Genomic DNA, 67,788 nt, shown 5'->3' on the forward strand with positions numbered 1-67,788 from the left:
TTGATTTCCCTAACAGTTTAAAAAATAATTTCTTACAAGACAATTAGAAATTCTGCTTGTGGATGCAAATTTCATACAAAACAAAATTAAGCCTTGAAAGTGGGTAAAATATCCCTTCCGTTGAAGTCATTTATTCTGTTGATACACTTCTACAACATGTATTCTTTAACCCTGCTCGGTAAGGTGAAATTTAGCAAAAGGATAACCCCCTCCCACCCCTAATCTAACATGCCATTTTAAAAACAGCACAAAGGAACAAGGGAACTAAATATTATTTTGAGCCATCATTATTTAGCGAAACACAAACATCCAAATAGAAACGGTTGTTGTTCCACCAGAAGATTAGAAGTTAAATTATTTCCACACAACAGGAATTTCACCTCGTGTCACCGGGGATGTAGTAGGAGTTGCATTATTTGTCAAACCAAATAGAGATGCGTGGGCAGACTTTGCCGAAATACAAAGAATTGAACCTTATTTGAAGGCGTTTTCCAAGTGCCTCCTCCCAGAGAAGCGGATGTAAATTGTCCACCCTTAGCTAAAGCCACGCTAATATTTACAAAATGGTTATAAATCCTTGGAGACATTTTTTTGCCCATCTTGTACAAAGAAACAGGAATAAACAAGGTGTTTATACTTATGTTCCATTAATGAAACTTTTACTACTTTACATCATGGGGAACGCTTGTTTTCTTTAGAAATGAACCACCAACCACTATAAAAGTCATGACAGCATTTCCTAGAGAAAAAGCTTAGGTGCGCGTCTCCAAATGATCGTTTATTTTTCCTGCACCTTAGCTTTTTCATAGCTCAATTCTTCTTTTGACTTCTCTTGTGTCTTTTCTTTGATTGTCAGTTTTCTTTCAAAGTTTATTTTTTATTACTTAACGCAGAAACGTGAGCTCTGGCCTCTCCAATGTAAATGCAATCTTAGAAAGTCAATTTATGTATAGAAAGAGGGAGGTAGAAACAGCAAAGCAGGCGCAGCACAAAGCTCTACCCAAATCATCCCTCCCGGAACATTTCTAGGTTTGCATCCTCGGATTTTCCCCCCTAATGTGAATAGCTGGGATGTAATCAAGTATCCCCAGAACCAATGTGTGTACTAGATTCCAAATAAATTAAAAAATATATTTCAAAGGGTCAGCCTATTTGGGGCCTAACACGGGGATTGTGGGAAAGATAAAGGCAGTGATCTACTTGCAAGTGTGCGTGATTAACACAGATACACTTCCGACTGAGAAATTTTTTTTTATTCTAAATATTTGTTAAAATAGTACCAGACAATTTGAAGTCAATTGTGTCGAGTGGGAGGGCTGTGGCTGTTGAGAAATGAGTTACGGGTGTCGTGCCCACGCCATGGGGCCGCCTGACTCTACCCATGAAGGACAATTTGCGATCTTAATCCTTTACATCAACTACAAACACCAGCCACGGTTACAACTGTTCAAAACTACTCTCTCAACTAGTTCGGACCAAGGGGACTAAGGTGAAATGTGGCCCCTGCGGCCTGGGAGCGCGTTCCTAAGCTCGGCTGGAGAATTCTACAAGTATACACATAAATACATTAAGACGAGGATAAATAATCAGGGAAACGAAATGACTCGCTTCAAATAATAAATACAGATTGTTGAGTCCGATGCAATCCTTACGGGGACGGGAAGGAGCATATAAATTAAGGTCTCCGCAACTAGGCTACACGCAGGCCAGGCCCGGGGCTCTCCCAGCTCCGGTCCCTATGCAGGACGCGCCGCCGGTGGATCTCAGACTTACCTTCGGGACACCATTACCAGATTTGAGTCCCTTGGTCCGCACATGGCACTGTCAGGCTTACAGAGGAGAATCCTTGCGGCTGATTTACGGCAAGTCACTCCAAAGGAGTACGCGCCTGGAGGGGAGGCCCAGTGCCTGCGCCTCGGCCGCTGCTGGCCCGAGACCCGGGGGGCAGCAACCCGGCCAGAGCTAGGGAGAGGATTGCCAGCTGCCCCGTGGGCCCCGCCCGCCTCCCCAGCCACCAAAGCAAAAGAGGTAATTGCGCCACGAGTTCCGGCCGGTGGCTGCCGCTACAGATGCGTCAGTTTGGGGGCCTCGGGCAGGCGTCCCTGAGACGAGTGGTGGGCGGAAAGATCTGTGTAGGTGGGATGAGGGTCGCACGGTCCGTGGTGGTGGTTGCCGGGAATCTGAGCAGCGCAACTGTAGTCCACGCTGGCCGAAGACGGATGCGAAAGGTGGCCCAGGTTGAAGACCGGCCCGGACGCGGGTGCCATGGAGTCGACGAAGTTGCCGCCCACGTACACTGGGCTGCCCTGCAGGTTGGCGCTGGCGAAGCCGCCGCCGTTGCTCGCCATGGGGTGGGGCTCGAACTCGGGCGCAGCGTAGCGCTTCTGCTGTGGCAGGCAGCTGCTGAGCGGCGCCGTGTAGGCGGCCAGGCCGTACATGTTGGGCTGAGATTTGGCGAAGGCGGGCGGCGAGGGCGCGTCGTAGGCCAGGCCTGGCACAGGCGGCAGCTGGCCTGAGTAGGCCACGTGGCCGGCGGCGCCGCCGAGCGGTGGGCTGCGCTCTGGGGACTGACCCGCTGGCGAGTGCAGGATGCCCTTGGCCTTCTGGTCCTTTTTGTACTTCATGCGCCGGTTCTGGAACCAGATCTTGATCTGCCGCTCGGTGAGGTTCAGCAGGTTGGCCATCTCCACGCGGCGTGGCCGGCACAAGTAGCGGTTGAAGTGGAATTCCTTCTCCAACTCCACCAGCTGTGCACTCGTGTACGCGGTGCGCACCCGCTTAGACGCTGGGCCTGGCGGGCTCTTGTCCTCGCAGCTCTCTCCTGGGGAGAGAGAGAGGAGAGAGAGAGGAGAGAGGGGAAATAGGGGAGAAAGGAGAAGGTAGAAGAGAAGAGAGGAGAGGAGAAGAGAGGAGAGACAGAGAGAGAGAGAGAAAGAGAGAGAGAGAGAGAGAGAGAGAGAGAGAGAGAGAGAGAGAGAGAGAGAGAGAGAGAGAGAGCTGATTGGGAGAGGTGGGGACACCCAGGGCTGAAGAGGGGTGCTTCCCTGGCTCCCTCTGCTTCCTCCTTCCTCCCCCAGCTTTAATCCTGGCTGGAGTGGGAGAGGGGAGTTTGAGAGATGAGACTCCAAGGGGGAACTCACCGGCCCCAGGCCTACTAGTCAGTCGCACCTGAAAACCCCATTTGCCTTCTGAGGTCCGATTTCCTCCGCCCGACCCCTCCCCTCCAGCCTAGTCCATCATCCCGTCCCAAAGGCCGTAGGGAAGTTTAATGGGAGACTAGTAGCAGCTGGTAAAGCCTCCCCTCTGTCAAAGAAGGGCCAGACTTCTTTGAACACTCCTCATAGCTTTTGCTGAGGAAGAGGGGGAGGGGCAGCCCCAGCCTGCCTTCCTCAAGGGTTGGTTCCCGGGCAAAGCACCCAGGAAGCGTAGAAGGAGGGTAGAGATCTTAGCACCTCACTCCAGCCCCGCTGCACCCAAGGGCTCTGCATCCAAACGCAGGGAAGTGATAAACCATAAAAATACTGCCCTGACTTTTAGGGGATCCAAAGCCAGGCTGGGAGCATTTTGAGTATTGCAGTGCAAGGAGCAGCAGCCTCAACACTGGTTTCTACCACCCCTGCCACCTCTCAGCAGCTTGTCCACTCCTTCACTGGGAAGACAAATGGATTTCTCCTGGGAGGGAGGGCCTGAGCCTGCAGCTGGGAAGGAGGGGCAGAAGGAGCCCACAGGCTGGGAGATACTTTCCCCTTAGGAACAGCAGTCCCAGAGAGCAGGAGGCAACCAGAGACCTGATAACAAGCTACATCCCAGGCTTCAAACTCGCCCTGAACCTGAAAGCAAGTTCATCCACCTGAAGATAAACTGAATCAGAGAACACAAAGCCAGAAAATTTCAGGAACCAAGCAGGCCAAGAAGAGAGAGGCAGCAGGCTTCAGAGCTCCTGTACCTGACCATCTTCTACACACCCTGACAGGACATACAGAAGATCTTCTCAATTCTAGCGTCTCCCTTTCCAGGGAGGGAAACCCAAGGCTGCTCCTGTTTCAGAGCATATCCTCTTCTAGTAGGATATGCCCCGTCTCCATTATGGATTTGTTGGAATGGGAAGAATTGGGCTGGAATGGGCCAAGTAGAATCCCATGGTTATGCCTTAGAGGTCCTGGTTGGATTCCAGTGTACCATTTTGTAGTTTTATGATCTTGGGCAAGTCACTTATCATCTCTAACAGTTTCCTTATCTGTAAAATGGGGATAGTATCATACGAGGTCTGACAATTAAGTTAGCACACTCATCCTAGAAAAAGTGCTACATACCTCATTGCTGAATATCACTACAGTCACCTTCGAAGTACTCCCCTTGGGAAGCTATGCATTGATGCCAGTGCCTAGTCCACCCTCAAAGCAATTTTGAAATTCTTTTTCTGGAATGGCCATCAGAGCTGTCGTCGTATTATTCTTGATATACTGAATGTCATCAAAATGTCTTCCTTTCAATATTTCCTTTATCTTCGGGTATAGAAAGAAGTCATTGGGTGCCAGATCAGGTGAGTAGGAAGGGTGTTCCAATACAGTCATTTCTTTAGTGGTTACAAACTCCCTCACAGACAGTGCCGTGTGAGCTGGTGCATTGTCGTGATGCAAGAGACATGAATTATTGGTGAAAAGTTCAGGTCGTCTAACTTTTCCACGCAGCCTTTCAGCACTTCCAAATAGTAAACTTGGTTAACTGTTTGTCCAGTTGGTACAAATTCATAATAAATAATCCCTCTGATATCAAAAAAGGTTAGCAACATCATTGCAACAAAGTTTGCAAACCTAATTGTCAGACCTCATATACCTACCTCAAAGGGTCTTTGGAAAATTAAATGCTTGTAAAGCACTTAGCATGGTTCTTAACATAGACACCATAGACTTTAGTGCTTATTAATTTAAGGGCGTGGGGTTCATGTGATATGGACCTCATAACCCCCTGGTCTTGAGGATCATACCTGTCTTCAAGTTTTGAAGAGCTATTTGATGGTAGAAGAAGCTGAGTTATGACCAGCAGCCCAGGAAAGCAGATATCAGGTCAGTATGAGGAAAAACTATCTATTTATAACTATGAGACTTGCCCAGCAATGGCACCAACAGCCTGGAATGGAAGTGAGTCCCCTGTCACTGTAAGGGTATGACCCCCAATCAAGAACACTAAAAAGAAGGGATGTTTCTGCATCAGTAGTTTAGACATATGGCCTCCAAGGTTGTACCTCCAGCCCTGAGTCCCTTGGTTGCTAGGTGAGCTAGCCTCTTGGTGTCAGTTTGAATGGGCCTTAGCCTAGGGGTGAGCCCCCTCAGAAAACTACCTGCAGTGGCACAGCTGTTCTTCTGTTTGGAGTTCTGTCGGGACTCTTTCATCCAAGGGAATATCTGCTTGCTGATGGTGGCTGAGGAGCCAGAAGCATTGGGCCCACCCTTGGCCTTCTTGGCAGGTACTCCACCTCCAGGGTTGGTGGGTGAGGATGGAGCCAAGGTCGGTGGTGGAGGAGGGGGCTGTGGTGGCTGCTGCTCTGAGTTGAGACCAGGAGGCTGGCTGCCGCCACCCCCACCCTGGCTGCTCCCAGTGCCAGGCCGCATGCAGCTGCCATTGAGTTCAGCCCCCTTGTGGGCTGGTGCTCGCAGAGGTGCAGAGCTCTGGATGGAGCAGGCAGAACCTGGGTAATCAGTGTCCAGAGAGTTGGCAGCAGCAGCGGGTGGATAAGGCTGATGGGGGGCACTGTAGCCATAAGTGTCAGTGGCTTTGCTATAGCCATAGCCTCCAAATAGTCCTGGGTTTTCATAGTAAGCAGCTTTCTGCATCGTGCACTCAGGAAGCTCCAGGGCCTGCTGACCCTGCTCAAATAACATTGACCACCACTGTCTCCTTCACCGCCACCTCCAATGTCTGCCAAATCCTGAGACAGCTGGGGCAGCCCCAGGCTCCAGGTGACCTGTGGAGAAGAAAAGTGAGAGGCCCCAATCATTGGCAAAACCAATCAATATATAAGGAGTAGCTCAGGCTCTCTGCTTCTCACCCACTACATGGTGGGAAATCAGGGATTTTAAAAAGTTCAACTTAATTGAACCCTTGGAAAAGTCAGAAGGAATTTCTCATAAACATAAGAAAAGACCTTTCCTTCTCTTTAGCTTAACTCCATCCAAAGGAAGGAGCCTTTTTTTTCCTCCAGATACAATTTTCTTTCTCCAAGATTGTCAGTTTAGCCTTTGAAACCACACTGAAGAGCACTTACGGCCTCATACATTTTAATAGCTGATTTTCCCACTCAACTTTGAGCTCCTTGCAGGCAGGGATTGTGTCTGATTCGTCTATATATTCCTAACATCTAGTCCAGTGCCCCACGTGTAGTAAGTGTAATAAATGCCTGTTGAATGAGTAAATGAGTGGATGGATCAATCAATCATGGGGTCATCTCAGGATTTTGATGGGCAAAAACATGCACTATAACACACTAAGAACAACCAGAGTTTTCAAAAAAAGTATCTCCCCACCTGGTTTCAAAATCACAGCATCTTTCATGGAGATTCAGTCCACTTTCCAGTGACAGAGTAAGAATCAGCCCAGTTAGCTCTGTTCGGACAGCACTGTGACATCCACTAGGAGATAAAAACCAAGAAGAGGACTTAAAGACCCTAGATTTATTTTGAAGCTAGAAAATGTTTCTTCTCTGTCATCTACAATTTTCTAGACTCTTTACTTTGTCCTCCACTACTTTTAAATGGATACCATTGGAAATGGGTGAAGAGATTTAGAATTTGAAATGCACGGAGCATGGGTGAATGGAGAATGCTTTATATTATAACTTTATCATTTTTATCCTGCATTTATTGTATAGATATTATTATTGACCTCTGCTCTGAATCATCCATTCCTCTCCCACCCTCACCCCCACCCAACTCACAACCAGTGAGAGAGCCTCTCTTAGCATGATGAATGGGCCCAGAATTAGAAGAAAAAAAAAAAACTAAGAAAAATTCTACCCCTTTTGTGCCCTCTGACTCTTGATGGAGGTTTCCCTTCTTACCCACCCACCCCTTCTCCTGAAAGGTTCCTAAGGAGTTAAAGTATAACTAATACCATTCAACCACTTTTGTCTGCTTGATAAAGAAAATTTAGCTCCCTGGTTTTAATTCTTGATCTCGTCTTTCAGGCAACTTTCCTTTCTCCAAACTCCTTGGCTTCCATCATGGTCATCATGATAGACCACATTATTTAGACAACTTATGTGGCCTAATGGATTTGGCCACTAACACCAAAACCACTCCTCCAGTCACTCATTTGCCCTCCACTTTCACCAAAAGTCTAACCCAATAAAAAAAAAAATTACTCATACTAGCCTTTGTTTGGTTGTATTGTTGCTCATTTTTGTTTTAAAATACAAGTGAATATGCCATTAATCTTGATAAGAGACAGGCCCTTCTCAATGGGATAATAGAATCCTAGGATGTTTTAGGAATTGTTTCCACTATTGTTCTTAAATGGATGCAGTTAAGATACCTACCCAACAAAGCTGGTCTTAATCTTTCTCTCAATTCATTTTCTATATCACACTCTGACGATTAAAGTTACTGAATATCAAATGGATAGCTACCTCCTCATCCTGTGACCATATTTATATGTGTATGACCCCCAGCAAAAGCACCAGGTACTCTGGATTTGGTTAAATTTCTGGACATTTCTGGGATCCAGCTTCCAGTCTTAAACCTTGGGCCCTCTGGATGTTAAAACGGTCACACTTGACACTCAGACCACCAGAACTCACTGCTGCTTCTGTCATTCCATTTACAACTGTGGAAGCAAAACATCCCCCTCTTGCCTCCAGGTTGACCAAGTTTATCTTGATAGGTGGAGCAGTCACACCAAAACAGCATCTTTAGGAATTGACCAGGTCTTTGAAACAGATAGCTTTACATATATATATATATATATATATATATATATATATATATATATATATATATATATATTTGTTCCTACAGCATCTTCCTAGAAAAAGCTCTGTGTACAGACCTCAAAAGTGCAAATACAGGGCAGCTTTATGCGTAACCACAGAGCCTCTGTTTTCATTGTATTAAGGAATTTCAAGGCCCACTCAGTGATGACCCACCACCCCAATGCCCATTTCCCCAGAAGCCAAGGCAGTAGCCCTCTGTTAAATGGGAAGGGCTTTGCAGCCTTCACCACCGCCGCCCACCCCCCAAAAAAATATAGTGCCCTAAAGAAGCCACCTTTCCTAAAACAGAACCTGAGAATATTGTTACAAAACTGTTTTTTTTTAAAAAAAAAAAAAAAAAAAAAGCTTATTTGTTTCCAGAAATCCCTACTCCTTGTGAACTCTGCTTGAACCTAAAAAGAAGGAATGGGTCATAAATCACTTGGACAATGGTCAACTGTTCAGTGGCTCATCTTTTCGATCACCCACCCTCTTTCTTTAAGGCTTTCTTTTCTCGCCCTTCGGTGCTTCTGCTCTTTTGGGCTCCGGGACCCAAATGCCTTGGGGTGAAGACAAGCCCCTGTGGGGGAGGGAGGGGCGGTCTTCGAAGTCCTCAGCTGCCCTTTCCTCTCACTCTTCCCCCCCCCCTCTAACCCCTAACCCGGGGAACCAGCCCCGGGCAGCCTCCCTAGAACCCTGCCGGCGCCATCCCCTGCCCCTCCAGGGAAGGGGCGCCAAACTGGGGGTCTGGCTCGTCCTTTCTCGAGGTCCCGGGAAGTTGCCCAACTTAGCTCGGAGGCCCAACCGCAGGCGGGGAATACAGCGCCAAACGGTCCCCAGTCGGAAGGAAGGCAGCCTCTGAGCGACCACCGCCCGCTCCCCGGGCCCTCCGCGCTGGCCCGCCGCACCCACCGCACCTCTGAAACAGCGGGATCCAGATACTTGCTCACTGCACTTAATTCTGCCGGGGATCAATACCTAATATGATACCGAATAAATAAAAGGCGTTCACAGCGGCCAGGGGACGGGGTTATTAAGCAGCTGGAGCTCTCACGGTGCATATCAATGCACCTGTCATTGTGGTTTGTAACAAAATTTATGACTGCGAGCACCGCGGCAGTAAACGCTTCAGTAAGGAATGAAAAGAAAAACACTTCCCCAGGCCCGGCACTTTTCAGAAGTGGAAAACAGGCTCCGCGTAGGAGGAAGCGCAGCAAAAGAATGCACTGCTCCGCACTTTTGCTGGGCCCGCGCCCCCGGAGCAGGGGGATTATATAAAGTAGCCGGGTGCCTGCCTCTTGGAGCAGCTCTGCTCTGCGGCGGGACGCGGGATGGGACGTGCGGAGCCTCTCCGGGTGCGAAGACCTGCTGCCTGCCGCGGCCTGGGGACGCCAAGAGGCTCGCCTGACGCGCGGAGGCCTACCCGGCACTCGCCGGCTCGCGGTGGCCGTGGAAAGGCCGAGGGACTTGGGGGGGGGGGCGGCCGTGGCCCGGCTATGACTAGCGCTGCGGTGGTCGTAAATCACGGATGGGTAAAGTCAGTCCATGCAAGTTGGAAAAGAAGGGGGAGGAGATGGTGTGCTGGTTGCTTGTTAGTCTCAAATTTTTCTAAGGTTCCAGTTGGCCTCGGTTCCTCTCCCTGTTTTGCCTAAACCAGGGCCTTGGAAGCCCACAGCTCTCTTCCTGGCAAGACACGACTCTTGCTCGGCACCCCCGTTAATTCACTGGAACCGAGCAATGATTCTTCCCTCCCTGTTGGCTTTGCTACTTCAGGATTTCGGAACTACTTCTTTTCAGGTTTGCCCCAAAAGGGATGTATTTATCTATCGCAGAGCTGGGGGCTTTCTGCCCAAGTTCTGCCGATCTCTCAGCCTGAGCCTCTTCTGCCCTATGGGAAGCCCTGGACGGATCTTCTAAATCACTCTTACTTAGCCCAGATAAGTCAGTTCGTAATATACCCTGCATTTAAAGCACTGGGCTCACCCCATTAAAGCGCCATAAATTTGAAGGCCGATGATCGGTTATCATGTAACCGGCGGCAGTTCACACTGAGGTGATCCACTTCAAAGCCGCCCTTTGTTTTATGTCTTGATGTATGTATGAATCCTGAGATGGCTACCTTGAGTTGTAGGACAGATGGATATGTGAAAATATTTTTTTTTAAATTATGCCACTCACAATTGTGTGTGTACGCGTGTGTGTACGTGTGTTTTCTCGAATTTTGTCTCTAACTCTTTTTGTAGGCTCTTCGCGTTCCTTATGATATTCTGTTCAGGTGGATCTGGAACAAAATGGAAAACTCTCAGTGGCAGCCGGTTCTTTCTTACAAACACATGTGGAGAGGCTTTATCCCCTTTAAGGGTGTAATAATCAACGTGGCTATTGTAAAATGTGCCTCCAGCCATTCAGGGTGCCTTTTCTCACGCAGAAAGGAGACTCCGTTGGCTCTTAGGGAGCGAGTAGACTAACTCCAAATCCTTGGCCGGATGGGGGAAGGGAGAACCCCGACTTGAAGGAAGGGCCACACCCTAGGGCAGGGGGTGAGCCAAGCAGGGAAACCAGTCCCTCCCTCTCCTCCTGCTCCAACCAAGCTCTAAATGATCCAGGTGCCCCAATCCCCCAGGCCTAGCCCACCCTTTTAAAAGCAGAAGAGAGGGACTGCGCAGAATTGGGGTGGGCAGGGGGGCTACAGTATAGCACCAGAAAAGGAAGGTGAATATGTAGATATAGGCCTGAGTGGGTCCCAGTCAACGGCTGCCTGAGGCAGCCCCAGTGAAGAGGGAACTAGGCGCTATTTCTCGGTTTGTACATTGTATCAGTGGTTTCCCTGAGTTTATTTTATTCCAGTAAGTACCCACCACACTCCTGCCCTGGGCTGCCCACACCTAGGTAGGAATCAGCCTGCAAGCCGCCTAAAACAAACATCCCTTCCTACCTTCACCCTAAAAACAGACCTAGCTGCCCACCGCTGAAGGTGCTCAGAGGGTGCCTGCCCCTGGTCAGGTGAAGGGAGAGACACAATCACCCCTCTAGCAGCTGCCCTGTGCAATTTGTCGACTCAGTAGTTTGCAAACACTAAACCGCGCTGGGAAAGCCCCACACAAAGCGTTCCGGGCCCTTCTAAAGACCAGAGCGCGAAGCCATAAGCCTTTGAAGTGACCTTTGGCTCAAGCGGCAATAACTCACCCTTAATGAACACCCAACGGAAGCGCCTCGGAGAGATCCCGGCCCGGTAGAGCTCCTAACATCTCGCCTCGACTTCAACTTCCCAGTCGGCCCGGACCCAGGGTGTCTAGTCCGCTGGGCCGGCCCGGAGGACTTCGCGATGGAGGCGCGTTGTACCCGGGCCCACCGACCCAACCGGCGAATCCCGAAGCCGCTTTATATGATACATTCACGTGGGCGGACGTCAACTTTCGCCGCTTGTTTTTTTATTTATTAATTTTTTTTTAAAAAAAGGGGGGTTCTTTAAAAGTAGGAGCTTCCCCTCAGAAAAAGGGACAAATTGGGAGACTACCCAGGGCCTCGATCCCCGGACGCCAGTAGCTAGATTTTATTTTCCCAGCCGCGGAGGAACAGGGTAAGTTTGCTCCTGGGCGTTCTGGAGAACGCGGTGCTCTCTGCACTCTGGGCGCATGAGGCTTGGGAGGGAGAAAGAAAAGAGGATCCCAGAGTGGCCAAAGGTGGGCAGCCCAGAGCCCCCACCGCCTTCTCCTGCGTTCCCTCCCAACTCCCCCACCATCCAGCATGGGTCCGAGTTCAGCCTCCTGCTTGTCCAGAATCGCAGGCTTAACCTGGCTGGCTCTGGGCCACCAGCTCAAGTACTCTTTCCACAGCCAGAAACGGGGGGAGTAGGAGGGAGTCCGGTCTGTGAGCTGTCAACGAGGATTTGGTCCCGGGAAGACCCGGCCTTATACCCCATCCCCCACCAGTAACCCTGAAAAGTCTTTAGGATAAGGAGCCTTGGTGCGGATTATTGAAATTTTCGGGGAAGTTATAAGTGAGTGCTCCATGGGGCCAAATGAAATGCTGCTCGCAGTAATTGGATTCAGCTGACTAAGTTGGCAGGCGCGCAGCTCCAAGGCAGCAAGCGAAGAAAAATGTCCAGCGACTTTAAGTTCTGATGGAGCCAAGCACAGGCGATTGACAAAACAACTTTACTGCTCTCCTTTAATGGCGACGCCCCTGGACGTTGGTCCTTCTCTTATTGGTGCCCAGTCCCAGCCTATGCTAAGGGAGTGCTCCTTGTTTTCTGGGTCCCTTCCCCACAGAGGCCCAGTCTGACCTGGCTCTGTGGCGTTCCCATGAGTGTGGAGCGGTTCACTCCGACTCATGGAACTACTTACTCAGGCTTTGGCCTCCGAAGACCCAGGATGGATTGTCCTGTCCTCCCCCAGCCAGGAGCCACAGGACATAGTAAACAAAGGATGGATGGGATGCAGGAGTTAACATACGATTTAGCTTTCATTCCAGGTTCTTTGGGGAGGACCCAGAAGCCCTAAACCTTTTCTTTGCCACTATTGCAGTCAAAGCCCTTGATTAGTGAGGGGGAATGTGGCTGAGACTCCCAAACTCTTCTGGGTAGTTTGGGGGTTCTTTTGAATTTGGGGAGAGAATCTTGAGTAGCATTTTAACCTTCCGAGAAAAAGAAATTAAGCCAACAGCAAGAGATAAAGGCTTGAGTATGTGCAGCTAGCTCCCAGAACAATGCAAGGAGCTGGCTGGCCACAGAGTTTATTTTCAATACATATAAATCAACCTGCCTGCGCCCAACCCGACAGCCCAAGACACGGAATTAATATGACGCTCCATCTCACTTTGGCAGTGACAGTGTAAAAAAAAGTTTCTTTTTATTCATTTCATTTCCAGCCCATTCTCATAACTGCACATTTACCCCCAAAATACTTCCTCCAGCCGCCAACCCCTCCACTGACCCTCTCCTTAAACTGCCACCTTTCTCTCCCCACCCCATGCCACCGGTCACCCTCCAAGCCTGGCAAGGTAGTGTGTCCTCCTAACCTTTGGGTAGGCGGGGAGCATTCCCACAAAGCGCGACTCCTTACGATTAATCACCGTCCTCAATGTATATGTAGAAGTGTATCTAGGTCTAAGCCGGCTGCCTCACCAATTGGCAATAATCAAGATCACAGATTACACAAAATAAATCATATTTAGTATCACCTTAGGGCAACAAGCAGCCCTGTGCCCAAAGATTTCCATTTTGTCATGCAATTGCTTACCTGGATCCCAATTTATCATAAACCTGGTGTCCTCGGCCTCAGAGTGGGCGCCAGTGGGGGGCAGAGCTAGCCTTCCCCCTTTGTCTGCAGACAACACTGTCCCAACCCTGGTCTTGCGCGCTCGCAGACGCGGCCATATACCCGAGCACACGGAATTCCCGGTAGAACGGTACCAGGCTGAGGTTCAACTACCAATAAACGCAGGAGGAATGAGTTCGTAGTCCCCGAGCTGGCTTAGCCTGCGCTGCGCGCCCGTCGGTCCACCCGCCTGCCTGTCTGCTCCCAGGCCCAGAGAAGCGGCCACCCGCGCCCCCACCCACTCCTGGGTTCCTGCCCAGCCCTCCCAGGCCCCCCAGAGCTCGAGGTTTGTTTTGCTTTCGGAATGTGGTCCTTTCTGGATTTGGAGAGCCCCGGAAACCCCCTCAGTCGGGAAATACAGACGCTGCCTTCAAATGCGAGCATATTTGTTCACGTGACCCTGAGGAAAGATTGTACTGATTGAGGCTGAAACTTTCACAGCATCCAGTCCCGGAGCGCAGCCAGGCCTGGGGGCTGGGAGGAGGGGGCGGAAGACATGGGATCCGGGTCCCTTCCCAGGGGCAGACATGGGTGGGTATGGGGATGAAGGAAAACTCCCATCTCAATGCTAGGGACCGACCTGTAGATTGGGGCGCTGAGAGTCTCTCCCCCACGACCTCTGACCCTGGCCCAGCCTTCCATCAGACTGGTCTGGGGATTGGAAATTTTAGAGGTCGCCTGTCTTAGAGGAGTCTCCGAAGGTGGCTGTGGAGCACCAGAGGCTCAGGGTTCCCTTGGCTCCTCCGCTGCGCCCAGTTCTCCGCATCCGCAAGCACCCGGGCAACGGGCCGCCTAGGTGGACCCACCGCTCTCCTCCTCCCCGGACGAGGCGATTACGTTGTGGCACAGCGCAGTCTCCGGCCCTAAGGTGGGAGCCTCCTGCTTACAGACCAGGCCAGTCACCCTGGGAAACCCTCACCATCACATCACCACTGCTTGGGGCCTTGGCTCTTCCGCGGACGCCGCAGACAAGCAGCCACTTCTGAGAGCCAGAACAGACTCATAAGCAGCCGGCCAGAACAGGGAGCGATCTTCCCTCTCTGCATCTTGCTCACTCCACCCGGGTCCTGCGCGGCGGAGCAGCCGAGATGCCGAATCGCCGTTTGCGGTGACCTGTGTGCCTCCGGATCCGGACCCAGCCCGCGGATCCCGCAGGCCGGGCGACCGCTAGGCCTCGCCTTCCCGCTTCCTGCGGCGCCTCCAAAAAAAAAACATGGGGGCTGCGGAATCAGTCCTGGCTGGGCTTATCTGGGGGACGAGGGCGCTTCTGTTTTAGAAATATTAAATCAGGACAGATTCCCAGCACTTTCCGAGTGAGTGGTCGGGTCAAATTTACGGTAGCAATTCTGCATTGGTCACAAGACTTAAGCTCCCGGCGGGCCGGAGGCCAGTGGGTGGCCTCCAGCTCCTGGATCCTGAAAAGCCCCCACACCCTCCACAAGTCCGACCTGCACCCGGAATCCCACACCATGCGAGGGTCTCCACCCCATCCCTGAAGTCTCGCTTTCACGGCCAGCTCTGCTTCTCAGTGGCAATGGGCACGGAGCAGAAACCCTGTCGCCGTTCGCAAGGCCTCCGACAGGTGAAGGTGAATGTGCCCCACAGCCGCAGAAGGGCCGGGGAAATGGGAGTAAGGTCCTCCGCAATCCCATTCCAGAAACCAGGAAAGTCCCAGAGGGCAGGTCATAGAAAGACCCCAGACTTGTCAGTGAGCCCCTCCTTTTGTTCACCTGGCTGGCCTGGCTGGAGGCCCAGTCGGGACGCCTCTTGGAGCCAGACCTTGGGTGCCCCAATTTCAACCCCGCCAGGAGGATCCCGCCCCCTAGACTCCCGCCGGGGGCCCAGCAGCCCGCCCGCAGCAAGTGTTAATCTCCAGCCAAAGAGGCGGGCCGCTTTGCGGGAATTTGTCTCCAGGAAAGGATCTAAGCCTTCTTCAATCGGAGCATATGTTCATAGAGCAATAAACCGGAAAGATTTACAGTCCTCGCCCGGCCCCCAACAGCCTCGCACCCTTTCAGGAATTACTTACGATGATTTATCACACCAACCCGGGCAATTGTCACACTGATAAAATAGCCCGGGCCGGTGGCCGCCAAGCCCGGGCCTTGGGAGGCTGCTAGCTGCCAGGCTGCCAGTGGGGCTGGGGAGGCTTTTTGTGGGTTCCTCTCCGGGCCTACCAGGGGATGTCGAGGTGCGTTGGGGTGAGTGGGGTTGGGGTGGGAGGGGAGCCAATTCTCATTGAGAAAAACGCGAACAGCTCAGAGAAAGAGCCTGGAATCTGCGCCGGAGTCACTTGCAAAGCACATAAACATTTGTCATCTTTGAATAATTGAATTAATGTGTTATTGTTTGAATGTATAATTCATAACGGAGGAAACTTTGTCTCTGTCTGACGGGGAAATATACACACACCAAAAAAGAAATCAAAACACACACACAGTCCCAAAACAACCACCAAATGCAGCCAGCCTCAGCTCGAGGAAATCATCCTCAACGCCGCCGAGGAGGGAAGGAGGTGAATAAAGAAGCTCTCTTCCCCGATGCCAGAGTTTCCAGCTAGAGAAGAGGAATGCCCGCTACTGCCCTAAGCCCAAGCTGGGGGGTGGCTGGGGGTGGGAGTGAGGTGGCTCTGGGACCTCGAATCTCCTTGGGGTGCGGGAGAAAAAAGGCTGAAATGAAAGCAAGCAGAAGAGACAGCCTTGGCATGCATCTCGCCCTGGACTCTCTCCCGCATATACCTTCCTCCAAGCTTCCGCGGGGCCGCCAGCTCTTCTCATACGGGGGAAGCGACTTTTCCCCTCTGTCTTTATTTTAGAACTTCCCCCCAAATTTAAAATACAGAAATAAAAGGGGAGAAGAGAAAACTATCTGGGGTGACAGAAGCTGCAGAGCTTGGGTGGAGAGGGCGGGGAGTGGAAGAAGCAACTCGGAAATCATTATCCGTTGGTTAAAACCTGCCTGGGGTAAAATTTCAACTCGATTTTATAGCCTTCTATTATGACGCAAAGAAAAATTTACGACCCTCGCTTGAAAAGAGGGCTGGGGCCTTTTCTCACCGGTTTAAGAATAGGCGGCAGATGCCATGACAGCGACCATTGTTCCCGGTAGACACAGGCGACCGGGCAACCTCGGCCCGCGTGCGCCAGGCGCGTCCCCCAGCCGGGCGGGTTTTTACAATTCCTGTTGTCTCGGAGCAGCCCGCGCGCACCCTCGCCCCTCGCCCCCTTGTCCCCTCGCGTCTCTCTCTCTCTCTCTCTCTCTCTCTCTCTCTCTCTCTCTCTCTCTCTCTCTCTCTCTCTCTCTCTCTCTCTCTCTCTCTCGCACACACACACACACACACACACACACACACACACACTCGGTCTCTCTCAGTAATTTTTCATAAGTGCAAAGCTTTGCTGAACCAAAGGTCACCATCCAAGCCACTAACAACTTCTCGCCGGCGCGCGGTTCCAAATCAGGAAGCAAAGGGAACTATTTGTCAGCGGCCCTGACAGCTAAGTTCATTAAGGATTTAAATCTGAAGAAATAAAAGTCGCCAAAATATTTACCTGCCGGCCGCGCTCCCGCGCCCGCGGCGGGGCCGGGGGGTGGAGGCCGGGGGCGCCGCGCGGCCCCCCTGGACGGGTGATATTCTTGGGATCCCTGCACTTTCCAAGTCGGAGAGAGCCCTTTGCGTGGCAGATTAATGACGACTCCGTGTTTCTTAAGGGACGTGCTGAATTAATTATTTCGCCAATCACGTGGTCGGGACTTGTAGAAATCTATTCTTATCATCTTCCTCGCACTTTGAAAATTCTCCGGGTTATGAAAGGCCCTCCCCCGGTTGCTGGCGAGCCCCGGCCGCCCAGCCCGGCGCGGGGGGCAGGGAGGGCTCCCCAACATGGCGGGCGGGCGGGAAGCGCCTTCTGCCTGCCGAGGGGCCCGATTTACTGTACTGTACGCAAGCGGGCTCGGCTATGGACTCGCTTCCTCCTCATCCCTGCCCGTGATTCAATACATACAGCCGTACTGATGTATTGGTGGGCACAGGAGGAGCCATTAGCCAGAAGACAGGCAGAGGACAATCATAAAATGTGTCCGAATATTTAAACTTCTGTGCACTTATAAATACACATGTCCACGCATCTGAGTCGAGCCCTTCCATATATTAAGTACACGTCTGATTTTATGCATTCTGCTCATTTCCTGTCAAGAGCAAGCCCCCCCCCCCCCCCCCACACACACCCCATCTACTTTGGGACTCCTGTCTTGGCCCCTCTTCAAGGCAAGCCAAGATGTGAAAAAGCCCTCGCGATAAAAATAGCGCACGCCACTTTTTATAGTGGGGAGTGTTTATTGTTGTCTGGAGGGCGGAGGGGACGCAGGGGGAAGGAGGGGCAGGTGCTGGAGGCCCCAGTGGGACTCAGCAGCACCGGAAAAGTAGGAGCCCAAAACTGGAGGCTAGAGGGGTCCTGTCCGAGCAGCCACTGGCCAGTCCCAGGCCGCCCCGAACCCAGCATTAGACACTCACTCCTGGAGTTGGAGGTGGGGAGGTCTGTCGCCCACCACATAACAAAAAGAGACTGAAGGAGTCTGGGGGTGACTGGGGCCACACAGAAAGCCAACCTGGAGTCTCCTTTAAGCCCAGTAACTTATTTTCCTTTAAAAAATAATGCCCACCCCCAGCAACCTGAGTTCAACCCCAGGCTCTTCAATGCTCATAAAATTTGGTGGCCAAATTGGAACTATGTATATATGGGGGAGGGGGTAAGGATAGAATTGCTTCACCTTACACAGTTTAACCTTCATATGCTAGGCACACTGCAGAAAAAATTTTAGAATAGTTTATATTGAATGTTAGCTTTCATAAGACTTAATGAAGATGCTTCTGTGGAGGCACCAAACAGGAGGGCAATTTTGCTATACCTTTTATTATTTCAAATATAGATCAATGAATTACATCAAAACTACAGGCAACAATTAGTATAAATAATACTTTAATCAGTGGCAGCAGAACATTGGTCAATTCTATTTAAAAAGCATCTTGTGTGAACAGACACCATGGACTGACAATGTCATCTCCCAACAAAAGGTTGTAATGGACAAAGTGAGATGGGAGTCTGAGGAGCAGTGCCCTCAGCAAACATTTCACCCCCCCCCCACCCCAGTCGGGACCCAAACACAGCTAAAAAAAAAAAAAAAACAAAACAAAAAAAACCACCAAACAAACACTTCTGGCTCATATTTGGGGGAACAAACTGGAAACAAATAAAAGCAAATGGGCACTGAGACTTTCCACATCTAGTTTTCTCCAGAGCATGTTCCCAGATGGAAACTCACTTCCTTCCCTGACCTATGGGGGCCCCTGCTTCTTCCCTGACCCACTCCTGTGGGCCCAAATGGACAGTGGGGTCCAATTGGGACCTCTGGGCTGAGGATTGCCCTCTGGGCCATCCAGGCTCCATTAACATTTCAAAAGACAATCCCTAGAAGCTGAGAAGGAGAGCTGAGACTTATAAACAAAGAAGTTGTTTCTCTTATTAAGTTACTTTCCTAAGTTGTGGGGCTATGTTTGAGAAGGAGCTTGGATTTTCTTCATCAAAATATGCCTCTTGCCTCTCTTTTGGGGCAGGGGTGAAGGCAGTTAAGTGGTTTTGGCATTTGGTCTGAAGCTGGGGTGAGTAACCTTAACTTCTGGGAAATCTATATAATAATCTCTCTATAATATATAGTAGTTGGATGTTGTGATAATATGTGCTTTTCCTCCTCTCAAGGAGAAATTCAATGTATTCACAGATTTGGGTTTTAGGAAAGAATTTTAGCAACTTTCCAACTTGCCCAAGGATAGCAGCTCTTTTCAAATGCTACATCCAAAGACTACTCTCCGTGTTAGAGGGGAAAAAAGAAGAGAAGGGTAGTTAGAGTCCAAAAGGTTAAGGGTTTAGAGGTCAGTCCTCCCGGCTGAAATACAGCTAATCGAATAGAAAATTTGTCCTCTGGATGAACCTGATTCTGTAAATTAGCCGAACTTCAGTAAAATACCTTTTCAGCTTCTCAACGTGAGGGCGTCAGAAAAAAGACATCTTGACTATGTATGAACTCTGTGCTTTTTGTCATAGAAACAATGATGCGAATAATGCAGGAATATCCATCTTTAATATCCCGACGTGCCGATATTCAAGTATTGCCATGTGCAAGTCTGAGAGCCAGGCTCACCCCAAGGAGGAACAAAGAGCTGTCCCCAGGGTCTAATACAAAAGACCAAGGCTTGGAAGATACTTTAGAGAAGTGGAATTTCAGCCTAGGGACTCCAGTGAATACCTGCCCTCAGCTCTCAGGAGACACCAAACCAAAGAACACGCCTGCAGAGAAAGTTTTTTTCCCCCCTCCACTTAAATGTATTTTTAAAATTACCATTGAAACTTCCCAAAGTGTTCTGAAACACTGAAAAAATAACCCCAATTCTGAGTCTTCCTTTCAAGCTCACCCTTTCTCCCTCCCGCTTTTTGTCACTTTTCGATAGCTACAACCAGGGGTTTCTTTTTGGAGCCCGAGGCTTTGGGGTTTAAACTTCCAAAGCCTTGTTTCACTTCAGTATATGAACTCTGGTCATTACCTTTGACTCTCTCTTTTCCCCCTTATCCCTAAGGGTCAGCATTTTAGAAAAATGAGCTTTGAACCCTTCCCCAGCAAGACTTAAGAAAAATGACTGAAGAACATCTCTCCTGTTGTTTGAGTGATTGTCTTAAACCACTATTCTCAAAGCAAGGGAGAGGGCCTGAAAACTTTTATACTTTTACCATTTCTGCTTCTAATTAATAGGCTGAGAAAAACTTCCTTAGATTTGTTCAAAAAATAAAAACTTCAGGGAAGAAATCAACTTTTGTGGACTTCTGGATTTAATTCGTTTTTTCTTTCTTTTTTAAAGCAAGACTTCCTCATCTTGCCACTTTCTCCCCACAGCACATCCCCTTTCCAATTTAGGCCATACACTAAGTCATATAAAATACTACTATGTGGGGTATTTGGGCATTTGGAATCCAGTTGGAACAGAAAATTCAGTCATTATCTAATGACCCAGAACACAGAGGTTTTGTTTTCTTTCCCCAGAAGGAAAATGTTGGACCATTTGTTTCTTCCTTTTTTTCCTTTCCTTTAATTACCCAGAACTGGTTGTAAGCACAATGCTGAAAAAAGCACATGTGAAAATATATTTTCAAGAACTCAACTCTGAGTGGACCCTTTGCTTCCCTCTAGAAGGGTTAAGGGTCTCCTACACATATTTCCCGGGAGTGGGGAGGGGGTGGAGTTCAAAATGCCGGTTAGAGCCAGAAGTTAAGTCCACACATCTCTGATTCTGCTCTCTGAAACTCAGCCCCTTTCACCATCTTAAGGTTTTTGGCATTAAGATGTCAGTTATTTCTGTATTCATTTCCCCAACAAATAAATATTTAAGCAAATATAATCTAAACATAAAATAACCCGTTTCCACTTCCTTCTCAGACTCCTTTCTTTGGGCATGGGGCTACTAGGAGCAAAATATATATGCATTTTTTTCACACTGGAAATTATATAGACAACCCAGAAAGTTCAGAAATCCTGGCCCAGCTCTCCTGCTTCCATGAAAGCACCTAGCACAGGGGTGGCCAACCTTCTGCTTCAACTCCCCCACATTATTAAACCACAAAGCTCCCTGGAGGGGTGGGGTGGGGGAGGATTTTCAAATTCACACTGGGATAAAGCATTCAACCTTCATTTGCAAATTCAAAATCCAACAGCAGAGATTTTCATGAGTTTAATGACTCGCCAAGGTTTTATGTTTCAGTAGCTCCTGCCATGTGATAATATACTTAGAGAGAGAATCCCGCCCCCCTCCCACCCCCATCCCAGCTCCAGGGAGGGGGCTGCCCTCGGGCAAGATGCTAACCTAGTCCGAGGGCGGCCTGCAGGTCCCAGGTCCACCCCACAGTACCTGAGAGCCCAGCGAGGTGACAGCAGGCCCGGCCTGCCCCCGCAGCTTCGGCTCAGCCGGGAGTGCAGGAAGGGATGGGCCCAGGGTCCCCACTTCTATAAGGTCGTCAGGTCCGTGTGGTGGTCCTTGGCCAGTGGCTGCAAATGCTGGCTGGGGGCGGCTGAAGAGGAGCAGGAGGACGACGAGGAGGAGGAGGACCTGCCTTTGGTGTTGGGCAGCTTGTGGTCTTTTTTCCATTTCATTCTTCGGTTCTGAAACCAGATCTTGATCTGGCGCTCTGACAGACACAGGGTGTGAGCTATTTCAATCCGACGGCGCCGCGTCAGATACCTGTTAAAATGAAATTCCTTTTCCAGTTCTAGGACTTGCTGCCGGGTGTAGGCCGTCCGGGACCTCTTGGGCTCCCCGCCCGTGTAGTTGGGGTTCACTGCAAGACAAAACAGACAGCACGGTCAGGTCAGGGCCTGGCCAGTACTTAGGCCCCCAGCCACCACGCTCACTTCCTGGAGCTCCCCGAGCTCCAAGCTTGCTCTCCCTCCCGCCTGCCGTTTCTCCCCAGCACTCACGCTCACTCTTGCCCACTCCCTGACACCCACCCACTCCCCCACGCTCACAAGTGGGGATCCCCAACTGTGCTCCCCTCTCCCCGGACCAAGCAAGCCCAGGAATTTCCAAGTATTTTGGAAACCCCCCCACTCCTCTGTGTTCCTTGCGCTCTGAAAATGGAGTTCACCCCCACCCCACCCCCATCTCCACCCCCTTTTTAGCCCACAGACAAGCAGCCAGCCACATGGTCCTGGCCAGCTCCCTCAGCTATAAAAATTTATGGAGAGAGTAATTGCGGCTCCCACTGAAGCCCCACATGCCCCCACCCACTTGCATCCCTTCCCGGGGCCCAGGCCGCTGGGCTGGGGTGGGGACTGGGAGGTCGCTGGGCCTGCGCCTTACCCGAATTCACGTGCACCTTCTTCATCCATGGGTAGACCACCGCCGACTGCTTGAGAGCGGTCCCGGGGGGCGGCTGCTTGGGGCCGCCGGGCTGGCTGCAGGCCCGGGCGCCACCAGGCAGGGGCACGGGCGGGGGCGCCGGGGGTGCCGGGCACGGCTCTCCTGGAGCGCTGTAGTGGCCACTGGGTTCTTGCCCGTGACCCCGATTGGGCAGCGCCGAGCCGGGCCCGGGACCGCCGCCTCCGAAGGTCTGCTCACCGAAGTCTGGCCGTGGATAGAGCCCCGGGGGCTGGAAGTCGGCACCCTGCGTGCTGCCGCCGTAGTAGTCGGCACCCTGCTCGCCTAGGTAGCCGCCCTGCAAATATTCCTCACACGGAGGGAACTTGGGGTCCACATACTTGGAGTTCACCATATACGAACTCATGGCCATTAATTTCAGAAGGTAGAAAATACTAATTTTTCTCGTGTTGTCTTTTTTTCTCCTTCCATAGGGCCCTCCTACTTGCTGTCAACTGAATAAAGTTGGCGGCCATGTGACCAGGCCAGCCAATAGAGAGGGAGCGAGTTTATCACCGGGTTGGTGAGCATCTCATAATTTTTACAAATTTAACTAAATAACATACGTGTAATCAAGTGACTTGCTATGGCACATTTGAGGGGCCCCAGCACATGTTAGTGTAGTTCTAACCTCTAGCATCCTCATTCCCCAAAGGCAATCGCAGCTTTTGTCTGCCACTGACTTTGCTAACCTCCAAGTGCACTCTCACCCCACCTGAAAGCAGCTCCCCAAAATGGGTACAGTTCAAGGGGGAATGAATCCCCATATCTGTTGGGGTGTAAAGCACCAAAAGGCAGGTAGGTAGACAAGGCAGCTTCTGAGTTAGGCAGAGTACCCCAGGCAGGCCAGGCTCTAGCCCCGCCACGGGAACAGGGACTCTGCCATACAAAGGCCGAGTCCCGGCTTTGTCTTCGTCAGGGTCACCCAAAAGTTACCACAATCTGGCTGGCCAGAATCAATTTAGGCAATGAGTAACCGCCAAGCTTTCTGCGAGTGCCCAAGTCGGGGTGGATCTAGCCAAAGCCGGGCCTAGCCGGTACAGCTGAGGGGTGGGCCAGGAAGGTGGTGAGGGTGTCTGCACCTCACCCAAATGAGCCCCAAAGGACCCTGCACGCTTTCCCATGTGCTTTCTTCCCATGCGGCAGTCCCCTCACTGGCACCATCTGACCTCATACTCTTCCAGGGCACAGCTGGGGCTACCTGGCCTCCCATTTCACTCCCCAGTCCCCCAAAACCTAGCCCTTTCGCCCTGGATTCGTGCAACCAATTAGGGATTTACACAAGAGCCTCTGTTTAAAAGTTGAGGAGATTCTCCAGGAAAAGGGTGCTCTGTGGCACCAGGCTCAGTCGATCTTGCTGGAGTCCAAGGTAATAAAACAAAAAGAGGCAACTGACCCGCCCGGCTGCTTCTGGACTATCCTTCCGACTCAGGCTATTTTGGAGAAATGTGAAGTTTTTGCATCGACCATATATTCCCCTAGAATCGAATCTGTGACTATGTGGATACCACACAAATTCGGTTCTACAGGGTATATATAGACAACGTTACTACCTCCGGGTTCCACCCAAATTGGGTACCCAGAAGGCTGCCAGCCCTGGCCTCGGAGCCACCCGCATTTTCAGAGACGGTTCAGGTAGCCTGAAGGGCTGGGTGGCAATTTGCAGCAACGAGTTCCCCATCCTTGTACCAGGACGGGGATTACCCAGCAGCCAAGGAGCCAAGACAGTCTTCTTAAGAAAAGAAAGAAGAAAAAAATAATCCATCCCAGAAATGGAGGTTTTATTACCCCCTTCTCTGGATCCAAATACCACCCCCTATCATGTGGTATTTTCCAGAAAGGAGCAAATGCCCTCAGTCGCAGAAGAAAGAGGCAACAGGGGAATATCCTCCATCCACTGCCCGGGCAAGCCAGGTTGGCTGACAAACCTAGTTCTCCAAGAAGTCGCACATTTACCTTTCTGGGCCCTGAGCCCGGCTGGCCTCTCCATCCGGCGGCTGCTGCTGCTGCAGACCCCCGAGGCAGGCGCTTCTTGCAGGCACCGAGCCGCCCTGGGCTGGGGCCGGCACACTAATGGTGAAGGGCAGGGCGAGGGGTCATTTGAAATCATTTACAAACATATCAGAAAGTTTCATTATTTTTGCTTTGCCGACAGCAGCACACAAGAGTACAAAAGTTCACGAAATGCACCCGCCCCAGCGCCTGGGCGCTGTCTGGGGCTCACCCCTCAGTTCAGGGCACCAACAGCACAGATGCACTAGGGCCCTGATGGATTTCAGGGGCAGAGGGAAACCCTGGCTCAAGTGGGGCTTTTGGATCACTGATCGTAGGCCAGAGGTGTTAAAAATTTTTTTAATTGTTTTGATTTTCCCCTCATGATTCAAAAATTAGTTTCAAACCTTAGCCTGGGCCTGGTAGGGTAGAGCAGGGAGATTCCCCTCCGCTCCCCCAGCCTGGCAAAATTGTCTGCCTGCTTCTACTCTGCACTTTGCACATTCTACCCTATACCCCAATCTTTTGGTTCCAGTGCTTTGGCGACTTTGTAGGGGCTTCCTAGGTGCGAATTCTAACAAGAGCTCTGAGGCTGCCCCATGCCCAATTCCCTTGTCCGAGAGAGGTTTCCCCCAACTTCCCCTAATGCCAAGTGCTCCCAACAATCCTGTCTTCCTGGAGACACTGGGCCTAGGCTTTATCCAGACAAATTGGGGGAGCCTGCTGGGCCAGGTGGGGACCCGGTGAGGGTACACATTTTCATATTTGTTAGACGCTGTGACCTGCATTTCACCTTATTGCTCGACTTGTTCAGACAGGTCAAAGCCAACGAGTTATTGATGAACAAAAGCGTTAAATATTCACCTCCTGCACAACTGCTCATACGAATGCTTTTGATCTCTCCGGTTTTTGTGCTGTGTTCAGCTACAGGGTGCCGAAAGTGGGTTTTCAAGCAAGGAGCCTCAGCAGAGATTAAGCACCCAAGAACCAGGGTAGCGGCAGGAAAGGGGTAAGGCAAGGGGATCCTGGGGACACCAGATTTTCCAGCCTAGAGCCCAAAACCCGGTTCACTTGAGCTAGCCTGATTTGTAGAGGGGAACTGTGTACTGGCGAAATCTCCATTTCTCGGGTTGAGCGCAGCACCCAGGGAGTCTACTAAGCTGACAAGCTGGAGGGCAAAGAAACCTGACCTAGAGCCATGTCCCAGCATCTCTGACCCTGAAGAGAGGGTGTCTCACGAGAGAGGGAGGGTGCCAGAGTCCTACCGCCTTCACATCTTCCATCTCCCATCAAAATAAAACTATCTCCGTTTTGCAGTGAGGGAGGGGCCACTGTGTTTTCCATGATTCTCTTGCCATTGCCATCATCTTAATGAGACAGTCTTCCTGGAGACGTCACAGGCCTCCTCAGAAATGTACCTGTCTTCCGTGGCATGTGCAACTCAGAAAGATCTAACTTCAAGCCCAGGACCCCAAGAATGTATGCGTCCTCCTCACCTCTCCCAATCCCTTCCCTCTCCCCCAATATTTGCCTGCAACACCAGCCGCTCTGGCTCAGAAATTATCGAATTGCAGTTACAGTAAAGCAGAGGTGACCAGGAAGGGCCGTATTCCTCCCTCCTCGCTTGGCCCGTGTCCCCAACCCAGGGCCCAAACCGCGGAGGCTGGGGCCGGGGGAGGGGCGAGGAGGGACTTCTACCTAAAGCTCAGAATCGCAGCCCTTGCCGAAAGCGGATCCACTCAACACACCCACCGTAGAGGGTTAAATTTTTTCTTTTGTCTCTTTTTCTTTCTTATTTGTATAAAACACAAGAGAAGGTTGGTCCAGGCAGGACCGGGTTAAGCTGGGCTGGCCTGCGGGGGGGAGATCGCGTCGTCTTGGTGTTTCGCAGGTTGGTCCTAGCAGAAGGCAATACTCGCCGCAACTTGTTAATAGGGCGGGCTGCTAATTAGCTGCAAGCTCTTAACAGAAGCGTACTCCGTGGCAGAGCTGCACCTGTGCGAGCTGGGAAGACCTGGGAAAGCCCAGAAGGTCCAGGGAAGCTCAAGAAGACAAGGGCGAGAGCCCGCGGCACATTTCCTTAGTTAGGTGACTGTGAACTAGGCCCCACAAATCTTTCCAGGAACTCAACTTAGAGCCACCACCTCCAAAGCGAGCTCCCCTGCAAGCGCCAGGCCGGGGGAGGCCGGGCCGTTCTTCCACCCGCCCCCTCCCCTGGTGCGGCCCTTGCCCACCACCTCCCCCGCTATCAATACCGCCTCCTCGCGATTCGGAAGAAACGGGAAGGTACTTACAGCGGCGGTCTCTCGTGGTCCTGAACCTGTTGCAATGAAAACGGGGGTCACTTAAATTACACAGGATAATAAAGCAGAGAGATGATACACAGAAAAATGACAAGGCCCAGACACCCCACCAATACCCAGACCTCCCTGTTTCGGGTGCCCGCCCCCAGGAACCACGCCAAGTTTTCCGCGGAGCGGAGCGGGAGAACGCAGTCTTCAAGGGCAGACCCACGGAATAGGAGAGCATGGCCCTCATCACCTCCCTTGGGCAAAACCTGACTGGTTCCTTGGCCCTACTCAGTCTGCTTGTAACAGAGTTTCCCCAGTGGGAAAACGGGAAACGAGGAGAAAATGGGCCTTTTGTGTGTTTCCTTCTGCAGAATCGGCTGGCTGGGCTCAGGTCCACTGGGTAGGGAGCAGCCGCTTCATCTGTCCCCAGCCCCAGCTTCCCGTTGTCTTGCGTTGGGAGCAATTCAGCCCTCTTTTCCAGTTTCAGATTGGTTTCAAATTTCCCAGCCCCAAACTAGTGCCCCCCAAACCTGTCTTCTCCTTCCCAAAGAAGGACCAGGCTTGGCTGGGACTTGCCTTCCCACTTCTGCTCCAATTCAAAACAAAGAGCAATTTCCAAGGGAAATGAGGACCCAAATGATAACCTAGGAGGAGGAAAATCGATGGATTTAAAGGTAAATGGCAATGCTTAAGATTGTTATCCAGCTTTATGGATATGACATCATTTTGTCATCATTGCTGCTGGAGAATCCACAAAGCAATTTTACAAAGCAGAGGTCCTCACAGGGGCTGGTGTCCAGCTTTAAGTTTTCAGTCTCCTCTAGTTTTATTCTAGGATGGCATTCTTCTCTGAAAAATCTCAGAGGCAAAGCCATTTCCATCCTTATCCTTTCTCTCTCCACCTGGACTACCACTGTCGTATTCCACTTCTGAAACAGATGCTACATATGGGGAGGAGAGAGACAGTAAGTCCCTCTTGTGAGGTGGGATCCCTCAACTCCTAACTTTCTGTGTCCAGAGGGAGGGGAGAAATCCCCCGATACCCCTTCTATTTGTTAATTTAGGTTTAAGCTAAAATTAGAATTAACTTCGATGGGATTTCCCCCCACCCCAGGTGGAAAAGAGAGGCAGACAAATCCCCCACCCCTGGAGCTGTCCTGGAAAAAGTAATAAGTGACTTACTGGTTTTCCCTCCTAGTGGGCAGGGGAGCTGGGAGTAGAACCGCCTCCTGAGCCGGGTGCTAGCTGGAGCCTCTCACTTTCCTATCACTGCTCCAGGAACCAAGCATCTGCACTTGTATGCTCTTAACCTAATTTATGGTGGGAATTATATTTTGGCTTGTCAACTCTCAAGCCATAAAACAAAGTTTATTGGAATCACGTGCTCGTAAATAGCCACTCAGGTCCCATCTCTGCAGAACCATAAATAACCTTTGGCTTTAAACTTTTATTCACTAAATAAAGGTTCACTGCAACTGTTCCCTCACATCTAAATAGTTCCAAATATCCAAGATGAGGGGGGAGGGGTCATATTCATATCAATACCCCGGGCTTTTCAAATAGCATCTTTTCAGAGACGTCTGTTTAAGTTGGGAGATAGTGCTATTTGGAAAAGGCTGGTTTGGGCATGTCATGAGTCTTTGACTGCATTCACTGTGAGTACCATCAACTCCTTTATTTCAATCATTTTCTAGCTCTGGATGTGGTAAACAAAGAGGAAAGCCAAGGGCCACTTTTTACTGCTTATACCAGAAGTTATTTGAGATTTTGTTCAAGCTTCAACAGAAAAAAGATGGTTAAGGAGAGGCTGGGTGGGCTTGGGGGTGGGGTGGCAGTTGGAGATAACACTTGGCTCTGTATTGTTGTGCATGGGCTCAGCAAAGTTGAAGGTAGCTGCATGCTTAGAGGTTTCTATAATTTGCTTAGATCTGAAAGGAAAGCCTTTGCAAGTGACCAAACTGCTTAAAACAGCAAGACTTGGGGTTTGGTAAAGTGAGAAAGTGGAGAATAGCCCCATCGGAATCTTTGGCAACTGAAGCTTTAAAGAAGGTTATAAAACAATAAAACAGCCCTGGTGTGAAGGGGAGAGGGTGTGAGGAAGCAAATGAAGCTCTGAAGGAACCCAAGCCCAGGAAGTCAGATGTCCCCACTCCCACAGTTCCCCAACCACAGGGCTCCGGGCTCACGTTCCTGTCCAGGGCCCAAACCTGGGTGGGTCCTAGCCTCCCCTCCTGCAGTGCCACTCCCACGAGAGGGAGAGCCTAAGAGAGCAGAGAGCAAGGAGGACTGTGCTTTCCTGTTGAGAAAGCCAAGAAAAGGAGCTTGGGCCTTAGTGCTGCTCAATGGAAGAGTGTGATATTCTGTGCTTGGGGGAAGTGGGGTGGGAAGGCTGCCCTGAGCTCCTACCAACAGGAGTAAATAAATGAGGACTGACCCCCAGCATCCTGCCATAGCCTGCCAGAGTTGCCACCAAACAGTGTGAAAATGTGTGATTTTTATTATTCCAATGAAAAGAATGGATGTTCCATGGAGATTTGGGGAGCACATACACATATAATTTGTGAATCAAATTTAGTTGCCAAAGTTCTCATCTGCAAGTCCCACTAAGCCCATGAAAGAGATCCCTCTCTACAATTAAGAGGAAATTTGCCTCCTAATTTCCACCTACATATGCTCCGTGCATTTCTAAACCCATTTCCTGATTTGACTTTCATTAGCTAGAAAGCAGGGGGTTGTAAGCCCAGACTGTATGCATCCATCCCCGCCCCCCATTAATAACTTAAGAGGATTTTTTTTCTATTTCACTTGATAGCATCTGTTTTCAAAATATGAATAAATACCAACCCTTTAAAAAATGGTTTCTGATCCTGTTAGCACTAGGTGAGCAGCTTCAAAATTAGTCCTTGTTAAACACTGTAAAAAATAATCAAAGTTTGAGGGGTGGGAAAAGCTTTCTTGATTTTACCTTAAGTTAATATAACAATTAGTTAAAGGATGTATAACTTTCTAGGCAATTGTGATGACCTTTCTATGGGGGTGGGGTAAGGCTAAGGAGAAGACTAGGATGAGTAGATAGTGTTTGAAACAATGCCTGCCTGGCACCTAGCTAGTTGGGGTTTAGCAGATATTTTTGTGAATGAATGGTAATGAGGATGGTGATTGGGACTTTCTTGCGGTCTTCACTGTGGCTTACATAAGAAGATACAACCAAACAGCCTACTCTGTATATTTAGAAAATAACAGGAAACAAGCTTTGTGTAGGGAACAGGAGGAAAGACAGGAAGACACTGAGGCAGACATCTTCAATTACTTTCAAATCTTAGGACAGGCAACGTAATTAAGGAGAGTATCCATCTTCCTACAATCTTCCCTTGCCCCATGTCCTGGGCTTCTGTAGATGAATGAGAGAGCAGATATGGGGAAGAGCAAACTTGGTCTAGTAAGAAGGTGGAGCACCGGGGAACGGCAGACTAGCTTAGGCTGATTTGTTGGGGGTTTTCCCAAGGATTTTCAATGGTGGTGGCAGTGGTTATGAAAGAGGGGGTAGAGGAGGAGAGGTCAAAGCCTTATTAAAAACCTCTAAGGAATTCGTTTCTGGGTAAAGTGAGATTCTAGGCACTGTCCCTCCCCATTTAGCTGGAAAAAACCAGTCCTGGGAATTCCTGCCCAGAGAGCTATCATCAGTGAGATAGAGTCCCTGTAGGGATCCTCCTGACCCAAAAGCCAGAGCGGCTGCTAGGAAGGAAGACACATCAGCTGCACTCAAAATGTAAGGAGGTCTGCCCTCTGCCCACCCTAGGGCTCCTGTTGTGTGGCAGAAAAGAATATTCTAATATTGACTTTTAAGAGTTTTCTTGCCCAGAGGAGGTGTTAAGCTCTCCCCTTAAACTAAATGTCTGCTCAACCAGGATAGGTGTGGATGCGACTTTAGATGAACTCCCTAGGTCCGGGACAGATGGAGGAAGGAGACTGCCCAGGCCTGGAAGTTAGGGATACAGGCTGGGGGTGGAGCCAGAGAAGAACTGATCAGGGAGTCCCAAGCAGGACAGAAATATGATTCCATATTCCTGGCACTGTGCTGTGTTACTGAAAGAACACTTCTCCTGCTACCCCCACCCTATCCCCTACAATTAAGTCCATTCATTGGCGCTCTGGCTTGGTGTCTTCTGGGAAGAAAAGGTGACTACAGAAGAAAACTTCAATGAGAGATGAGATCCAAAAGAATGGGCCTTGGGACAGAATCTGATGGTGGGGGCAGGGGCTGGAAAATTCTCCAGTGATCCCAAGAAGAGCAGGGTCTGGGATGGCCATCTAAGGTTATATGGCACGGAGTTGGGGGTGGCTAGGTGGCTACAGTGCTGCCGTATGCCATGGGCCCAACTCCACCTGATGTGGTGGATAGCAGAAGAGACTATGTGTGTTTTGAGAGAAAACCTGACCAGGAAGCCTAGCCAAGGGTTACAGAGACCCTCTTAGGGAAAGTCTATAGGCAGCAGTCATGGAAGCCAGGGTTAAGGGGCGGGGAGGAATCTGGTTGCAGGGCGTGTGTCCATGTGTGCAGGTTGTAGCCTGAGGTAGTATTTACATAACTTTTTAAAAGATTTTAAGAATTTCAAAAATTGGAAGGGCTGGAAGAGCTGATGGTGATTTAGGCACAAGGCCTCTCCAAGACACCGTAGCATCACTATGGCCCAAGGTGGGATCTATGGTTCAGCCATGGCTCTGGAACCCAAATCTTGGGACACAAGCAGATTATGGGGGAGTGGGGCACTTCTGGTCTCCCCTGCCGTTGCCCACCAGCCTTTTGCTTTTCCACCAAATTTCAAGAAACTGAAAAGAGAGTATTTGCCCAGGGGCTGAAAAAGAGGGTACTTGCCCTGGTAGGTGTGATGATAGATGGTGGAGAAGGTGACTTCAGGGTGTAGACAAGGGGGCCTGCTCTCTGGAAAGGCCGGAAGCTCTCTGTATGAGTCACAGATGTGCCTGTGTGGGAGTGAGGCCTCCTCTACCTGACATCTGCCCACTGAGGAGCTAGGACCACTTTCCTCCTGGGTATGGCCCTGAAGTCTACCTGTAGACATGTGCCAGACACTGAGACCTAAGAAGGCAGGGGCTATGAGGCCTATTACAGCAATAGGAAGAGTCCCAGAACTACGTTCTCCTGAGTCTGCCACTTCCTGTGTGACAAAGCCTAGGCTTGTCTTCTCTATAGAATTCAAGGATTGGGTGAGTGAACCAGGTCTCTTTCAGCTCTAAAAGTCTAGACATGATTGCTGAGCAGAAAAGGGATATTGATGATAAGGAACACATATTGAATACTTGTTATGTGTTAAAACACTTTTAAGTACTTAACCAGTGAGTTAATATATGTAAAGCAGTTAGAATAGTGCTTGGCACATAGTGCTGTATAGGTAAAAATCCTCATAACACGTGAAGGTACTCTTATTATCCCTACTTCTCAAATGAGGAAACAGGTGCAGAGAGTTTTCCCTACTTGCCTAAGGTCACACAGCAGGTAAGTGTTAAAAATTTGAACCAACGTAATCTGAACCTACACACCTCTGAAGTGTCCAAGTAAGCAAAGGATCAATATCACTTTCTCCAAAAGGGAGCATCCCTCAACCTATGGGATAGGACATTATAAAACCCAGTTAGGGAGGGAGCCCCAGAAACTATGGGGAGTCCTTCAGTGGTAGAGAGAATTTGGCCCCTGGAGACAGAAGAACCATAAAAGAAGGAGGGACTCTTGGCCAGTAGTTCTCAAACAGAAGAGTGCATCCTAATTGCCCTTGGGGGAGACTGTTTACAAAATGCAGGTCCAGGACATTATGGTATAGTAAGAAATCTGGCGTGAGACCCAAGAACCTGCATTATAAACAAGATTTGAATGCAGGCCTTCATTAAGAATCACTGCCTTGAAGTAGAGAAAAGAGGGAGCAAAAACGACTGCATCGCCAGGAGACAATGGAGGATCTATCAGTGGGGTTGGATCAGAGTCAGTTGAAGTTGGGTGCCACTGCTGGTGCAAGAAACGCCCCGAGGAGCCCACCATATTCCTGGAATGGGCGCAATAGTGAGAGAAGGGTGTGTGGGTGGTGTGGTACAGGGTAGAGATGGGCAGGGTTCTTAAGCCGAAAAGTCAATAGGATACGCCACGGCTCTAAGGGAGCCTCAAGGAAATTCAGAAAACTCAGGTCTTGCTCTAGGTGAGCCACGGCGAGGCCCGTCAGCCTGCCGGGGGCGCCGAACGCTGGGCTTTTCAAGGTTGCCCATTCTGGGTACCAGGGATCGCAGGAAAGGAAAGTGGCAAGAACAGCAGCCCATCATGAAGGGGCTCGCTGGCACCCCGCGGATTAGGTACGCCTTGCCCTACCACCGGACTCTACTTTCCTGTTAAGAGCCCAGCGCGCGAAAATCGCGCCCCCTCCGGGAAGGCAGAGAAAGTGAGGTGGCCTACCACCCCGGAACCTGCCTTCAGGCTACCGGGCCTCAGGGGTGTCTCTGCTGCCCATCCCCGGATGCAGCCCCTGGGGTTGGGCGCAGCATAGCCAACCCTCATCAGAGGCGGAAAGCACTTCGAGAGCAGAGGTGGAGAGCGGGGAGAGGGAGGGGGGGGTCACGTGTCCTCCCTCCTCTCCCCCCTCCCGCTCGCGCCCGGGGCTACTCCGCGCTGCCGCAGCCTCGAGACGCTTGTCCTACAGCGCCTCCTCCTGGACAAGGCACCAGACAGCTGAACAGAGGGACTACGCCAGGCCCGGATACCCGAAGCCGGTGATTGTGCGTGGGGGCGGAGGTCTCCCCGCACCAGAGGCTGTGAGCTAGTCCTGCAGTGTCCCCCGCGGCGGCCAGAAGGAATCGAGAGGGCATTAAGGCCGCCCCCGCGGCACTCCCTCCAGCACTGACAACAGGCCCGCGGCCCAGAAGCGTGCATCCTCCATTAATTAGATGAGCCCAAGCGGAAAATCCCTCCAGTTTGTCCGTGCATTTATTTATTTATTTGACCGCTCTCCGCTGAGCCTTGTGCCCCCCGCAGAGCCCTCGAACGTGCTGCGCTGGCGTAAGAAGATCCGGGAATGGTCCGGCTGAAGGATTGGCTGAAGTTTGGCGGTTTGAACAAACGCCAAGAGGAAAGGCTTTTCCCCCAAAGCAAAAGCACCAGGCTGAAAAAAATCTATACACTTCACTGAGGATTTCTCTCTCTCTTTTTTCTCTCTCTTTCAAAATCTTCTTTTAAGGTGTTAAGTATGTATGTGTGTGTGTTTACTTAACACCTTGAAAGAAGATTTGGTTTCCCTTTGGCCACTAGCTCATACTTGCACAGTTTCTAAAGTACAGATTTAAATTGAGGTGGGGTGTGAGTCAAGATGATTGAAAACGCAGTCAAGGGCAAGATGTTTAGCTATATTTAGATTGAAGGCCGGAATAAAGGAAAGATGAGTAGCGAATCCTGAGGGAGGGAGGAGTGGAGAGATCGGGTTATATCTTCCTGCTCTGAGTCCACTTATCCCCTCCCCCCCCCCATAGTGCTCTGCTGGTTGGATCCCCAGGCGGGCTATTTCACTGCACATGCGCCGCCGGACGCCGGGTGAGCGTGCGTGGCAGGCGGTTCGGGGCTATGCGGGGTGCGGCACCACGCATTGCCTCAGCGCCTACCTGCGGAGGAGCTTGGATGCCCTATGTCTAAGGGACAGAAAATATACTTTTCTTTTCCAGGAAAACTATATTAAAAGCGTCAACCGTCCTTCTGATTTGCAAGCCATGTTCCACGGAACAGCAAATCGCCACGTTACCAATGAACACTCGTAAAGTTGTCATTTGGATCAGCAATTTCACATCTAGTCACCATATCTCCTGAATCATTAATCAAGGCGAGGGAAAACACCCTACGTTTAGCGAGCACAACTTCTCCCTCATTCTGCACAACTATTAAGTCTAAGGGACCAGTTCCTAGAAAGAGGGTATCTGTTCATACCAATTCCGGAAGAGTGGCCCTAAATTGGACTTAAATCGGAATTCCGAGTTCTTGGTGGCTTCTCCTCAGCTTCCGGTGCCCCTGCGTGCCCTGCCCGGCGGCCGCACTGCGGCAAGGCCGTAAATACCTCTTAACAGCTGCCTGCCAGCCCAGAGTGAAATACTGTCTTTGTTCCGATTTCCCCTGCTTCTCGAGCTCAGAAAACAGAATTTTGGCGAAATATATTTATTTGGAGGACCATCTGACAGGAAAATACGTCTGTTTTTCAGCCCTGGTGCTTGGCCACATTTGCAATAGCGAGCTTTGCTCTTTTTCCTGGTCCTCAGGGATAGCGCAAGCCCAGCTCACAGCCTGACCCGTAGACACCACGGCCCAGACATGCCATCGGCTCCCTGTCTATAAATGGATAGAGGTTCAGGCCAAGGATGCTGGGAGTTACACTCTCTGGCTTGTGAACTCTTAGGGTCCAAGTGATTTTCATTTCGTTTAATTTTTTTTTACTGGCTTAACAGGGACAATGAGAACGTTTCCGGCAGTGGCAAAAGCGTTAACTAGTTTCCTCGTGGACAAGGTGGCCTGAGTTCAAATGTGATTTGCAGATTATTTATTCCCTTAGATGCAATCGACCATTTAGTTCCAATAAGCTCTTAATATTACCACGGGGAGTTACAAAGAGCCCTTCAGTCCTCCATATCTATCTGCCCATGACATCACCCTCTGCTTCGTAATCGGACCTGCAGCCTGCCCAGGTTCCTAGTCACTTGGGCGTGCTCAGCCACGGAGCCCAGGGAAAAACGACTGAATTTCTGAACACCAGGGCTTGGCCATCATGGCCTTAGCTCCTCCCCACCCCCACCGTGGTGGCAGCCAACCTAGGGGATCCACAGGCTTTGGAGCTACCAGGGGAGGGCCTAAGAGCCCACGACCAGGGGCCTGCTTTTCAATAGGTAATGCTTTTTACCAATATGAAAAAATAATCTCAACACCCATTGTACCATAGTAGAGAAACAGTTACATAGTAGAGAAACAGTTACATAGTAGTAGAGAAACAGTTACAAAATACAGACATTACAAATTTTTAAAATACTCAGTTTCTTATTTGTGAGTGATCATAGTGATCCACAACAATTTCGCAGACCTCAACTAGCCACAAATCGTGGCCCTCCATTTTGAAACGAGCGCGATTCCATCGTTAATTGCTACAAAATACCTTTCTACGAAGATATTATGTATTGTTCAAAAATGCTTTTACGGCCAACACGGTTACGGTTACACCGGAATATTTGGGGCAACATTAAGTTAGATTTGCCACTGGGTGCTTTGAGACCATACTCCGCCATGCGCAGGTTCATGCCATGCGCAATGCGGCAGATTATCCAAAGTTTTAATATTTCATGTGTCCATGAGTAAATAGGAAATAGGATTTAAGAAACTACATACTCAAGTACCGTTCAAAATCGGTGGGAGAATATAGCATTCTTTTTCTGCAAAGGATTTTTCTTTTGACCTCAGACTAATATTTTGGTTCAATAATTTAAAGTAGAGGGGAAAATGTTGCTATATAATATTGATTTGTAGGCAACAAAAACCACAACACGATTGTACATTTAAAGAGCAAAATACATTTTTCTTACTATGGCAAATAAACATAATGCGATTGTTTGAACTTAGATATGCTTCGCATTTTTGAAATGTCTTATTGTTTTTTTTCCCCAAAACCTGCACCAGATTTTCGGATACCCCAAAACCTACCAAAATATGCATCATTTTGTGGCATATAAAATAATCCAAGTTCAACTTTCGGATTATTAGATGTGGGAGGAAGCTTTCTTGAGTTGTTACAAAAATTCACTAAGAACTAGAGAAACAGTTTGAAATATTTAAAACTCCATCTCATACACAAGGCCCAATAAACCATAAACCCTAGAAATGAAGTCAGCATCACCCACCAAAACCTAGATGAACAAACCAAGTACATCCTGGATACACAGAATCCACCCACCCCCACCCCAAGCCCCAATCCTCAAAAAACACCTGTTTGCCTCCCAGGTACCTCTGACCACAAACAAACCGCAGAACTCTGCTCTATACTACAGAGTGCTTTTAGGGACCCCCAGTAAAGCTGAGATGTCCAGGAACCATCTACACACCCTTCCCAGGTTGGGGGATTGACGGGCTCTCGATACAGGCGGTGGGATCCTGTCTGCCGCTATCCACCTCCCGAAATCTCCAGAGGAAATGGGGCTTCTCTTCGACTTCTGAGCTCAGCCAGACCCCATCCGGGACCTTGGGGACACCCCGCTCAGAGATGGAGTGATTAGGGAGCAGAGGGACACAGACAGCCACCCCCAAGTCTCGGGGAAGCGTAGGTGGCGGGGAACGGGACGACTCTTACCCGGAGACTGCCGAGCTCGAGGCGGGGGGTCGGCCGGGGCGGCTGCTGTAATCCTTTAGGCGCTGCCTGGCTGCACGCACTCTGGGCGGCAGGGACCCGCTCATGCTGGAGAACGAGCTGCGTCGGAACCGCGCGGTTGCGGTCACCCGGAGCAGGCCGGCTGCTCCTGGCGGGCGGTGTCGGCGCCAGCGGGGGCCTCGGCGCCTGAGGCTTCTTCCGGGCTCTCCCGCCCTCCGGGCTCCCCACCGGCTCCGGAGGCGGCAGCGGTGCGCCCGGAGCGAAGCCACCGTAGGGCCAAGTTGGGCGCCCGGTGGGTTCCGAGGCCGCCCGTGAACCCCGCACTCCTGCAGCCGACGACTGTAGCCCACCTCTGCAGAGACAAAGGTTAGAAAAAGAGGGGGTGAGGCTCTAGGAAGGCAGAATGCGGGGGGAAATTCGCCTGGGAAATCAGGAAAAGGGCCGTGAAGGCAAGCGGCGCCTGCACATGACCAGCCGCAGCCAATGACGACCGCAAATAGGTCATAAAAAGGTCTATTACCAAGTTGTAAATTTCTTCTTCAAACAAAAGGAATTTACTGCAATTCCTTGCGGATTTTGCACGTACAGCTTGCAAGCGCCATGTTTTTTCCTCTCTTTCTCTCTTTTCTCCTGTTGTCTCTCTACTCTCTCTCTCTCTCTCCTCGTATCTCCTCTCTCTCCATCCCTCCCTTCTCTCTCTCCCTCCCTCACTTTCTATCTCTCTCTCTCTCTCTCTCCTCCCTCCTCCCTCTCCCCCCCCTTCTTCCTCCTCCCTCTGTCTCTCTTCTTCTTCCTTCCTCCCCTGCTCTCTTCTCCTTTGCTCTCTCTGCCTCTTTGCCTCAGTAGTTCCTGACTCTCTCCCACTTTTTCTAGGAATTATTTTTTCTTTTTTGGGTTGGCTCTATGTTAGAGGGAAAATGAGTGGGGTGTACGGTGTACTGACCAGGCGCTTAGATTGGTGATCTTGGCAGTCACCTCCCTCCAAATCTCCCCTTACAGGGGCACTTGACTTCCCCTCCCCACCCCTCACAAAAAGCCCGCTCTGGAAGGCAGCCAAGCACTTTCGGGTTTTGCCCCTCTAATTTCCTGGCAAGACAGCGTCAGTGATCTTGCGCGGGAAACCTGGGATTTGCAGGCCAAGAAATCAAGCTCTCCTTCCTAACCCCTCTCCAACATAAATTGGGGTCCCTCCCATTTCTTGGGGTTTCTGGGGTAGGAGAGTCACCAACCAGCTCAAAGGCTGGAAATGGTTTTAGATAACTGTCAACGTCTCCAAAATAACAGTTTGAGCTCCCAATGTCTGGCCTTTATCTGAGCCGAAACACCCTCCTGGTCAGTGCTGGGTTAGAGGAGAAGCCACCTTTCTGGACCCCCTCTGAAACCCCTTGCTGTAAGTCTCCCCTACGTGCAATTCTCATTTCAATGGAATTTAGTTCTAGTTTCTCCCCTCTTCTCTGGCCCCCAAAATGTTTGTCCATTATAAAGCCTATTCAATGCAGTATTGAAAAGGAGAGAGACTTCATTTATTCAGGAAAAGAGGGACTCCCCAGTTTCATCCTTAGGGGGGAAAAGTCATTTTTCTTCAAAGGCAGGGGTCACATTCCCTTTGCACCTCTGATAGGAACTGCTCCAGTGAACCTTGGCTGAAAGTAAATGTCCTTGGCTGGCCCCAGCAGTCCCTCCATCATTAATGCACGGGCATGGCCATCCAGGCTTCAAAACCTTCCTGAAAGAGGTAACTCCTTCCCCGACCCCCATCTTTGCAAGGACACTGTCTTTAGACTTCTTATATGTTTATAAATATTTGCATTGGATATCTATGTGTAAGTTCTCTGCTATTTAACATCCTCACACCCAGTAACTACCTAAGTTGACCTGGACTTAAGCAGGAAGTGTCCAGCACCCTCTGCAGATGGCCATTTATATTCCTTGAAAAAGTTTCGATGACCTTGGATGTTTCTGATTAAAGGACTTCTGTTGCCATCTGTCAGCAAAAGTCATATTCTTTCTGGAAAAAGTCAGTGGGTTTTAACTTTGCTGGAGGGAACCATAGCAGCAGCCAGAGTCCATTAACATGTTCTCTCTTTCCCTGTCTACCCCCAGATGCCCAAGGATTCAGCAAACAGGGGAAGTAAAGGACACTGGTTTGGGTGTAAAATAACACCACCTTCTGCATTGAATAATAATAAGACAGTGTTTTTAATTACACAGAAAATGGGGCAAGTTGTTGGGCCCTCCCAAACTAGAACACTTTACACTGGTCTATTATTATACATGTGGAACAGAACAGAGATTGTTCAATTCTACAATTTTCTGAGATATAATCTCAATTGTCAATTTTCCTCTACCCAAATAAAAGCAGAGCTTTATGACCCTCCTTTTCAGCTTGGGGAAGAAAGACAAGGAAAAGACTCTTTGCACTGAAAAGGCAGCCACATTTGCACTTTTTCCCCCTGTGCAGAAGTAAGGGGAGTGCTGAGCTTTGTGGAACCTCACAAAATGGCAGTCCCTGAACTGACTTTTCTCTAGGAACCATTGAAACCTACACCCTCTTTTGTGTGTTTCTGGTCCTTGCAAACAGAGAAACTAAATCACTTAGAAGTCTTGGTTCTTTCATTCAGTGTTAACATTAGAGGGTCCTGTTTTTCTCTAAATGGTTTACAGACCTCTCTAAGAAGACTCCCTAAGCAGTCCAGGGCAGAGAAGCAGTCACCTGGGTTTGCAAAGGGTTCTTTGAAAATTTATGCAAATTTCTGCAGCAAAAATGTTTGCTCGTTTGTTGCCACAACCCTTGAATGTTTACAGATTTGAGCCAATTAGAAGGGCATCTTCTGCTCTCCTCACCGCGAATCTGTCTGCATGAAACACCAGGATGATGGGTTTCTAGCCACTGTAGGAAAAAAGGTGGTGTGTGTGATGTGTAATTCCCCAAGCTCTGTATTTGGAGATAAATCTATGCTTTCCACATCTACAAAAGGAAACATATATCTACATTTATTACCAACACTTTTTGCACATGTGCAATCTATGTATATGTACAAATCCACCAAATATATACCAAAAAATCACCAAATTTGTATATGTACAAATACTCAAATATACCAGTAATTGCAACAGTTTTTCTATACATAAGCTACGATTTTACCATGTGGTTAGGGCAATGATGGGGCCAGAGGTACAGCACTTACAGAGCAGCACAGAACACAGAGGAAATAAGGACATTTTTACGTCCCCTTCCTTCCATTATTTCATCCATCCACACACCAGGTCCCCCATCTGGTAGAGTTTTGCCCAAATCAGTGGCTCTAAAAGTAATATTGGGGGAGTATTCTTGAGGCAGCAATTTTGCTAATAGAGGAATCCTTTAAATGGAGGGCAGCGGGAATTTAGCCAGCACCAGTTTCTGGCTAGCTTACTGTCCTCCCACCCCCAGGCTGTTCCTTAGCCATCCTTTAAGGTACTTGGCATCCTTGCTGTGTGTCAGCCAACAGCAGAGTCTCAGGCAGCACACAGAGCGAAACGTTTCCAAATCCAGCATGCACGTTTGCAGCTGTCTCCCCTCGTGCAAATGTTTCTTAAGCCCTGAGCCACCCGTGACTTAAAATTGTCTTTCCTGGCTCAGGTCAGCTAATGCCACAGCCACAGCCTCTTCCATGGATAGAAAGTCAGATGGTGCTTTGCCACTGGCCTAATCAATGCCAACATTTCCCTGGTCCTTAAAGTGGCATATAAACAGCCCGCCAATGCCTGAGGGGGTGATCTAGGCCTAATTCCATTTTCTAGGATTCCATTTTCTTACCTCTGCAATAAATGCCACTCTGGAAATTAAAATGTACCTCTTTAAAAATAAATGCATCTAGAAAAAGCAGAGAGCTCTTCAATGTCTACCTGATAAAGGTGCTTTCCCTTTTGCAGGGAGAAATGACGGTTTACTTGAATTTCTTGTTCTCTCCTGCCCCTCTTCCCCCTCCTTTTCTCTCATAAAATGGCAGCTGCAGGAGCAGCCTCGAATGGAAAATGGATATCTTGTTAATAACAGATCCCAAACCCCAGCATCAGTGTGGGCTCAGCGGAATAAGCTGTGGTGTAACCTGGCTCCGGGTTGTCCCTCACTGGGCCTACAACTCGAGTCCTTTGTGAAGTTCAAAGCTTTCACAGTATCTTAGCAGGGTTACTTAGAGCAAAATAAAGCGAGGATAGCCTAGCCAGTCCTCTCTGGAATGAAAGAAAGCGCCCCCTCCCCTACATTTATTCATGTATTTTTATAGTGTGGGTGCATGTAACCCCCCACCTCTTTTTTTATCAAATAGAAGCTTTAGCGGGACATTGCCTTCATGTGAGCCCAGGCAATTGTTCCTGACTCAGGAAAAGAGTTATTTGCGGCGCTCAAAGACACTAGCTCTAGAAAAAGATTCATTTCTTTATTAAGGAGCTAGCTAAATTCTGGAGCGGTTGTTTACACTCGGGTTTTTCTGCATTTGCTCTCAGGGCTTGTTTCAAATAGGTGAAACCATCCTGGAGAACAACAGAGGACGTACCAACCGACATCTGAGACACACACTGCAAGTTGGCTCAAAATGGGCGTGCAAACAAAGCGAAGGGAATACAAATAAATATGGCACCTACTCAAAAAAAACGGAATCACAGCGGTGGCCACAGTATAGACACCTAGCATTCAGGGAACACCAAAACGAAAGCAAGTTGAGAAAGCAGAGGCATTCCACAAAGCGACTTGCCAGAGTGAAAAGTTAATGAGTGAAAATGTTATAACTGGCTTTTCAAGTATTCATTCACTCTAGATGATTACATTGCCATAATTTGTATAGATTACAGAAAAATCATTAAATGTCAACTTTGACATTGCCCTGAAACTTTTGTCACTGGCCCAACATTTTCCCCAAGTTTAAGGAAGCTGCAGAGCCGGGACTACACATTACACTCTTCAGCTAACATGTGCTTTTCAAATATTTGGCCCAGACTTTTCCCAGAGATACTACATTTACAAAATAAAGAAACCTTTTAGGAGTAAACAAAAGGCACCCGAACCATTATTACAAAAGCAGAAGAAAAAAACATAAATAATACATTTTAATCAAAGTAAATATTCTGCAGGCATAATTTTTTTTAAAAATTAATAGACTTCTTTTAATTTACTCACCATAAAGAAAAGATTCAAAATGTTCAAGTGCACTTGTTTGATTAATAAAGCATTTTATATTCAATTATTTAGTGCTAATCATTAGGAAGTTTATGTTGTTGAGGCAAATCACCAGCCCAAACATTAAAAACTACCATTATAAAAATATCACTAGAAGGTAGGATCAAATTACCCTTATATAGGACAGCTCAAGTGCTGCTTCTATACCACACTAGAAACTTTTTTAAACACCCAAATCCCTCTCAAAGCGCAGAAACCTCAAGAGCAGTGACATGAAGGTAGCTTGAAATACACGTAAAGTCTTTCCAACAAAGAAAATAGGTGATGTCCACCAGCATATGTTGATCATTAGCTTTAATAGTCAAAGGTAGAATTTTAAAGGTCGAATTTAATTCGTTGGGCCTTCAGCTCTGTCTTCCTCCAGCTCTTGGGCTTCCTTTTTAGTTTCCCCATCCTTCACCTCTTGTCGAGAAACCGGGAATTTGTCTTTGTTGTTCTCCTTTTTCCATTTCATTCTCCTGTTCTGGAACCAGATCTTTACCTGTCTCTCGGTGAGGGCTAGGGCGTGGGAAACCTCGATTCTTCTCTTTCTGGTCAGATAAGGGTTAAAAAGGAATTCCTTTTCCAGCTCCAGGGTTTGGAAACGACTGTAGGTTTGTCTTCCTCTTCGTCTACCAGGAGCTGCTGATTAAAACAAACAAAAGAGGAAAATAAACGTTTTAAACATGTAATCGTGCCTCTGCAGGTTGTTGGAGGTTTCTGGAATGGGTCTAAGGGATGGACTATGCACAACTCTCTTCAGTTGATATATACAGAATATGCAGGCAAGAGAGATAGAGAAAAGGTCTTCACAATTATTCTGTCCCCATCATCTTTACTTGGTTTCTCCTTTAAGGGGGTAAAAAGTCTGTATTACTTTATGAATAAGAGCCACTGTAGCTACACAAGAAGTAGAAGAGGGAGAGGAAAGGGAAGTTTTAAAGCTAGAACGTGAAATGAAGAGTTCTCCCCTTCTCCCCGCTTTAAAAAAAAAAAAAACTGCATCCCAACCTTGTGGTCTCATCCAGGGAAACATTTGAGAAGGAGACGAACTCTGATTTAAGTGGTCTGGGTCCTCGCCAATATTACCACTGGACGATTTACAGTCAGGATATTGTACCAGCTCGGCCTCTTGCTGGGTCGTAAAAATCGGCTGTCTCTGTAAGTTATCGTATCCGTAAAACTTCGCGGGCTCCCCGTGACAGGCAATCCCGCCGCAGGGGGGAGGCGGCGGCGGAGGCGGAGGATGCGGAGGAGGAGGGGGGCCGGCCTGGTAAGCTGCGGCCGGGCGGCCCCCACCGGGGTGGAAGTAGTCTTGGCCCGGGCCCGGGACGCCCCCACCACCGCAACCCGGCCCCGCGGGCGGTGGCGACGGGTGCGGGTGCGCGTGCGCCTGCGGGGGTGCGTGCGGGAAGCCGGCGGCGCTGTTGCCATAGAGCTGGCAGGGCGGCGGCGGCAGCGGCGGCGTGGCGGCCGCCGACCTCAGGCGCGAAGTGACAGTCGTAGTAAGTGGGATTGATGGCTTCGCCCGCCGCGGCCGCGGCCGCAGCCGCCGCAGCCGCCGCCTTGTACTTGGAGTACAGCGGGTTCACGAAGTACGAGCTCATCGGGGCGGCGGCGGCCGGGGACCGAGGGAGGGCGGCCCCGGGCGGGCGGGCGGAGCGGAGCAGGCAGGGAGCGCGCCGCAGCGCGGCTGCACTGCCGCGGGGGCCTCTGGGGCGGCTGCTCACGCTGCTGGGGCAGCCGGGTTACGTTGCTGCTGCCGCCCGCCCGCCCCGCGCGTGGCCTCTGAGGCTCGGCAGCCACGGACGCTCGGCTACTGGGCGCTCATGCCCGGCTTTCGCGCCTGCCGCCTCGGCCTCGCGCCGTCTCTCTCGCGGTCGCGGGGGCCTCACCCAGCCCCCACGTTCACCGCCCGCCCGCCTCTCCCTGCGCGCGCCGGCTCGGCCGCAATTTAATCGCCGACGCCCCGGGTGCCCTGCCCTGCTGCCTCCAGTTTCCTCTCAGGCACCCGGCGGCCCTGTACGCACCGGGACAAGAAAAAAAAGTGCGCCCGGCCCACGGGGACACTCTTTGGCTTCGGTTTACAAACCCCCTGCTCTGAAGGGAAAAGAAAAAAAAAATCACCCTCGGCCCCGCCACCTCTCACCTCGCCCCCCCCCGCGGCCCCCTCCCACTGCTCTCGCCGCCGCCGCCGCCGCCGGGCTGCCGACCCGGTGCGCCCCGGCGAGGCATTTTCGCACCACGCCACTGCGCGGAGAGGGAGCCAGATGGGGGTGAGATAACCGCGCGGAGGGATCCGAGGCGATATTGCTGCTCCTGATGGGACGCCTCACACTGCAGGAGATGCCTCCGCCGGCCTTAAAGGGGGCCCATAAAGCCGCACTGCCAAGGGTTCGCCGTGCCCCCGGGGCCCAGCGAACGTGGGCAGCGCCGGCGGAGTGGGGGCGCAGCGGTGCCTTACACTTGGGGGGTGGTGGTGGGAGGCAAGAAGGCCACTCCCAGGAGGGTGCAGAGCAAATGACTCCCTCCTCCGGCCCCTAGAGCAGCCCCGCAGAAGTTGGCTGTGGCTTTTTGCACTCTGGACGCGCGGGCGCAGCCTAGGAAACATGGGCAAGCAGTGTGGACGGAACGGACCGTACTTTTTAAGTTAGATCCTATCCAAGTGGTTTGATTAAAGCCATAAGGGTGACCCCAAAACCTGTCATTATCAAAGCGAATCTAAGCCTGTCCAGCCGAGCGGGCCTTGTGGAAATGAGATGTACACTTACCCTTGACGCACTGCATGCCTGGCTGAGGGCTCCCAGGTTATTGATATTTAATGGAAATCATGCCCATGAATATAGTTTCCATCATTTCAGCCTTGATAGACGTCAGCACCAAACGCAGGGGGGAGGCTGAAGAATGTGGGGAGGGAGGCATTAGCATTGCTGAGGGAGTAAGTAGAAAGCGGACAGAAATGTTCCAAGGCGGGAAGGAGGACTCACGTTGGGGTGCGTGGTATTTCCTTGGGCAGGACGCGCGGCTCCCGGGTTTCAGCCCCGGTGTGGAGCGGACCAAAGCAGGCAGTGACCCCGGGCGGAGCACGGGGACCGACGCCCGTGAGTCCCCCCATTGAGCCTCCGGGCCGGCGTTCGGATCCCGCCGGTTCCAGGCAGTTGCAGGCAGCACCCATCTCCTGTTAACCACTCTAGTTCATCAGCCAAGCCTGTGTAATTACTACCAAGAGCGGGCGCCGGGCTGAGCTTTAAAAGTTACTATTAATAATTTTTCCAAAGAAAAGAGAGAAGGTTCATCCTAGCTTGTGAGCGATGAGAAAGAACTGTCCCGAGGCATGTGGGCCAGTCGAGTCGAGTGTGAATCGGAAAACATTCCTGATTTTTGAAGCTCCGCTGTAAAACCTCTTTGCGTTACAAACACCACCAACCGCCTTGTGTCCCCCACATATTTTCCCCCTCTCTACTCCAGTTTTAATGTCCAATAAATGTAATAGGTCTCTGGTGAGTTTTCCCTCACCTACTTGACCATTTTCCTGTGCTCTTTGGGTGACCGAGCCCCTTTCCCTTGGGGATAATCCATTGTGAGGACGACAGGCCCACGGACCTTGGGAACCAACCCCGAAAACACGCCCTGAGCCCATCCAGGACTCTCCTGCTAACGATGACACACACTACCGCCGGCTTTTCACGCCAAATGCAAATGTCTGAAAACCCCAGACAGCCCCCAAAGGAGCAGCAGGCGAGTGATTTCAACTACCCACTCCTTGTGGGTTGCCCCAGCCTGAGAGTGTGATCTTGAGATCAGTCCAGGAGAAATAATATTTTGCAAATGAAGAAATAAGGTCGATATGGAAAGGCATAACAAGATAATAATGTCTAAGACTCTTTCAATTGTTTTTACAGGGAAGGGCTGGAAATGGTTAAAGTAAACGGATTGCTAATAAATCTCCAGATGATAAAGTCATGCTTTATTTAGTTTTAAATTAGTGGAGTGCAGGAGACTTGTGTTTTGCGGGTGGGGTGGGTAGGGTGTGTGTGTGTGTTTCTGCCAGTTATCTCCAGGTGAAACTTCCTTTAAATCCTATGGCGAATGAACCGGATTCTGACAGTTAATGATTGTATTCGGTCTTGCAAATACCCAATTAAAAGAATACTATTTTCAGCAAAGTTTCAAAGTACTTTGTAATCGTGCCTTTTTTATTTCACTGTTTGGAGTGTGTGGTGGTGTGTGTGTGTGTGTGTGCGCGCGCGCGCGCGCGCGCGTGTGGTGTGTGTTTAAACACTCGATAAAAGAGTGGATTTTGAAATGGAAGTGAGAAAAGGGAGAGTGAACCCAGATCTCAATATGCAAGGCACCATCTAGATCTGTGTGGTTCCTGGAGGATGAAAAAGAAATACAAATGCACAAAATTCATTTCTACTCTACACATTCTGGCCTAATTAAGAAAACATTATTACAACACAACGTTTCCTCTTGGGACAAAACACTTAGTTTTTCTTTCAAGCATTTTATTTATAATCTGAATGGGAAAAGAGAGCGATTAACTTCGCAAATAAAGATCTATGCTTTTACAAGCTTCTGTTTTGATAGAACGCATTAAACTTACCATAACGTTTATAGTTTCAGCTGTGCCATAGTCCAAATTTTCTGAAATCCTGACTAAAGCCAAAATTTATACCTAACAAACATGGCTACAGAATTTAATAGTGCACATTGCTTCTTTATTTGTTAAATTTATCCTAATTTGGAAGTTAAAATAAGATTATAACTATTTTTAAATCAAAACCTTCCTACACCACCCCAACTCTTGCTTACGAGATCACAAAGTGGAGCAACGGCGCTCTCTGGTGGCCAAATGCCACCTGGAGCCGACCGAGTTAACTTACCTTTAATAAGACTCAAACTATTAATAATTCCAATCTTGTTTCTTTAGTTTGACTGGGGGCGTGGATCGCTGACACTAATAATGCTTCATCCCTTTGATTGTCAACAGTGAAGAGTAGCAAAACAGGGGCTCCTGAATGCCAAAGATATTTGTGCTCCCAAGAGCTTCTAGTAGTATCTTTTTCAAAAGTTTCCAGCCTTCTTTTGCCAGACACAGTAGGTCCCCATTCTGTAATCATCCACAACTATAGGTTGGGCTAGATTTAACAAAAATCACAATTTTCTAATATCAACTGCAACAGGATTTTTTTTCCCTAGAGGACCAGGCACTTCAAAAAATAAATATAAATTTTGTAATTTTTTCTTTATAAAACTGTCACTTAGCGTTGAACATGAATATTTGCTATTTTAACTTTGTAATTTTAATTCTTCAGGCCCATTTCTCTGGGCAATGGGGTGGGGGTATACACACCAATTAAGAGCTTTTGCTAGATCTCAGTGGTTGTCTGGAAAGGCCCGCTGGGCTGTGTTCATTGGAATGTCTATGCACAATAAAGGAGATTTTAAGTTTACATCAAAAGTCACAGAATGAAATGAAGTGACTAAGCATTCTACTTTAATTTTTTTAAAAAAGCAAAGACTTTAATCAGCTTAGGTGTTTCCTGTGAGGTTCATCTTTTTTCTCATTTTCAAAAACACTTACCTCCAACTCAGCAGTAACTATTATATTTTCTATAAGCAAATAAATATAATTTCCAATAATATTTTTGCTATTGAGTTTGGAGTGGAAGGCCAGATTTTTTTCGTAAAAAGGCATTTAAGTAACTTTATCTTTTCCAGCCGCCCATGAGGCTGGGAGACCCTCGACCTAAGTAAATGACCCAAGATCACTAACTCACCCACCCCCAAATAAGAGGCCGATTTAAAAACAAAAAGAACAAGCTAGACCACGGCCATAGTCAAATATTATAAAGAGGCACCCACCGAAGTCTAATTCTAATACCGGACCATTTTAAAAATCAGAAATACATCATCTTCTCCTTCCTACCCACCCCCATTTTAATTTCCTAAGTGCTCACACCTCACCGGGCGTTCCCAAGCCCCTGCCTTCTTGGTCCAACGCAGTCTTGTTTATATTTTATTGTCCAGATTTTAAGACCTAGTTTTGTCTGCATTTTTCCTTTCCTCCTACAACACAAACATCAAAATGAGATGATTTCAAAGCGAAGCGCCGGGCCTGTCGTAAACTCATTACCTCCAGACGTCTCGCCGGCTCGATGGCTTTATGACACCTTGGCTCTTCCTGTTTTCAAAGAGCCCTAGGTATCGGGTTGGCCGCAGGGGTGGGGGTACGCAGCACCTTCTGCCGGATCTGGGCCTTGGCTTTCCCTCGCCGCCCCCCTCTACTTTTCCTTCAAGTCCCCTCTTTCATCAGGAACCCCCAAAACTCTGTCTTCGCCCTTGCCTTCCGCCCAGCTCAGGCCGCCCGGCGCCGCCGCCTCTCCGGCCTGCAAAAGCTGTGCTGGGCCCGAACCCTCACTTACAATGACCTTCATTTTAGCCTCTGAATGAGGCCCTCAGAGGGCCAAGCTGGGGGCTAAACGAGCACAGAAACTGGGTGGGGGAGAGGGGGCGGTGGGGTGAAGGTAACTGCGGAGGAGAGCCTTGACCATTTTGATCTGCTAAGGTCACTTTGGGGCTCCTGTGGGGAGGGGCGGAAGCTCACAGCCTGACCGGCTCAGCCTTCCGGGAGCCAGACGGACCCGCCGTGCTTCAGGAGTTGCTCCAGAGTGCAGAGTTGGCCTTTCCCTTGTTTGGAGAGGGGGTCGATGGCTGTGACTACATGATCAGAGAGCGACGTGGGGTATGATGTGCCAGCGCCCCAGCAAGAGGGTGCCTGCTTTCTCGGGCCTTTCGGTTCCTCTGTGCACTGCTGCAAGGCTGACCCTGGTTCCAGGGCACAGAGTTCGCTAAGGTGCTGGAAGCAAGCTGAGGGAGAGACCAGACCGGCAACCCCCCTCCCCACACACACACACCCCGCCATGGTCTGTGCTCTAAGCTGGGTTTGTCCACACAAAGGGAGACTCGGAGGCAAATCAGAAAGATCTCTCAGGTGGAAGGACCCGGATTTTTAGCAATGTCTCACTCGCAGAGACGGGAAAGAAGTTCCTGAGGGTGATATTTTGCAGAAAGACAGAGAAAGCAGGCACACAGCGTTACGGGCCAGCGTCTGGGCTCCATTTGATCAGGTCAGCATTTATTGGTAGGAAGCGGTAACATTTACAACTGGTCCTCAGGCAGGAACCCGGCGGGCCTACACCCGCGGCAGCCCACGCGAGGCGAGCCCTCCCGGGGGCAGCGGCTCCTCCAGTGCACTGAATAATCCCCACCCCGCCACACCGGAGGCCCTGGGCTCCTCTTTCTGTCTCCTTCCAGGTCTCAGTCGAGGGCCGCGGGCTTCCTGAGGAAAGGGGGCTTTCATAACCGGTGGGCTACCCGGCCGGGCCTCGGCAAGTCTCCGCACTGCCGTCGCTCTGCCGTCATTCTCGGAAGTGGGGCTCGCGTGGCCCTGCTTGAGCAGCGCTGAGGACAAAACTACAGCACTTTTCAGAAACATGGAAGACATTTACAAAGGAGAGGGCTGCTCGAGCCAGCGTGCACTCACAAAATACAGCATTTCCTAAGGAACGAATGGGGCAGGAAAGGGAGGGCACGGGACAGGGCAAAACCCCAAAGCCACTTGGTTTCTCCAACACATAAGCGAGCAAATATAGAGTCCCCCAAATACCTCACAGAGACCAACCACACAGTCACTTCTACCTAAAAAGGGGTGTGTGTGTGTGTGTGTGTGTGAAATGTCCGTATCCCGGAGAGTTTCTGGAAATCAAGCACCCACAAAGAAAAAAACCCACTGCCTTTGCAAAACAGAGCGGTCCCGCCGGCGCCGTGCCGGGTCAGTCTCCTTTGGGACATTTCTCCTTGCTCATCTTTTTCATTTTCATCCTACGATTCTGGAACCAGATTTTGACTTGTCTCTCTGTGAGATTCAGAATTCTTGCCACCTCGTAGCGCCGGTCCCGGGTGAGGTACATGTTGAAGAGGAATTCTTTCTCCAGCTCCAGCGTCTGGTATTTGGTATAGGGACAGCGCTTTTTCCGGGTGGAGCGAGCGTGGATCCAGTTTGCTGCGGGGTTGTCTATGAAGAGGGGGGTTTGGAGAAGGGGAGCGAGGGGCGGAGGGGAGGCAGGGAGAGACGACAGGGTGGGGGAGAGAGGTCGTTAAATTAATTTCACCAAGGATGGTCGCTTTTCACAACTTGGGGGAATTATCATAAAAAACCTTAATGCCCGCGCTCTGTTTACCGTACAAACCGCGCACCCAGGGTAGGTGGTTATGGGAAGCTTTTTTATGGATGTGTGTTGCTCGCCTAGGCTAAGGTAGGCGTCTAGACGTTTTTATAGGTTAGTAAAACTATCAGTTTTGCACATTCGAGCCTTACAGGTTTCAGCAATAAATCAGGGGGCAATTTCTTTTGCACTTACTTGGGTCAAGTTGCTGCTGTGGTGGCTGCGGATGCTGCTTCTCCTCCTCCTTCAGCGGGCAGCCGGGGCTCGGGTGGTCGCTGCAAGCCGAGGGCTCCGACGAGCCGCCTGTCCCGGCCCCAGCCCCAGCCCCGATCCCTGCCCCAGGCCGGGTTCCCCCAGTTGCCGCTGCCGCCTTGTCCCGTAGGAACGAGTTGCACGAGAACTCGGGGCCGCCGCTCCCCTGGGACTCCCGGGCCGCGGAGCACTCAGTCTGTTTGGAGGAGGAAGACGAGGAAGTGGAGGAGGAGGTGGAGGTGGCGGCGGTGGCGGCGGCGGGGGTCGGGGCCGCTCCGGTTTCAGGCTTAATCCCGTAGTGGCGCCTGTTGGGTGGGCCGCTGGAGCCAGGGCTGGGACCAGGGCCCTGGCCACCGCCGCCTCCACTGCCGCCGCCGCCGCCTGCGCCGCCTGGGAAGCCGGGCAGTGGTTCCATCCAGGAGCGCATGTAGCGGCTGGGCTCAGAGGCTGCGGCAGCCAGGGGCGGCGGGGGCACGTATGGGTGGTAGAGGCCGCTCATCGCCGCCGCCGCCGGGGGCTGGGAGGGCACCGCGGACCACGAGGCAGAGAACACGGCCGATTTGGGGGCAAAACTACACGAGGCAAACTCCGTGGCGGCGGCGGCCGGGCTGTCGGCCACACCTGCGGGCCTGCCCTGCGCGCCGGGCCCAGGAGGTCCGAAGCGCGCAACGAACACCTCGTCGCCCTCATGTCCTATGAGCGAGTCCACGTAGTAGTTGCTGAGGGTGCCACTGGAGGACATTTTGAAGCACCGTGCGCTCCCACCCAAGGTTACACTGCCCGCCGCCGCGCCGCTCCCCGCCGGCGCCCGAGCCGCCGACTAGTTCGCAGGCTGCAGCCTCCACCATTGGTCGCGCGGCCCACGTGATCATATTTACCAATACCAGGAGTAAATCAGTCCGCTAAACTGGGGGCTGCTGTGATTAAAAAAAAAAAAATCATCATCAACATAAGCCATGCAATTAAAGCTCGCGGGTCCCGGCCAGTGCACCGGACTTGGCACAGCCTGGCTCGGCCAGCTCGGCAGCTACTGGGACCACACGCCCGACTGCAGCCGGAGGAGGCGCTGGGGACTATTTGTTCGCTTCCTTTTGCCGCCCTTGGTCTTGCAGTTCGGTCCCGGCTCTGCCTCCCCAGCGCCTAGGCTCTCAGCTACCGACTGCGCGTCCTGGGCTCACCGAGAGTTTGGGCACAGCCGGGAGCAGCCGGGGTCGCGCAGGCCTGGTGCGGCCCCTAGCAGCCCGGCCTTCAGAGGCGGCCCCCTGGCGCCCGAGGGGAGTTCTTCTCCCTGTGCCTCTCTCCCTACTCAAACCCACCCCCTCCTTACACATACCCCCCCACACACGCTCTCTCACAGCTTGTCGTGTTGTTTAAAACAGGTGGAAGACCTCTGTAATGATATTATGCCTTTCAATAAAAATTTTATGAGGTGTATTTGATTATAGATTAATGTGTCCCTAATAAAACGGACGGATGGAGCAGCTTGGAGGGTCCCCTCCCCCTACGACACTCACACACGCCCGCGCAGCCACACACATCCCCGACGTGAGGCTGAGCACACGCCGCGGCCCGACGGGTGAGCTGGGGCGGACTTGACCCGCGGGCTGGGCGCAGCGGCGGCCACAGACGGAGCTTCTGTCTGCCCTCGAAGCGGCCAGCAGGCTGGCGAGTCGGCACCGTGCGGACAGTGGCGGCCAGAGTGCCTTGTCTTCTCCGGGGCTGCTAGAAGGCCCTGGAAGAGAACATACCATAGGGCAGAACCCAAATGGTAGCGCAGGCCCGCGCCCGCCCGCCGCCCAGACCCTCCCAACAAGAGGCCAGCAGGAACCGCATCTCCGGGGCAGGGCCGCTTTGCCTGTTTCCCACTTAGAGGCCTCCAAGCGGATGCCTGAGATGTCTTAGAAATGGCCTGGTCCTTGGGCCACTCACTTCTGAATTCTTTTCTTTTTTTCTTTTTTTTCTTTTCTTCTTTCTCTCTCTCTCTCTCTCTCTCTCTCTCTCTCTCTCTCTCCTCTCTCTCTCTCCTCTCTCTCTCTCTCTCTCTCTCTTTCTCTTTTGCCTCCTGAGGTAAGGCTAGGCAGCCTTGAATCTGAGGCAAATGCCCATTGTCACTCCCAAATCCATGGTACAAAGCCTCGGAAGCTCGGCTGGGAGCCGAGACAAAAGCAGCCGGGAGCCGGCAGCGGAGGATATATTCCTCGCTCTACAAGTTGCTCAGCGCACCCTTGGAGGGCTCCCAGCCCACCTCAAGCCCAAAAAAGAAGGGGGGAAATGGCTACTTCTGGCCTGATTGTCTTTGCCAATGGCTTTCTAATTTTGTTCCAGAGTTGCTGCCTTTGCCTGTAGCGCGAGTTTTCCTCCGAGAGACATGGCCCCCTGTCAACAATTAATGGAGCTCCCCACATAACGGAGGAGACGGAGAAGTCAAAATTGCCCACCTTCTCCTGCCCAACCAGTGGAGATCTGGACAAATGGATTCCAGTGTTCCCAACCTGGCATTCCTTCCGACCAGGCTCTCTTCCACCCTTAGGAAATGGATACTCTAAAGGGTTCTGTCTTGGAACTGGGGCAGGTTCTTGGTTTTGAGGAGGAAATTTAAAACTCTGAATAAATACGGAGTCTGCCAGACTCCCTGGATGAGGGCTGTAAGGCTTAGAGCCCATAAATATATTGTTTTTAGAAATGAAAAACGTTTTCTGTGAAGCTGCTTGAAGCTGTTGGAGACTCTTTGAAACTGCAGCACAACCTGGGGTAACGAATTCTCTGTCAGCAATTCTCCCCAAGGCTTCTCCTCCCTTCTCCCTGGCAAGACTAGATAAGTCTGGAATCTATTGGGCTGAGGATCCTGCAATATATATAGTGGTGAAAGCTGGAGTTTTCCAAGCCATGGTAGCAGCTAAACATTGGACTTCATAGGAAGTCATGTTTATTTGCAAATTGTCTTTCGGTCACCCTTTATACATTTTCTTGCCTCCCAGATACAGTGGCTCCAACCAGCATTTTGTAATTAAACAGAGGAAGGATTTACTGGGGAAAATCTTCTCTTCCTTAAAAACAATTTCATGTGTGCCACTAATAGGTAATGACTGAGCATAAAATTTTTCCATAAGGAAATTAGGGCAAAGTGGGATGGCAAAACTCATCCATCCTCTGCTTTGCTGTGGCCTGGCTGTCTTGTGCTTGGGGATGAGGGTGAGAATGAGGGAATGGGGGCAGAACTGAATCTGATGCAATGCTAAACGGAGCTTGTCCTTGTTCCTGCAATGGAGGCCATGCAGTTTCCAGGTGGTCAAGACTGGTTTCAACCCAGCCCCTGATGATTTCACACCAGCCAGAAATTGCCAAGACCCTACTGAAAGCATTAAAAAGAACACAACTGAAACCAAAGAGAGGGAGCTCTGAGGAAAAAGCAGCTTGGGCACAGGCTTACGTACTCACCAGGCTCGGGCTAGAGAGAAATTTACACCCATTGAGAATTCAATTCAATCATTGGGGGGCAGGGGAGAGAGGACTCTCTTTCCTCCCAACCATGGAAACAGCACACCCAGGCTGGGTATCACTCCCCCGACCACTGCCAAATTTCAGGACCCTAGGCCTTCTCCAGCTTCTCTCTTCCACATCCCTTCCCCTGCTCTCTATGCCTCCCCTCAACTGCCCCAAACAAGCAGTTTGACAGGAAGATAATCTCACCAAAAGTTTTCATTTGCACTATATTTCCATTTCAGAAAGCAGAAGGAGCGAACTCATTTCCAGAGTTTATTGCATTATACATGCGACCAGAACATGCACAGAAAAGACAGGTTGCTGTTGCACGCTATCAAACCACAGATGCACCACAAGGAAAGGCTACAAGGCATAAATCGTCAATATTCCATCTCACCAAGGACAATTGCTAAATTCATTTGCAAAAAGATACATTGTAATGTGCTTTTTAGGCCCCCTCCCCCCAAAGCTTGTGGGTTTTCTTAATCTTTTTTAAATATATATGTAATTTAAGTACTTTTAAGTACTGATATTCAAAACGCCATGAGCTCATGGACTAATCACACACAGAGACCTTTTGTGTTAGGAAAAACATGAAAAAGTCACATTGCTGGATGGATGAATGGATTGATGGATGCTCTACAGTTCCAATAAGTTAAGACTCAAATGAAAATGTGCAGTAATAGTTACCCTGCATTACGATGAAAAATAATAATAAATTACACGTGCTAGTTTTTTTAATATATATATATACATATATATATATACTCATAGGGATTACAGATCACTTGCAGCACGAACAGAATGACCCCAAAGTCACATTCTAGCAGGAAAACAAAACAAAACAAAACAAAGAGCAATGAAGGTTTTGTTTCCGCCTTCCGAGTCCTCCAGCACTCGGCCCTGGAACTCAGTGCCCCCTCTTTGATCCTGGCCTTCCACGGGCCTTGGACCTAAGAGAAGGTGAGGTTGGCGGTCAGTTCTCGGATCCGGTTCTCTCGGCTCATCTTCTTGAGTTTCATTCGGCGGTTTTGAAACCAAATCTTGACCTGCCTGTCGGTGAGATTAACGCTCTTACTGATCTCTAGGCGGCGCTCGCGGGTGAGGTACATATTGAACAAGAACTCTTTTTCTAATTCCAGCGTTTGGTGCTTAGTGTAAGGGCACCTCTTCTTTCTGCCACTCTTTGCAGTGAGCCAATTGCTGGTTGGAGTATCAGACTTGATTTCCTCTAACAAAATTAAAGGGAGAAGAAGAAAAAAATCAAGAATTTTTTTTTCTCTCAGTCTGTTCAAATGTACCCTTGGCCATGACCCCGCTGGCAGCCAGGCTGCTTTGGGAAATACTGGTATTAAACATTACTCACATGAGGTGGGCCCTGGAAGGGATTTGTAATTGATGCCAGATTAGTTTAAATGCCCCAAATGACACGATGGGCGGATACTCTCGCCCTCTGTGTCAGGGTTCTCTCTCTCAAGTTTCTGACCTGCACAAAACATTAGTACAACAGTAAACTTTCAGGATCTCCCCAGCAACATTCTAAGTGGTCAGCTTATGACAAGGCTGGAGTGTAAGACAGCAAGCCACAGCCTAGACAAGCCTACCAACCCCATTGCTCCCTCAAGTCCCCAAGTCAGCCACGTTTTCCCCACTTCTCCGAGTCAATTGGGGGAGCCCCATAGGTGTCCATTCTCTTTCAATGTATAACCAAGGAACTGAGTACATCCCCTCAGTCCTGCCTGGGCATTGTTCCATTCCCCAGATTTTCCTGAATTCTTCTGCCTTCTTGCCCCCACACAAAGGCATTCCCCTAGAAATATAGCTTCTTAATGTGGCCTACGTCTGGACACTGGGGGAGAGGCTCAACGGCAAGGTTCCTTCTCAAAAAACCAGAGCCCCTGGCTCTTTGCCCTAGCCCAGACCTAAGGCTGGCTCTGTCAGGTGGGCCATGCAGATTCCATTCTCCCCTCTTTCGCCTTTGCCCCCTTTGCAAACGGATTACAAAGCTTGCTGCACTTTCCCACAGACAAAGCCAAGGTTACCTAGCCCCACAGAGGCAGGGAGCTCTGCTCTCCCAGCCCAAGCGCCAAACAGCCAAGCCATCTGGTTCCCCTTGCCGCCTCCAAGCTCGCAAGATGCGGGGTGCATACACTTGAACACAAACACGATGCCTTGGACCACCTTAAAATCATCATTGGGTGAAAGGTAAAGCTGGGACTACAAATCTGAGTGGGAGAAAGGAGATTCTGAGGCCGTGTTTACGAGCCGCAGGTTTCATTTGCACTCCTTTGTTGCATTTCAGATCTAGCTCAGGAAAAATAAACCCGGCAAGCCCTTCCTCTGCTCGGGCGCCATCACGTAGGGCCAGGACTAGCCAGGAGGGCCAGGGCAACCGCGGAGAAGCGGAGACCATCTCCGGACTGAGACTGCTTCTCTAAAAGCTGGGAGGAGCTGCACCTGCGAGTCAGCCCCACCTGGGCTGCCCGGGCGGCGCTGGGCACCCAGGTGCTGCCCCTCTGCCGGGCTCCGGGGCTGCGCGCCCCGCTGGGGTGACAACTTTGCTCATACCGACCTTTGCTTTCCTTCTCCTGTACTTCGGGACTGGACACGGAGACCTCAGCCAGGCAGCTCCTCTCTTCTGGAAGGCCACCCTTGGCCTCGGGGCTCTCCACCTGGGAGACTTTGGTGGGCTCCTGGCCGCTTGCAGGCTCGTTCATCTTCTTTTCCATTTGCAGCTGGGCAGCCGAAAGCTGCGGCTTGGCCGCGCCGCGAGGGTTGAGCTGGAGCATGACTGTGGAGCTGCCTTCGGGGCTGTTATTGTACTCTTGGGTTTTCCCGGTGGCGTAGGTCTGACTCAGTCTAAAATATCCAGGGACAGGAACCTCGGGGTTCTCAACGGGACAGGACTCAGGGACCAGCCTCTGGTACGAAGGGACCTCGGCAGAAATGAGTTTGTTGCGCTTATCAGAATACATGCAGCAATTGGATTCTTCCTTAATGTTGGTGGTGAAGGAGCAAGTGGGGACTTGCTGTGTAACAGGTTGCTCTATTCGACAAGATCTGTTCGGGTCTGTCCAACTGTCTACTTGAGGTATATAAGGATGCACATTCATACCCATATTTTGGTGGTTCACTTCTCTTTTGGCCAGAGACGGGAGCAGTCCACAGGTTTGCATTCCATAGGTCCCCATGTCTGCGCTAGGTGGTGGCATGTACATGCTGGCGCTGCTCGAATAAAAACTGTCACTCCTGCAGGCACTGATCAAGGAATCTACTAAAAAAGTATTAGCAGCAGGAGAGCTGTTGGGAAAGGACATTTTGGGGAGGAATTTGAAGAAGAGAGATTGTGTCCTTTGTAGGCTGACATCTCTAGGAAAACATTCCCCGTGTAATTGTGGATGCCTCTGCCGACCACATGACAACCAAGCCAATGAGATTTGAAAATGGCCTTGAGCCGCAGCCTCCTCGCAGGTCACGTGCTCCAGAGCCCGGCCGGCCGGCAGCGTAAGCACGGACAACAGCGACATCTACTACGCGCCCGAGATAGTGCGCGCTGGAGACAACCCGCCCAGCACTCTCCGCCGCCCGCCAGCTTATCCGGGGCTCGCTCGCCCGCCTGCCCCACTCGCGTCCCCAACTCCGGCCTTTGGGCCCCGCTGGCGGAAGGAAAGGCTCGGCCCGAGGGGCTTCCGGGAGGATACTTTTGGGGAGGGAAGCCGGAGTGCGGTGGCGCCAGCACACAGAAGCGTTTCCCCCCTCCGGCATACACCCAGGCAGAACGCGCCCGAGAGGACCGGGGCCCGGGCGGGGGTGGGGGCCCAGGCTGGTTAATTTTGTCCCGGGAAGCCTGGGAAGGTGAGTCGTTCCCCTGGGCTCTGAGACATCCCACCCCAGGTGTCCACAGAAAAAAATCTCTCGCGCAAAGACGCGGCCAAGGTATCCTGGGGAGCGGAGGCAAGAAGGGCGGCGAGGGCCGAGAGGCTAAGTAGCTGGCCGACCCCGGAGCCTCGAGGACCCGCTGGGCCCCGGCGCTGTCCTCTCCTTCGGCCTGCCCGCCCGGACTCCGGGCCCCTCCGCGCCCCGGTGAGTTACCCGAGCCTTGGGCTTTCTGAGGAACCACACCCCGACCTCTGCGGGCCAGGCCGCTGGGAGCTTTCAGACCGGAGACAATCCCTCGTCGAGCAGTTTGCAATCCGCGAAAGAGGCCCTTGGGTTCCCAGCAGGAGAACTAAACTGAGGTTCTCCACCCCACAAACCCTGATAAATGGAGGGCAAAGAGGAAGGAAGGAAGAGAAAAAGAAAATAATTTTTTCAAAGAGGAAAACTCTCGACCTCAGACTCTAGAAGTTTTAGAAAACTGACTGGGCCAAGCAGGAGAGAGAGAGAGAGATGCAAAGGTGTCATTTGGTTCTTCTGCAAAGAAAAATGTTTTCCTTTTATGGATTTTGTAAAAGCATTGGTTTCTGACAAGTGCAAGGTACAAAAGGTTGTGGAATTTATTAATACATATTAAGAAGAATCAGGGCGATCAATAAAATTCTCATCTACATTCTTGGGCTACTTGGTAATTTTCTTGCTTCTGAAGGTTTTTAAAGAGTTATACCCGCTGTTGCCACACACGGGAAGATATTTTATTAACAAATCAATCGAGACTTTGTAAAGGATAAGATTAATAGTTAAGATTTAGCATAATGGCGTTCGCTTTATGAATTATTGAAAATTATACTATTGATTTTCCCCTTCACTACTAACTAAGGAGGTCAATTTTTGTTTTAACACAAATCGTCGAATATTAAAAGCTATACTTTTGTCAGAAGTTGAGTTTTATAGTTTTGGACAATTCCTAAAATTATTTGACATGGTTTTGCTTGGGTAAGGGGAGGGAGAAAAAAAAGGAGGTGGGGGAAGAATCTTAGTCCCCTGTTTCCTTTGGTGAGAGAAAGTTCTATAAAGAGGATTTGGTCTGGGGTTGTGGTCGAGCTCATTAAAGAACAACCACCCTCACCACCATGGAAACTCGGAGTTTTATGAGAAACTTCTCCAACAACTTCCTCCCTCGTTCTCTGGTTCCAGGCGGGTGAGCAGCCTTTCGGAAGCTCGGGCCTCGAGGCAGCAGCGGGGAGCTTTAACCTTGATTTCCAGAGGCTGGCCCCGGTCGAGGGGCCGGGCCAGGGCGCTGGAGTCGTCCTGTGGCTTCCGGATCCCCTTCTCTGCATCCGAGAGAGGAAAAGGTTCCCCCCCCACCCCAACTCTGATCATGAACCAGTTCTCTGTCTGGGAAGGCATCCATGTTTTCTTCTCCCCACATTCCCTGTCATGGGTTGGCCTTGGATTTCAGGCCCACAGACTGAACTTGTGGGCAAACTGGGTTTCCACCTCAGCGGAACATTGCTTTGGAGCCCGATGATCATTAAAGTGCTCAGCTTTCTGCAGGACCTAGTAGCCCCATTGCTCCTTCACAAAAACGTTTTCCAACAAACTCTTTGTCCCCTCACCCCAAAAGGAATCTCCCCTGGCCTGCTGGAAACAGGGGTTGGGCATTATGTTCGGCCTTGGGACGACTTCGTCTGTCCCCTCGCAGTGCCCTCGCCCAAACAATAACCTCTTTAAAAAAAAAAAAAAAACCTCTGCGGTGGCAATGAGACAGACCTTTTAAACCTTTATGCAGCTGTTCAAATACAACATCATTGTCAGGTTAAAAGCCTGGCGTCTCTAACTGCTCCGACTGCGATTGCGGGGCCGGCAAAGTTCGAGGTTTAAACATTACATTACCTTTCGGCAGGGGTGTCTGTTTTTAAGCTTGGGGGAGAGGAGTGAGGAAGGCAAAAACAAAACAAAAAACAACTTTTAACTCCAGTCTGCTAAGATCCTGTTCAAAGCTAACAGCCACTGACCAGCACCCCGAAAATTGCTTTCTCACAAGGCAGAGATCATTATCCCAGCCACAGCTAACCGTGCCCAGGGCTGGACAAAGTGCCCGCTACCCGCGCCCTCGGCAGGCGCCCTGACGCCAGCCTGGCGCTCCAGCACCGTCCCTGTGCACCTCGGCCAGGGCAGCTGCCAGGAACTCGGTTATCCAATTCTCCCTGTACCACGCCAAAGGCAAGACTGTTCAATCTAATTGGGAATTTTATGCCCATCAAATGCCCTTTCATAATTTTTATTTATACATGAAGAAAACATCCAGGCTAAAAAACAGTGATTCCTCGTGGACCGGGTAGGTCTTCGGTGAGCCAGAACAGGCAGAATCTGCCTTCTGAATGTGAGGGCTTTTCTGTTTCAGCTCCTGGTGGCTTCGAGCTCAAAGTCACCCCCACATTGGAATTGTTTTTAAATAGGTCTTCTTCACTCGCAGAAAAAAATGTGTATCAGATATAATTTTGAATCTATTATCACAAATCTATTTTATTCTTTTTCAAACTTCTGCCCTCACACCACCTCCTTTACGCCAGAGACTTCCACTAGTTCAGAGAGATTTTATCATAAAAATCAAGCAAAATAGTTTTAATACAAGAGAATGATATGGCAGGGGAGGATAGAAAGTTTGCCCAAGACCCTAAGGCTAAGATGAGGCAAATAGAATGAAAAGGCAGCGGCTTTCAAGGCCAACCTTATTTTGCTTACGAGTGTTTAATGTAGCTGCATAGCCACTGTTCTCGATCATCCTTAGATCAGTGAGAGCAGTTACCATTAATAATAAATCAATATTGCACCATAAAGGAGATGAATATCCATGTTTGTACCAAACATCCTTCTCCCTAGCACAGTTCTCCCCCCCAAAAAATGAAAGGGTCACTTTTGCAAGAAATTAGTATTTGTAATCAAGGAGTGGCTTGTATCTGTTCTCTCCTGTAATCGGGAAGAACTGCAGCAGTCCTGGGCCTGAATGGACTTGGGTGCTCCTAGTTTCACCCTGAATTTGGGCCCTGAGCAGCCTGGCCTCAGGGTTGTGCCACTCTTTGGGGGCAGAGTGGATGGAGACAAATTTTAAAAGTTGCTTCCCCCAGGAGCCCCTCCGGGTTGCACCGTGCACCTCCCAGCCAATGTGAAAAGAAATCAAGAAATCAAGGGAGCAAACGGAGAGGCTGGGGAAGCTACCACCAACGCGAAGAGGGGGTCTATGGAGACGCGCAAAAGGGCCAGCAGCCAGGGAGCTTCTTTCCATTGTAGACACAAAAGACTCCTACTCGGCGCATTTTCCCTCCACTTCAAGATCTGAGACTTTGGCGACTCAAGATACATGGCCACCCTCTATAAGCCCCATAGCTCTGAAGATCAAAAGGGCTCAGCCTTACCCCTTCTGTCCTGGACCCCCCTCCCCAACCAAAGTCCTGGTCCAATCCCCTGGCCTTTTTCAGGCCCATCTTAGGTGCTGCCGGGAGGAAAGGAACTGGGTTCTGCTGAGGGAGGCTACCAGTCAAAGTCAAGAGGCCCCCTGCAAGGCCACATGCGCCCCCCTCTGGAGTCACCTAAAGAGGAACACAACGATATTTGGGGAAGGGAGTTCTCACCCCACGTGGACTGAGGTCCGAGTTAGGCCCCGGAAAATGTAGCTTCACAATAGCCAAGCTGAACCCACAGTCTGACAGGCTGGAGCCGGGGGTTCCCACAGGGAACACCCACGCCTCTGGCTGGCGCCTCACTGGGGTGCTCATGGCGCCTCAGCCACCGCTGAAGCAGATGCCAGCTCTCAGGGGTGGAACCAGGGCTTTTGATCCAGGGCCTGGAGGGAGGAGACAGAGACAGCGGAGTCAACCCAGGCCCGCACTAATTCTGGGGCTTGGGTGCGCTTCACAATGAACTTTGGGGAAGGGACAGCCACCCATCCTAGGAAGCTCACGTCCTGGAGCCCTCCCTTTTGGAACCTCCCTTTTGGACCTCGGATGGTGACACAGGCCCTCCCCCATGTCAGGAACTTTGCAAAGGGGACACGGGCTAGAATGGCTCGCGGCAAGAAAACTGTTTCCAAGAGCTGGTCCCAATATCAAACTCCGTGCTCAAGGCCAGCAGGCGGCATGGAAGGGTGTCCAGGAGTCTGTCAAATGCAAAGCCCGTTTGCTTCAAATGTATTCCCCATTCCACGACGCCTTGGAGTATAAAGGTATCCCGGGACAGTCTGCCGATTCCCGCCGCCGCATCAGCTCAGCCTGGCCCGGGGCTCCCCAATTCCTAGTCCTGCCTGCGCCTCCCAGTCGCTACCGGTAGCCCCTGGCGCCAGGCACGACCCTGGGGGGAGGGGAGACTTCCTCGCCCAGAACGACCCCCTCCGTTCCGACGCGTCCCTTATTTTCTGGGACCACACTCAGCTAAGTTGCCGGCGCCCTGATCTGTTTTAAACAAAAGCCTTTTAATCATCCCAGGAGGTCGGAGAGCGCGCAAGGCAGACGCGGTTTTTGGAAGGGGGTGGTCCTATCCTCATAACACTCTGCACTCAAACCAGCTAGAATATTGATTTCCCCTAATTGAATTAACGCGCAGTCGCATTACCTATTTCGAAGTGCACATATTTGCCTTTTAAAAATCTCTCCTCGACACCACCAAGTTATAACAAGGTATTCTTTGCAACAGCTTTATCTTTAAGGAGACAACGATTAGGAGATCGCTTTTTTCAGAAATCTGGCTGGTTCCCTTATCTCTGTCTTTATACAACTTCCCACACCTCATGGCTGCTTAGAACAAACAAACAGCAAACAAACACCTTAGCGGCCGCCTGTTTCTAACGGTCTGATTGCTTATTAGAATCCAGTAACGGAAAGACTCGGTACCACAGCCTCTCCGCCAAACGCGGCTTCTGGAACGTGAGCACGCCCCCGTGTGGCTGTCCAAGGTCATGCAAACGGGAAATGGTATCGCTTGCCTAAGGTGGTGGACGTACAAGCTTGATACAATTAGCCGCAGTTTAAAAAAAAAAAAAAGGAAGAAAGAAAGAAAGGATACATGGAGAGAGAAAGAAATAAACCATTTTAAGCTCCTGGAATGATCATACTACTAGGGCACTGACATTGTAACGGACACCCAGAATTCCAAACAAAGGAATCCCCTTCCGAACGAAATTATTCAATTGTAGGCTTTGTGTCTATTGCATTTTTCACCAAAGGTTGTGCGACGCTTTTGAGAACAATATATTTTCTTTTGTTTCATATCATAGAAAGCGCAATAATTTATTTGACAGTGTGACAATTTTTTTTAATATAACGAAGGTGTAAGTCTGAATAGAACTTCCTTTTCAAATGTCTGCTTTTTAAAAGCGAGGCTCTTCATTAGAGCAAAAGGGACTGCTATCTATGACCCCCCAAAAAACACCCCAGCATTTTCTAGCTGTATAAAAAACATTCTGGTAGACATTTTAATCAAATCAGTATTTGAAAAAGAAGTCAATTGCTATTGAATTACGCAAATGTTTGAAGGGAAATTAAGCTTATTGATCCTGAAATTAGGAATTTGCTTAGATTTATGGTGAGCCCCCATATAATTCTGTGTGGTCATAAATGTGTGTGGGGATCTGGATGTGTGTGAGCATGTGTGTGTGAGAGTGGGTGGCGGATGAATATCACAGAAGAACCTTAAGGCGCCTAATTATTCAGAAAGGTTAAAGGTGATGACCTTGACATTTTGGAAGTTCAAAGGCATACACTTATGCACTTATGTTTTTCCTTCCCCCCCAAAAGCTTTGGCAATTAAAATTTTTTTTGCATTTAGGAATGCTTGCCTCTTTGGAAGAGGCATGGGATGTGTCTATCTTATGGATTTTTTTTTTTTTTACTTTGGGCTTATGCGAAGTTAAGAGTCATAAGATTCACTTTACTCTTTTCAGAGAAAGAGAAGCTTTCTCTCACTCCTCCAGTTTATTGCACATTGCGGAAATCTCTTTTGGGCCCACCAGAAGGTGTATAATATAACCCAATTAAGCTGTTTAGAACTTTGGCTTTTATGGTGTTGTCTAGACAGTTCAAGGTTTTGTAAACAGCCTGGCCTGGCCCTGCAACATAAAGTGCAGTGCAGCCCCCACCACATTCTTTAACTTGAAGGGATAAATGTGGTGAGAAGTGGGTCTGCAGCCTCGGGCCCTATTCCAGGAATGGGGCTTATCTTCCCTGGCTGTGACACCGGCAAGCACCCCAAGCCCTCTCTCCCCACTGATAACTTCCTTTCAGCAAACTTTTTTTTCCAATGGAGGGTTCTAATTTTGGTTTCTTTTAAGGGACATTGGATCCTTGATACCTTGTTAAGAGTGATTTTAGATTTTCTAACCAGTTTTTTAAAAAATGGTTTTTGTTTTTTCAGAAATTCCAAGTTTGCTAGATGGGATGGGAGCAGTGTTGTTTTTTAGGTTTCTGCTGCCCCGGCCTCATTGCTTGGAGAAGGCAGCACCTGGGACACATCTTCAATTCAGAAATTCACCCCTAAAATGATTTTTAAAACCAGGGTGGCCTAGATGAAGTAGGAAGGAACAACTCTTATTTTAGTGGAATTAAAAAGCATTTCACTTGATTTTCAGTTGCATGGGGGTGAAGATTTTGGTCACTAAAATATCCTAATTAGACACTAAACTTATTCAAAGAGGAAAATTCATACAGTGTATTGAAGCTGTAACCTCCATTTTACTAGAAACCATTTATTCACACACAAGACAGTGACTCATGCCTTGATACGACAAACCAAAGGTACATTTCCCAGATTTTAAATAATCTGCGTTCACCAAGTGGGAAGGGCAGGGTCCCTTAAACTCAGAACAAAAACAAGTGCCTTGCACGCCGGCCTAACTCTCTACAGATCCCACAGCGTCCCCACGCAGACCTGGAGAGAGGGAGGGAGAACAACAGCACACTGGCGGTAAAATTGTAAAGGGACGTTTGCATTTACCATTTTCCCCTTATTAGGATCCGTTCGGCCAAGTCCCCGGCCTCATCCGCAGGCTGCAGTGGTCGCTGGGAGGTCCCGAGTTGACCGTGGGAAGGAATGGTGGAGTTCCACAGAGAAGAGGCGTCATTAAACCCAAGGACATTGGGCCTGCCGAAGGCAGGCTGGTGGGGAGGAGGGTGAGTGAGTGGGGCTCAGGGGAGAGGGGTGCTTCCTGGAGCTCTCAAAATAAGGGATTTCCAGTGAAATACTGCAGACGGTCTCTGTTCAGTTTCTTTTCCTTCATCCTGCGATTCTGGAACCAAATTTTGACTTGCCGGTCAGTGAGGTTGAGCATCCGAGAGAGTTGGAGTCTTTTCTCTTTGTTTATGTACACGTTAAAGAAAAACTCGCGTTCCAGTTCGCGGATCTGGTACTTGGTGTACGGACAGCGCTTTTTCCGGGACCGCTGGGGGGCCACTGCAAGGCAAACAGACCAAGGGGTGAGAGAGGCCGCTGCCTGCCAACCCCCGCCCACCCTCCCGCCCAGGCCCGCGTGAGGGCCAGGCCTCGGCCCTTTGGGGACGTCCCCTGCCGCTGCTGAAAGGCCCTGCCTGCATAGTGGGGGATGATATATGGGCGGGCACAGGAGAGAGTGCGGGCGTGGACGTGTGTTCACGCCCGGACACACACACACACACACACACACACACACACACACACACACAGCCTGGCACCGAGCAGAGCGTGAGGCAGGCTCTGAGCTGGAACCTGAAGGGAGAGAAACACGAGCACACCGGGGCATCTGCTCGACTCCAGGCTGCAGCGCGTGTCAGCCAGAGGCTTGGATAAAGTCCAGTTCACGGATCAAACTCTCCCCTCCCCATCCCACCCTTAAAAGCAGGAGGCTCGAGTGTCCACACTCACAGGTTGGCTTGAAATCTCCCCTCTCTCCCTCCATGGTCTCTAGCACACACACACCCCAAACTGAGAGAAAGCTCTCTGCAGCGATTAATGTCCTCTTCGAAGTCTACCTTAAGCCCACCTAAATTGGTTTCCTATCGTAAACACGCTTTACAACGGCCGGGGAAATCTTATAGGATGTATAAACCCCTTCGAACGCTTATAAAGTAGCACATAAAACGGCGCAAGCAGAGGGAGGCCCCCGCCGCCCCCCCGCACCCGCGGCCCCGGGGCCCAGCCGCCCACCCCGCGCTCGGTGCCTACCTGTGCCGCCGCTCTTCTCAGCCCCCGCCTCCCCCGGGAGCCCCTCGCGGTCTGCACCGCCGCCTTCTGCCGCCCCCTTCGGCTCCGAGCCGGGGGTCGCCTTGGTGCACGGACTGCCCCCGCCGCCACTGGTCCCCGTCTTGGGGTCGCCCTTATCGCCAGCGCCCTCGGGCTGCAGCGGCGCGGGCGGCGGAGGGGGCTGCGGCCCGGCGAACGGGGGCCCGGGCGCGGCCTCGTAGAACTGGTCGAAGCCCTGCGGCAGGATGCCGTTGCGGCCCACGGCGCTGTAGAAGTTGGAGGCGGCGCCCGCGGGGCCGTGCGGCGGCCCCGGCGCGGCGCACACCGGCTCGGGCGCCTTGAAGAGCACGTCCGGCCGGCGGCCCGCGGGCGGGAGCAGCTCGCGCTGCATGGCTGCCTCCTCGGCCGCCGCTGCCGCCGCCGCTGCCGCTGCCGCCGCCGCGTAGTAGGGAGCGTAGCCCCCTGCGTTGCCGCCGCCGCCCCCGCCCGGGCCGCCCCCGCCGCCACCGCCCCCAGCTCCGCCGCCTCCACCACCACGGTACGGCCACTTGGCGCGCTCCAGGCCGTAATCGCGGAAGGCCACTTCACGCACGGGCTGGACGTGCGGCGCCAGGTTGGAAGAGTAGGGGAAAGTCATCTGGCAGGACGACGGTTGCGACAGGAACGACGGCTTGCTCGCGAAGTCCGACGGGGCCACATAGTAGGCGCAGCCGGGCAGGTACATGCTGGCTGCGCTCGGGCCGCACTCGTCAAAGTCGTTCATGGCTCCGGGGCGTGCGCGCCGGCGAGCCCCTGGCCGCTCCCCGCGCCGCCAACCTGAGCCATCGATTGCACAAGAGGCTTGGGCCAGGATCAACTAAGCAAAAATCCCCACCGGGCGCTGACGTGCAATTCATCTTGATTGATTCTGGTGGTAATTATGTCACGTGACGCCATGGAGAGAAATGTCCTTATATCTATATCAACGCTCGCCAACACACCCCGGGACGGCTTCTGGCGCCGAGACGCGCACGCTGGGGGCGGCTCGGCCTCCCTCTCCAGCCAGCTCTCCCTGTGCGCCCACTGACCAGGCTGCTCTGCAGGCCGGTCACCTGTGCGCCGCCGGCGGCTGCCACTGCTGGGTGCATCTGCCACCGCCCGGCTGGGCCGCCCGCCCGCGCCCGCCCGCCCGCGCCGCTTTAAGTACGCGGACCCAGGCCGGCGGGGAGGAGGAGGGAGGGGGAGGAAGGGGGAGGAAGGGGGAAGGGAAAGAAGTGGAGAGCGGAGGGGGAGCCCCAGCCCTGGGCACAAGGGACTAGGTGTGAGGGTGTGAGGTTCCCATTCCCCACACCCCTTCCTGCAGCCGCTCCCTCCCCCCGATGCCGCCACCCTCTGCAGCCTGCCCGCCAGGAGCTTGTTGCTTCTTGTTCAAGGGGCGTGATTGCGCCGCTCTGGGGGCGCAAAGAGCCCTGATTTACATAGTTCTCTGCCAGGCGCGTTAGCCGCGGAGTAACTTGGCTCTCTTCCCTCCTGACCCCAGGAGCTCGAGTGCCAGCCTCAAGAAACCCACGCCAAAATCCTACCAACAGTTCACCCGGGCCAGGGCCTTGGTGCCTACTCGGCCCTGTCGTCCTCTCCTCTCTCTGTTCCT

General features: G+C 50.8%; 7 protein-coding genes across 9 annotated transcripts; all 7 read right to left on the reverse strand.

Moving 5' to 3' along the window:
* Positions 1-1,235: 1,235 nt before the first annotated feature.
* HOXD3 (homeobox D3) lies at positions 1,236-21,263 on the reverse strand. 2 transcript variants are annotated; one of them, XM_033112364.1, is made up of 4 exons: positions 21,239-21,263; positions 6,525-6,629; positions 5,342-5,965; positions 1,236-2,821 (listed from the first exon to the last, which is right to left on the reverse strand). In XM_033112364.1, exons 3-4 carry the CDS (start codon positions 5,880-5,882, stop codon positions 2,064-2,066), a joined length of 1,299 nt encoding a protein of 432 aa, XP_032968255.1. In that variant the 5' UTR covers positions 5,883-5,965; positions 6,525-6,629; positions 21,239-21,263; the 3' UTR covers positions 1,236-2,063. The 2 variants fall into 2 exon arrangements, with proteins under 2 accessions (XP_032968255.1, XP_032968253.1); XM_033112362.1 differs by lacking the exon at positions 21,239-21,263 and adding an exon at positions 11,153-11,272.
* Positions 6,525-23,908, reverse strand: HOXD4 (homeobox D4). 2 transcript variants are annotated; one of them, XR_004423671.1, is made up of 3 exons: positions 22,187-23,908; positions 21,239-21,665; positions 6,525-6,629 (listed from the first exon to the last, which is right to left on the reverse strand). XR_004423671.1 is itself a non-coding variant. In XM_033112369.1 (2 exons), exons 1-2 carry the CDS (start codon positions 22,614-22,616, stop codon positions 21,334-21,336), a joined length of 762 nt encoding a protein of 253 aa, XP_032968260.1. In that variant the 5' UTR covers positions 22,617-23,908; the 3' UTR covers positions 21,051-21,333. The 2 variants fall into 2 exon arrangements, 1 of the variants encoding a protein (XP_032968260.1); XM_033112369.1 differs by lacking the exon at positions 6,525-6,629 and having other exon boundaries at positions 21,051-21,665.
* Positions 23,909-26,084: 2,176 nt separating this feature from the next.
* On the reverse strand, positions 26,085-37,513 carry LOC117025548 (uncharacterized). Its single transcript, XM_033111464.1, has 3 exons — positions 37,470-37,513; positions 36,894-37,301; positions 26,085-26,555 (listed from the first exon to the last, which is right to left on the reverse strand). Exons 1-3 carry the CDS (start codon positions 37,511-37,513, stop codon positions 26,279-26,281), a joined length of 729 nt encoding a protein of 242 aa, XP_032967355.1. The 3' UTR covers positions 26,085-26,278.
* Positions 37,514-40,104: 2,591 nt separating this feature from the next.
* HOXD8 (homeobox D8) lies at positions 40,105-43,773 on the reverse strand. Its single transcript, XM_033112368.1, is given in 3 exon segments — positions 40,105-42,753; positions 43,120-43,552; positions 43,554-43,773. Coding segments are annotated over 3 exon segments (891 nt in total). The 5' UTR covers positions 43,716-43,773; the 3' UTR covers positions 40,105-42,457.
* A 5,474-nt stretch (positions 43,774-49,247) lies between these two features.
* On the reverse strand, positions 49,248-51,464 carry HOXD9 (homeobox D9). The gene is made up of 2 exons (XM_033112366.1): positions 50,535-51,464; positions 49,248-50,188 (listed from the first exon to the last, which is right to left on the reverse strand). The coding sequence occupies exons 1-2, from the start codon at positions 51,331-51,333 to the stop codon at positions 49,947-49,949; spliced, it is 1,041 nt and encodes a 346-aa protein (XP_032968257.1). The 5' UTR covers positions 51,334-51,464; the 3' UTR covers positions 49,248-49,946.
* A 2,870-nt stretch (positions 51,465-54,334) lies between these two features.
* Positions 54,335-57,442, reverse strand: HOXD10 (homeobox D10). The gene is made up of 2 exons (XM_033112365.1): positions 56,647-57,442; positions 54,335-55,305 (listed from the first exon to the last, which is right to left on the reverse strand). Exons 1-2 carry the CDS (start codon positions 57,389-57,391, stop codon positions 55,028-55,030), a joined length of 1,023 nt encoding a protein of 340 aa, XP_032968256.1. The 5' UTR covers positions 57,392-57,442; the 3' UTR covers positions 54,335-55,027.
* Positions 57,443-64,546: 7,104 nt separating this feature from the next.
* Positions 64,547-66,991, reverse strand: HOXD11 (homeobox D11). Its single transcript, XM_033112367.1, has 2 exons — positions 66,141-66,991; positions 64,547-65,393 (listed from the first exon to the last, which is right to left on the reverse strand). The coding sequence occupies exons 1-2, from the start codon at positions 66,919-66,921 to the stop codon at positions 65,158-65,160; spliced, it is 1,017 nt and encodes a 338-aa protein (XP_032968258.1). The 5' UTR covers positions 66,922-66,991; the 3' UTR covers positions 64,547-65,157.
* Positions 66,992-67,788: the final 797 nt, after the last annotated feature.

Source organism: Rhinolophus ferrumequinum, chromosome 8 (genome assembly GCF_004115265.2).
Source record: "Rhinolophus ferrumequinum isolate MPI-CBG mRhiFer1 chromosome 8, mRhiFer1_v1.p, whole genome shotgun sequence".
Classification (NCBI taxonomy): Eukaryota; Metazoa; Chordata; class Mammalia; order Chiroptera; family Rhinolophidae; genus Rhinolophus; species Rhinolophus ferrumequinum.

Bases quoted from the DNA above. Each gene is read 5' to 3' on its own strand.
- HOXD3 (XM_033112364.1), bottom strand. From the start codon at position 5,882: ATGTTATTTGAGCAGGGTCAGCAGGCCCTGGAGCTTCCTGAGTGCACG. The intron at 2,822-5,341 runs GTAGTTTTCTGA...CTCTCTCCCCAG, and splicing joins GAACAGCTGTGCCACTGCAG to GAGAGAGCTGCGAGGACAAG.
- HOXD9 (XM_033112366.1), bottom strand. From the start codon at position 51,333: ATGTCCTCCAGTGGCACCCTCAGCAACTACTACGTGGACTCGCTCATA. The intron at 50,189-50,534 runs GTAAGTGCAAAA...CCCTCTTCATAG, and splicing joins ACAGCAGCAACTTGACCCAA to ACAACCCCGCAGCAAACTGG.
- HOXD10 (XM_033112365.1), bottom strand. From the start codon at position 57,391: ATGTCCTTTCCCAACAGCTCTCCTGCTGCTAATACTTTTTTAGTAGAT. The intron at 55,306-56,646 runs GTCGGTATGAGC...TAATTTTGTTAG, and splicing joins ACAGGAGAAGGAAAGCAAAG to AGGAAATCAAGTCTGATACT.
- LOC117025548 (XM_033111464.1), bottom strand. From the start codon at position 37,513: ATGGCGCTTGCAAGCTGTACGTGCAAAATCCGCAAGGAATTGCA. The intron at 37,302-37,469 runs GTAAATTCCTTT...CTGCCTTCCTAG, and splicing joins AAAATCCGCAAGGAATTGCA to AGCCTCACCCCCTCTTTTTC. The intron at 26,556-36,893 runs GTAAGAGTCGTC...TCATTGCAACAG, and splicing joins TCGAGCTCGGCAGTCTCCGG to GTTCAGGACCACGAGAGACC.
- HOXD11 (XM_033112367.1), bottom strand. From the start codon at position 66,921: ATGAACGACTTTGACGAGTGCGGCCCGAGCGCAGCCAGCATGTACCTG. The intron at 65,394-66,140 runs GTAGGCACCGAG...TTTGCCTTGCAG, and splicing joins TGAGAAGAGCGGCGGCACAG to TGGCCCCCCAGCGGTCCCGG.
- HOXD4 (XM_033112369.1), bottom strand. From the start codon at position 22,616: ATGGCCATGAGTTCGTATATGGTGAACTCCAAGTATGTGGACCCCAAG. The intron at 21,666-22,186 runs GTAAGGCGCAGG...TTTGTCTTGCAG, and splicing joins GAAGGTGCACGTGAATTCGG to TGAACCCCAACTACACGGGC.